At 43.9% G+C, this 62446-nt stretch overlaps 2 protein-coding genes across 3 annotated transcripts; both read left to right on the top strand.

The window, feature by feature from the left end:
* The first annotated feature begins 26043 nt into the window (after positions 1–26043).
* LOC146756506 (kinesin-like protein KIF20B) lies at positions 26044–48069 on the top strand. Its single transcript, XM_085524543.1, has 11 exons — positions 26044–26161; positions 26857–27123; positions 27334–27428; positions 38553–38835; positions 39463–39729; positions 39779–39789; positions 41469–41736; positions 42230–42291; positions 43816–44011; positions 46257–47457; positions 47898–48069. The coding sequence occupies exons 1-11, from the start codon at positions 26044–26046 to the stop codon at positions 48067–48069; spliced, it is 2940 nt and encodes a 979-aa protein (XP_085380669.1).
* A 700-nt stretch (positions 48070–48769) lies between these two features.
* Positions 48770–55143, top strand: LOC146756505 (kinesin-like protein KIF20B). Of its 2 annotated transcripts, XM_085524433.1 has the most exons (7): positions 48770–48888; positions 49281–49442; positions 51192–51311; positions 52256–52336; positions 53065–53191; positions 53729–53871; positions 54884–55143. In XM_085524433.1, the coding sequence occupies exons 1-7, from the start codon at positions 48808–48810 to the stop codon at positions 54962–54964; spliced, it is 795 nt and encodes a 264-aa protein (XP_085380559.1). In that variant the 5' UTR covers positions 48770–48807; the 3' UTR covers positions 54965–55143. The 2 variants fall into 2 exon arrangements, with proteins under 2 accessions (XP_085380559.1, XP_085380560.1); XM_085524434.1 differs by lacking the exons at positions 48770–48888; positions 49281–49442 and adding an exon at positions 50337–50557.
* The last annotated feature ends 7303 nt before the right edge of the window (positions 55144–62446 follow it).

Here is a 62446-nt window from a genome sequence, read left to right as displayed (position 1 = left end):
CATTTCAAGCAACGTTTAGATCACAGCCATGTAAAATAAAAACAAATTCAGTGCAGAAATAGTAAGCCTGTACCTTAATACCCATGAGATTATCCATTTTTTACTGCATTCTGACTAAGTTCTAAAACTTGCTCATCCCAGTTCACTTCAACAAGTTCCACCAGTTCAAGCAATGCAGTTCTGAGATCCTGTGTATGTCAGTCAGATAGAATTGAACAGTGCAGAAATAATCTCTGACAGCTTTAAGAGCTCCGTTCTGCTTACAAACTCTCAGTCCAAAACTATTCACAGTTTTAAGGAAATGAACACCTGAAGCAGTTGGATCATCTGCCATTTGCCGCATTCTGCTTCTTGGCATCATGATTAGCACAAAGGGTTTTCTTCTGTCCTGCAGAGATGGACAAAGTCCTGCTTACAAATGGACCAAGTTTCAGTGTACAGCAGAGTTTGTACCAGACTAAAAAGCCACGTCATTCAATTCATGTGCTCAGGTTGTTACGCACTCCGAAAGGAAACAGAACTAACTGTTGAATTCTGAAGGCAATCTGTGGGGTCCTATATTACCTCCTGATTCTGGAAGAGGAAATTCTAATAGCAAATGCAGAACTTTGATCTTTGTAGACATGAGAAGAGCTGGCATTTAGGAACATTCATTTCAGGGAAATCAAATGATGTGTCTATATTTTTACTACAGATAGTATAGGGAGCAGCCAGTTGAAGAACCAGATACAAAAAATCCAGACCATTGGCAAGAAAATACTTCTCCTTAAATTCTGTATGCTATCATGGTACAGAATTAGGCTACAGCGCCACATAGGCCAACCAAGTGTAGAACCAAATCCACAAAATACTGGTAGACAAAGCAGCAAAAACAGGGACAATATTCAGCAGACAGGCCTTTCTACCCACAGCTCAGCATGTTCTGCCATCCGAAAAGCAAGGCCTCTTGTCAAGCTCAGCTATTTCCCTTCTCAGTGTATTCTAGCACCACTGATACCCACTGGTATCCTCCTGTAGAGTGCCATCATATTGTCATCATCCAAAGGGAAAACCCACACAGCAGAGCATACAGCAGTACACCCATGCTCCAAATGTCCGCCTGAAAAACAAAAAGACAAGCTTACAAACCTGAAGCACCTCAAATGGCTTCCTGACAGACTGTGCTGTCTGCCCTTGCCAAAGCCCACATATAGCCCATGAAAAGCTGGCTCTTTCCCTCAGGAAAAAAAGCCTTATCGTCCCAGAGAAAGCATATAACCCTCATTCAATTGCCCTTCCACTCAGCTTAGAGCACTACTAAAACCAGCATCTTCACCTTAGCTGCAGTTCCTTTTACAAGGATTTCACTGCAAAAATGAAATCAAAGCCGTCACAAGGGATTTAGCACAGTTACGTGTTACTGGCTACGAGAGCTGTCAGCACAGTCACCTGTCTGGCTTTGCTGCTGTTCTATTTATGTATAGGCACAACAAGGTTCAGACACCTCACGGTGTAATTCTCACTTTGACTGTAAAGAAAAAGGAGGCTTGAAAAGCAGTGTGTGGAAAACAAAGAAACAAGAATTAGAACAACAGTGGGGCCATGGCACTTGTAGGAATTGCTCCGCCTTTAACAGCGATTCAAGAAGGATGAGGGCATCCCAAACCAGACCAGTTTGGACAGATTAACAACTGCAAGTAGTGGGTTCCAAAATTCCAGACATGAAATCAAAGCTGGAAAAACTCTTCACATTTTCATCTCTCAATTTTTTGTACATTATAAATCATAATGCCAACTAGTCTTCACATACAACTTGGAAGCTAAAGACAAGTCTGACAAAACAGACTGCACAGAAATGATGGATAATTAACAGAGCAAATTGCTCTTTCAAACACTTAGTAATAGAAAGAGATCTCTGAAGTTGCTGTTCTGTAGAGCACCAAAGCAGTCGCTTGAGGCAGTTCAGGATTAGCCTGAGACAAACCAGCCAGCTGTGTGAACTGAGACCAATTGCACTTCTTCTATTTTACTTTCATTCTATGTGACCTCACTAAGCAAATATTGTCTAAGACCATGAGTATCACATAAATGTGCAGATCTCAAGCTGCTCACTTATCTAGTACCCTTGGCATGATGCTTTATTTTCCTCAGCTATTCATCTAGATTGTGTCTGTTGATTGTGCAACAACAGCCTGTTGGTCTCGATTACCTGTGAAAGGCTCTAAATTTGGCCAGGAAAAATCATTTGAGGATAAGTAATTATCTGGGACTCAGTAAGTCTTCCCATGCTTTCACAACAGCCGAGATACACACACACACAAACTCATGGAACCCCACTGCTTTGCACAATCCTGTGCACACTCACGTGTGTCATGCACTGATTTCCCAGCCAGTCCTCATGGGGTCTATTACTTAGGACAGGAGTGCAGGGAAGCAGCCAGAAGCTGTTTGCATTCCCTGCTGTCTGCTGGGCAGCTTTGCTGGAGATGCTTGGGTTGCTTTGTTTTTCCTTGGGAGGTGGGAAGGAGCTTTGGTTTGGAGGCACATCCCGTGCCAGAGCATCTCGATGGCACGTGTGGGGCACTGATCTGCAGCAGAGGAAGGGGAGGAGGTCCCAGCACAGCTCTGCACCATGCTCTGCCACACTGGGCAGCTTGTTCCTGGCTCAGCAGCGCCATCAGACAAGGAGCAGGGAAGGAAATCAAGGATGGGGGGTACCATCAAACGCAGTTAGTGCATGCCTGTGCAAGACAAACAGACCCAGAGCTTGCGGGTTGTTCCTGCTTTTGTAGCATTCATGTGCTGTAGCTGAGCAAAAGGTTCTGCTGCTTGAATCTTCTTCTACAAGAGCTGCCTACAGGTAAATGTCTGCAGGGATGGAGGATGTGACAGAAAGCATTTGTCTCCACGACAGCGTAGTTACACTTGGTCTAGAGAGTGTGAGAGGCAGGCAGCACTGCCTGATGTTGGTCAGGGCGAGCTCCTCCTGCCGCATCACGATGATGGCAGGGCTGGAGATGATCTGCAGGGACAGCTCACAGGTGAGAGCCAGGAATGGACACGGCAGGAGGACAGAGGTGTTAGGGAGCAGCCACGGCATCAAAGAGCATCAAAAGGCCCTGAAAAGCATCACAGAGCCACAGCCAGGAAGCTTGGGGTTTTCATGAGCAGCATTCAGGATGCTGGAGACTATTTGCTGCCATACACAACGGCAGCAGAGCTCTCGCTGCAGGCATCCCAAAGTCAGGCAAAATGGGAACACATCCAGAGCTCGGCCGCACAAACCCCACAGCCAGAGTGTTGTAAGCTGAGCTGCCTTGCAGTTTCTTGCACTCATCCCAATCTCTGCGAATGAAAACTCGGAATTCAGTCAAGGCGTTGATTGAGCACGAGCGTGCCTTTATTCAATAGGAGAAAGGAGGGGGTGTGAGGTCTGGAGGAAAGATGGGACTCATCCTCTCTTGTAATCATGAGAGCTGCTCAGAGACCGTGCTGTTGCCCGGAGCCTGGGACTCGTGTCCTGATTCTGTGCCCCCCTGCGAGATGCTCAGCTTCTCCTCGGTGATGCTGACCTGAGCCTGCATGGTGGTGCTGCTGTCGGGGCACTCGGGCTGTGCTTGGGCTGGGCTGCACTGCAGAGACATTGAGTCCAGGCTGGTGCCTGAGGTGTCTGGTGGGCTCAGGTCAGCAGCTTCAGTAGGGATGGGATGAATGAAGGCTTCAACGATGATGACCTTCTTCTCTTGATAGCTGATGTTATACGGAAGGCTTTCATCTGAACTGCAGCATTCTGTGCTTAGTAACAACTCTTCATTGATGGAAGATGCGTCATCGTAACATGCCCTGCGTCTTGGGGATATACAAGGGCTCGGGTCACCTAGGAAGGAGCAGATGTACAGCAGTTAGTGTCGAACGTTCGCAAGATGAACCGTGGAGATTCTTGACATTTGGCTATGTAGTGGTGGTGGGCAGAAGCAAATAGGCTTCTAGCAACAGTGTCACTGTCTTGAAAGTGATCCACGTGCAGGTCCAGCTCTTGTGTTGACAAGAGACTCATTTGGGAAAGACAGGGATCAACTGAAGATGTCAGGCACGGGCTTGAACGCCAGAAGGAGGTACAAGCCCACTGAAAGCATGAATTCTACCTGTGTTGCTGACAAGCAGTGTTTTGTAAGCTGGACTTGCACCCTTACCTGCCAGGACCAAGACTTCAGCTTCAGAGGGCTCCCTGGCACTGCTCTGCAGTTGGCGTTTGGCCACAGGGGATGGTTTGCCCAGGCAGAAGCAGGAACACCAACTGCCAGCTGCTGACTCTGCCCTCTTACTGGGAGAACTCATTCTGCAGAGAAAACAGAGCATGCTGTCAGACGTGGTGCAGGGTGAGGGAAGAGCTGCACCGAGCCCTGGCCAAAAGTTGCCTGTTCTGGGCACTGCCTGCTTTCTGCTGAAACACAGCTTAGAAACGCCCTCTGTTTCAAACAGCAGAGGATGCTTCCATTCCTACAGCTCAGCCCTCAAGTCCTGAAGGCTAAATACCTCTCAACGATGTCAAGCAAGGACATGGATCCGGAGAATGTCGGAGGCTCAGGCTGCTTTGCTCTCCCGGGGCTGGCCTTCACCAGGGAACAAAGGCCGTTGATGAGCTTGCCCCATTTCTTTGGCTCTGCACAACAAAACAAAGAAACCAGTTCATTTCAGGCCTGGCTCGGTTGGACGAAGCTGAGCGCAATGCATTCGACAGAGCATGTAACAACGGGAAGAACATTCCCAACAAGGACACGCAAGAATGGATTTTCCCCATCCCTGGAGGTGCCCAAGGAGATTACTGTAGTTCTCTTTCTAAGCTTGCTGAACTTGGGCATAAACAAACCCCCTGAAAGTAACGTTCTGACCCTATTTGACTAACTCGCGTTGTCAAATGTAAATTACGCACCTGGCTTTGGCAATGAATTGAGGAGGGAATCGGGAACTTTTCCGCTGATGAGTTCCATGCACTCACCAGGGAAAAGCCCAACCTGTAATTAGAACAAAAAGACAGGTGAGCATTAGCCCGAGCCCAGAGCCAAAGGGAAGGTCCACTGACAGTGACACAGGGCAACTGTTTGCATCCAGCAGCCATCCTGTGCAGGCAGAGCAGCTCCAAGCTGAGATTCCCAACTCTACTGAAGTTGTGCTCTCTAGTCAAAAACGTGTGCCTACCTCAAAGCCACGCTTGCCTCTCCACCAGGGGCTCAGCCTGTTGATATGTCCTCATATCAACAATGCTCACCAGATCTCCGACCTGCAAGAGATTGAAACATCAATCCCAGATTCAGCAAATCTGGTAGGAAAACAAAGCAGAAAGGACTGCCCTCTTCTATGCACGACAACACGGAACGCCTGGAACTGCTTACCTCCAGAGAGAGCTCGTCTGGCCCCTGGGCGACGTGGCTCTTAATAACATGGGCTGCCGCAAACGCTGGTACGTTTAAAGATGACATAGCACGCACCAGCTGCGGCTTCTGCATGTTATCAGCCTGCAAAACAGAGCACAGGCCGTGGTCAGGAGCTGAGGACAAACCAGGAGGATTTCAAGGTGAGGAGCACATCTGCAGAGAAAGCTGCAGCAAATGCGCTCCGTCCTTATCAGGAGCACTTCAGAAGGAGCTGCACGTCTCATAGCTCTGGAGCAGCACTTCTTCCCCACCCTTCACTACTCCAAGCAGCTCCAACAAACTTCTCAGAAGAAATCCAGGCCAGCACAGACCTGGCAGACCAGAACCAAGTGCAGCTTGTGTGACGGCAGTGCCCACTCCTTGCTTCCACCCTGCTCCAGCAGGTTAAGGAGTCTGAGCCTCACTGGCCTTTGACAACTCAAGACTTCCAGCACCTCATGCCAACATTTCTCACTAAGATACACCTAAGGCATTGAATTCTCTTCTCACTACCTCCTCCCAGTCCTCCCCTAGGAACAGAAACCATTTAGATTCTACAGCAAACTACAGCATCTACCCTGCAAGAGCACACTGAACCACCTGCAACAATGAAACATGGTTTTGGAGAGTGGGTCTGAAAACACACCTTTAGACAGCTGTCTCCCTGTAGCCAAAAGGAAACCAAGTAGCAAAAGTAGAGTCCAGCCTGAAACATGCCCATGCTACTAGCCCAGGTTTCTCACAGTGAATGCAGAATCCATCCTGTTCTTGAGGTAACAAATGACCAGTGGGTCTCCTCTTGCTCCACCCCTTCTCCTTCAAAGCCAGAAAAAGAAAAACAGGTAGAAGAAAACCCAGATGTACCTTTCCACACAAAGAGCAGAAAGTGGAACAGCAGTTGTCTCCTTCCTGAGACATGGTGGGGAGCATCCCAGAGGAAGCCCAAGTTCTTTGCTTCTCTCCACAGGGACTTCAAGCACTCTTGGCAAGAGCTGCTTTTGTTCTTTCTTCAATTGCTTCCATCACCAGAATCTCCTTTGGAAAAGGAACCCGAATGAAAGAATCAGCAAATGAAAAAGAATGACCAATAACCACTTTCCCAGCTTTCTCCTAACATGCAATTTAGACCCCCAATTCGGGCAAGGTCTTAAAATCAGCTGGTTACAAGAACTGTCCCAAAATATATCCAGCTTCTGTACAGCTGCCGTTATTTCTGACAGCGAGTGTAATCACAGAATCATCGAATGGCCCGGGTTGGAAGGGACCTCAAGGATCATGAAGATCAATCACCTCCCTGTCCCTGCTGGCCATCCCTTCTTCTGATGGAGCCCAGGGGACCATTTGCTCTCTGAGCTGCAAGAGCACGCTGATGGCTCACGTTCTGTTTTTCATCCACCAGGACCCCCAGGTCCTTCTCTGCAGGGCTTCTCTTAAGGACTGCTCCTCCCAGTCTGTAGAAATGCCTGGGATTCCTCCAGCCCAAGTGCAAAACCTTGCACTTTGCTGTGTTCAACCTCATTAGATTCACGTAGGCCAACCTCTCGGTTGAGCTCCCTCTGAATGGCATCCCTTCCTTCCACTGCGTCAGCCGCACCACTCAGCAAACAGCAGAGGGTGCACTCCATTGCATCATTGGTGTCTCTGATAACCATGTAAAAAAGCACTGGTCCCAAGACAGACTCATGGATGACACCACTTGTTATCGGCCTCCACCTGGACATCAAACCATGAGTCACCACCCTCTGTCCTCTACAAAACCTCTTTGTCTTCTACTCCTGCTGCAGCTGCAATGGCTGCACCAGCATGACTCACGTGTTTGACAATCCTCCAGCTCTGGCCTAGCCATGCACAGCAGCAGTCCGTCTCCCTCCCAGTTCACTCACCAGTGTGCTGCTGTGCCCCAAATTCAGTGCAGCAGCATTGAGAGCAGGCAGCACCCATCACCCTCCTCTAACTCTCTCTGCCAGCTGCGATGAGGACTGACACAGCACGCCCACCCCAGCCCAGCTTTTCTGCTGAGACACCTCCCAGCAACCACCCAGCACCAATCCCAGTTGCTGCAAGCTGTCTGAGAGCCTGCTGGAGTGCACTGACAATAACTTTGTGGGCCAAGCATTAAGCACACCAAGCAGAAGGGAAGCATTACTGGACATGGTGCACAGCAGGGGTTAAGACTGGAGGTGGTCAGGGCTGTAGTGACCATGCCCTCCTAGAGTTCCTCATCTCAAGGAATGCGGGCCTGGCAAAAAGCAAAGTCAGGACCCTGAGCTTCAGGAGAGTCAGCTGCAGGCTGTTCAAAGAATTCTTGCATGAGAGACACTGGAAAACTGTTTTTAGGGGTAAAGGAATGGAAAAGAGATGGTAACTTTCTCAGAAAACCTTTCTCAGAGCTGGAGCTCTGAGCTCCATCCCGACCACACGAAACACAGCAGAGGAGGCAGGAAAGCAGCATGGCTGAACCTGCTGGTTACAGGGAGCAACAAGAAGGAAATGGAGAAACAGCAGAAACGGAGACATGCAGCCTGGTCGCTTTGGTGGCCTTCTACAGTGGAGTGACAGCATCAGTAGGGAAAGGAAAAGCAACTGACATCACTCAGCCAGACTTTTGCAAGGCCTTCGATGTTGAGCAAGTTTCCTGTTAGAACTCAGTGTGAACAAATTTACCACTGAGCAACACCCTGAGCCCCCACTCACCTCAGCAGAGGTCAGCCTGCACCCCAGCCTTCCGCCTATTCTGCTCCATTGATGGAAGCACACCAGGCATCATTGCTACTCACCCGACCAATGATGATAGGGGCAGAAAAGAGAATTCCTCTTTACCTTTCAGATGAAAAATTGATGACTGTGTGGAATCTTCCCAGTACCGCTGCGGGGCCTTCCTTTACTTGTATCCTGCTGCTCCGTGTCACAGTGGGAGAGCTGCTCTGGCCTCTCCTCTCAGCCTGTGCCTCCTGCAGTGTGAGCAGCTTTGTGGATAGAGGAGACACCCACACAGACTTGGGCCTGGATAGAGAACTGTGCCCTACAACATAGGTACATTTACATCATGCTCTTTTCCTTGTGTGTGAGCAATCCTTGCTCTTTTCAGATGGTACTATGAGCGTGTGACACCCCAAACACATAGTTAGCATCTGTCCATATCATTAAGGCTCTCGTCAAGGCAGTTATTTCAGCCTTCTGAGGGGTAGTCCCCACGGCTGATGGTTGTGCTTCCATTCCCTGCTCAGTAGCAGTTACTGCATGTCCTGCCTTAAAGCCTCCTTGTCTCACAAAACTGCAGCTGCTGGTAAACCAGGCGTCTTCTGCATCTTCTAAGGGTTCGTCCTTCAGCTCCGACCGACTGGATGTAATGTGCAGCATCAGTTGTTTCAAAGCAGTGATGTCATCCTGGTTCTCCACCAGGGGAGTTCCGCTAAGGAAAGATACTGGGTTGGCAATAGTAGTTACAATTATTTCTATATCACCCTGCTCTACCAGGATGGCCTGGTATTTCGGGAATCTTTGGGGTGAAAGCCAATGTCCCCCTTTTGCCTCCAATACAGTAAACACTGCATGAGATATTAAAACTGGTATCCTTTGGCCCAGTGTAGATTGATGGGCTTCTTGAATATTGAGCACCAGTGCATCCTGGATATCCCTTACTCACTTCAAGCTGTTTCAAGTTTACCATCAGTCCGTAGCTGTGTATCCATGGTCGGCACCCTCCTGTCATTCCTGGCAACGTATGGAGTTCCTTGGCAGTTTGCAGCTCAGGGGTTGAGCAGATGGCTTCTTTCTTGGCAGTCCTTAAGGTTCAAAGTCCAGCTGTCATCTCCTATCCCAAATACATCACTTGCTGCTGAGTTAGTTGTGCTTTCTGTCAACCAAGAAACTCAGCAAACTCTCAGTCTATTGTACACAGTCCTTTTGTTGCTGTGGCACCCACATGCTCCAGTAAAGTTCCACCCTAGGATGGAGGATGCCAGGTCTCAGGCTCACGAGTTGACCAGTTCTCAACAATCATTCAGCTGTTCTCACAACCCTGGGTAACACTGTCCAGGTTCACTGAGTCTCTTCTCCCTCTATTAGGGAGAACAGATACACGCAAGTACTCGTATGCTATCATGAGGAATCCAGTAGGTTACATTTAATTTAGAAGCATGATGCAATCAAAAGCTCGCTTAAATAAAAGCATACCCTTTTCTTTCACTCAAAATAATAGCCCAGAAAAAAATAAAAACAAAACAAAACCCTCATCATAATTGTTAAAGAAATTATCTACTAGATCTCGATGGAGAGTGGAAACACATGCTAGTTTTAGGAACACAGCGCTTATCTCATTATCTGAATGCATCTCAAGGCATGCTCCTTGTGAAACTGTGAGAACTTCTATCATTAACAGACGTGTACCGTGCCCTGATATATGGTTAAACCGCTTGCAGTACACTGTCAGATGTACAGGCTGGCAGCTCTATGTGCTGTGACCAAATAAACCCCACACTGAAACCTTTCAGAATTTTAGGATCTACAAGTATTGCATTCATATTTAAAGTAAAAAATTCCTAAGCTACACATGTTCTAGGTTTCCATTTGTTAGATACAACATACCTTTGGAAGTAGGCGCCTGAAAGGATATGCCTTCTACTTGCTTCTCTGTCTGGCTCTTCGAAAAGAAGGCCTTTGGAGCAGGAAGTGCAAAGGGCAGCTCATTTCTTAACGCTGACTCTGCATCAACATTCTCTGTGTTTGCACGCTTCTTAGATGCCACTTTTCTTGTCACTGGAGTTGACAGTGTGAATTCCATATCACCCAGTTGAGTATCATGCCTCGAATGGTGCCAGAGACGGAACAAAAGGTTTTCTGATCACAGCCGGAGAAGTTACTGTCAAAGAAATTCTAACAGCTGAGAAGGTCAGACACAATGCTTATAAAAATATCATACATTATTTGGCTATTGAACAAAACAGTTGAAAACTCTGATTCTCTCCTAGAATAAGTTCGTTTCTTATAGACTGTCAAACGCCATTTTTTGATTTGTTCATCTCAATTCTCCATTGAGGATTAACCCTCACCAGCTTATCTAAACATAAATATGAATTATCACTTGGTTTAGTTAAAAATTTGAATAATATCACAGTGGATTTTTTTGTCCAACACAGTAAGATTGAATTTCTTTCGATACCTTTCAACCTCTGCCTACCTCCAGCCTAACTCCAGAATCTTATTAACTTTGCCTTATCTGTTCCCATTGTGTTTTAAAATCCTCACTGACTCCTTTACTTGTTCCCTTGCTTGCTGCTTCTGTGCAAACCAAACACTGGAGTTAGGGATCACGTCAAACCAACCATGGCCTACAGGTAGAAGGCAACAAAATTTATGCTTAACATACTTCTTTGCTCTATCTTTATCTTCCTTTGGTCAAGGTCCACTAGATACTTAAATATGGAGTAAGCACTAGATAAAATGAGAAGCAGATTTCTAGATTAAGAGCTGTATTTTTTCTGTAAGAAACTAGCACTACATCTTCACACACCTGCTTTGTTTTCTGAGTATTTAGATCGAGTGGAGATTCTTCAAACACTGAAGCTACATCAGAAAATTCCATGGATCCAAACGCATCTGGCACATGGCTGCAGTCTGGCACATCTTCATATGCCAGAGCCTTTTCAGACAGAAATGTTCCATCGAGATTCTTTTGCAGAATTAGAAGGAGGATTTCATCAGAAGATTTCATCACCAAAGTCTAAATAAGATTGCTTTGCAAGTTCCAAACTATGGCTAACAGCTAATGGAAGTCCACAGGCCAGCAGCACAAACTTTTATATTATGTTCTTAATATTCTAATTGTTGATATGACGTTCCTATCAAGAGCAGAAGGGAAATTACTCTTAGAGCTCAAGTCATCTTTCACAGCCTGTGTCAACAAGAGCAGCACCTCACAGCCTTTGGTTTCAAGACCCGGACCACAAGCTAGCTAATGATTTTACACAGAATTCCAGAGTTCAAGTCACTGTTTACATTAGGGCTGCAATTCTACTGAAAGCCTTCCAGTTCATCACACTTCATTATCAATGGCACCACAGATACCTCACAAAGAAGCATTATGACATCACAAAGGGGCATTATGACGTCAGAAAGGGCATTATGACATCACAAAGGGCATTATGAATCACAAAGGAGCATTATGACATCACAAAGGAGCATTATGACGTCTCAAAGAGCATTAAGACGTCACAAAGGACGTTATGACGTCACAAAGTAGCTTTATGACATCACAAAGAAGCATTATGACATCACAAAGGGGAATTATGACATCACAAAGGGTCATTATGACGTCTGAAAGGGGCATTATGACGTCACAAAGGGGTGTTATAACATCACAAAGGGGTATTGTGACATCACAAAAGAGCATTAAGACATCACAAAGGGGCATTAAGACGTCACAAAGGGCATTATGACGTCTGAAAGGGGCATTATGACGTCACAAAGGGGTGTTATAACATCACAAAGGGGTATTGTGACATCACAAAAGAGCATTAAGACATCACAAAGGGGCATTAAGACGTCACAAAGGGCATTATGACGTCCCAAAGAGGCATTATCACGTCACGAAGGGGCATTATGACATCAGAAAGGTGCATTATGATGTCACAAGGGGGTGTTATGATGTCACAAAGGGGCATTATGACGTCACAAAGGGGTGCTGGGAAAAGATCTGTGTGTGGAGATTGCTTCTACTAGAGGTAGTTCTATAAGACTGTTATATAGAGCTGTGCAGGGGCTGTAAATCTGTCTGCAGAGGGTGATGATCAGTTCCGAGTGTCTGCAGTCAATGCTCATGGACAGAGCCCATCCAACCTGGCCTTGAATGCCTGCAGGCCTTGAATGGGGCATCCACAACCTCCTTGGGCAACCTGTTCCAGTGCGTCACGACCCTCTGAGCAAAAAACATCTACCTAAGATCCAACCTATACCTCCCCAGTCTCAGTTTTAAACCATTCCCCCTTGTCCTATCATTATCCACCCTCATAAACAGCCATTCCCCCTCCTGTTTATACGCTCCCTTCAAGTACTGAAAGGCCACAATGAGGTCTCCCCACAGCCTTCCATTCTCCAGGCTAAACAAGCCCAGATCCCTCCACCTTTCCTCATAGGAGAGCTGCTCCAGCCCTCTGATCATCACAGTGGCCCTCCTCTGGACCCCCCCCAACAGCTCCACATCCTTCCCAGGCCTGGACACAGTGCTGCAAATATGGCCTCACAAGAGCTGAGCAGGAGGGGACAATCACCTCCCTCTCCTGCTGGCCACCCCTTTTTCAGTGCAGCCCAGAACACACATGGATCTATCTTTTCCATACGGATATTCCCATCTCTGTACATATATATACCACACCTACACCCCCACAATCTGCTACAACTCCATAGAATTTTCAAGGTTGGAAAAGACCTGGATGATCTTATGATCTTATGATCTCAGATCTTATGATCTGGATGATCTTATGATCATCCAGTCCAACCATCACCAATACTTCCCAGTTAAATCACATCCCTCAACACAACACCCAAACTTTTTGTGAACTTCCCAGGGTCGGTGACTCTACATGAGAGAAAAGGGCACTCAGATAAGGGATTCTGCATTTGCTATTAGCAGAGGTGGGATGAGACCGAGCACTGCCCCAGCTCCTGGGATAACGCAGAAGGGCTGAGACCTTCCAGCTGCTTCCACCCAGGGTCACACAGCAAAGCCGACCCTGCAGGAGTCTGCATCATTCTTTGCATGGCATTGCTAAGAGGAAGATCCCCCCCCTACCCTTGGCTCTACACTCCAGCTGCTGTCTGCCATCTGTAAAGCCACCACAGCTCTCCTACTGGAGTTCCCATCTGCACAGTGACAGCTTGGTTTCTTCTTACTGTCAAAGCAGCCACAGCCTCAGTGCTTCTCAAATCTCCCCTTTTCAGCTGATTTCCTCTTTCTAGTGGCTGGGCAATTCCTCCCTCTCACAGTCATCCCTCTGCCCCACTCTGTGCCCACAGACCCACAGAGGGCACACAGAGCCAGCCCTGTCCCAGCTGCTGCTGCTTCACATCTGACAGTCTCAGGAGCTGAGATCCAGGCCGAGACAGCACTGCCCAGACATGGTTTGTAGGACGTTTGTGATAGGAAATAGGGAGGTTTGTGATTAAACCTGCCCCCTAAGGAGGAAGGCAATGCTGCCTGCAGCCCCAGCAGGCATTACAAAACATCCCCATTTACAGGAGGTTTTTAAATAGCACAATTCAGGAACTACAACTGCACAAATTCCCGCATGCCCTGGAATAAGTTTGGGAATGGACAAGGTTCTACCACCTGTGCAATGCCATAGAAATAACAACCATCCACCTGTAAACCTCCATCCTCTCCCCTGCTGCACAAAGGGAAGCTCAACAGCAGTGCACAAATGTCCCAGCAATGTCTGAGCACTGCTCTGTGCATCCCAACCTGCTCATCCCATCCACTCCTGGCTGCGCAGCAGGATTGGGGTGGCACATTGCAATGGGCACAGAGGAACATGGAAGCCCCACACATGTGAGGAAGGGGCTGGCTGTGCTCCACACTCACGTTATCAGATGTGATTTACCCTTCTGTGGGGAGCCTCTGCTCTTTCCCAGCTCATCCTCTACCGTCTGGGACTCCAGGATCTCATTCAGGCTGTTGTTGGCTGCAGGGCAGCAGTACTCCTCCATATTCCTTCCCATATTGGCCCCCAACAGCCCCCAGTAGCCCCATATCACCCTAAGGCCCCCACAACCCTCTATCTCTCCATACACCACCCCTTAAAGCCCCAGACCTGCCCATATCCTCCAATAGCTCTCCACAACCCCTACACACCCTCAGAGCCCCCTAGAGTCCCTAGTCCTCCTATGGCCCACCACAGCCCCATATCCCCCCTAGAGTCCCCCTCGGCTCCCTTTACAGCCCCTGCACAGCTCTATAGAACAGTCTTACAGAACTACCTCTAGTAGAAGCAATCTCCACACAGAGATCCTTTCCCAGTGGCACTCAGCCCTTCAGTGGGGTCTAAGAGAGCTGCAGCCAGACTCAAACACAACTGCTCACACAGCTCAGCTGCCTTCACCTGTGCTCCTGACGCTGACACATTGCAGCCCCACATCCCCCTCTGCCCCCCCCACAACGGCCACTCCCGCGCACTGCGGCTCAGCCAATCGGAGCCGGCGGAGCTGCCGCTGCCCAATGGGAGGCCGGGGGAGGCCGGCGCTGGGACGGGGAGAGGAGAGAAGAGACAGAGGCAGCACTGAGGTGGGATGGGCTGATGGGGAGTGCGGGGAGGACAGGGGGGTGTGGGGCTGTGGGGGGGCAGAGGGGGATTGTCCCCTCCTGCTCAGCTCTTGTGAGGCCCCATTTGCAGCACTGTGTCCAGGCCGGGGAAGGATGTGGAGCTGTTGGGGTGGGTCCAGAGGAGGGCCACTGTGATGATCAGAGGGCTGGAGCAGCTCTCCTGTGAGGAAAGGCTGGATGTGGCTCTGGGCAGCCTGGTCTGGTGGTTGGCGACCCTGCACATCGCAGGGGGTTGGAACTGGATGATCTTTGAGATCCTTTTCAAACCAGGCCATTCTATGACTGTACATTTCCATACTGGAACAAATATAAAATGCTAACTATGTAAAACATGGAGTCAAACCTGTGTGATTTGCGAATCTGCTTTGTAGAGCCATTTGATTTCTGTGTTCTGTCCTGTGATTCGTCCCTAAGATATAGAGGAAATCAAGGGAAAGATAGGAAAAAGAGCATCCCAGCCTTCCTGCTCTTCTCTCAGTGTGGCCACGAGAGATGATGTCAACAGCTCTTTTTGTAGCAGTGATCCCAAATGTAGAAGAGACCTGTGAAGAGTCACAGGGATGTTTACTTAGCTGTCATTCCATGGTGGGCTTTTTCTGACACAGATGGAGAGAGAAACTGAACTTTCCCACGCAGGTCTCTGTTTTGCTGCAGGGTGTAGGTCTGATCTCTGAGATCCACACGCTGGGCCTTGATTGCAATAAATGAGAGCCCTTTGTTTGCTCCAGTGGAAGACTTTCCATTTCTGCAGTACCCTCTGCAGATGACACAAATGCAAATGAACCTTCTTCCCAGCAACAATTGCCTTTTTTTTTTTTTTTTTTACACTGAGTATGCATGAGGCTCTTCATCATATTCTCCTTGCTTGTCACACTTGTTGGTCCATGGAGAAAAAACAAAGCCCTAGAGTAGTGTATGCACTTTGGCATTGGAGAGCTTACTTAATTGCTTCTTCTCAAAGACCAAACTCCAGAGAGGCATGGAGACAGCTCCCAACAGAATTGAATAATGGGACTAAATTTATGGAGAAAAGAACTTCCTGCCAAGGCTTGTCAGCTAGTCTTAATTTTGCTTTTCTTCTCTCTCTTTGTCATGTTAGCATAATATTTCGTACTGGCAGGTCTGCCCCCAGAATTAACTGGCACAGGCTGCCCAGGGGTAACTATCACATGTTTATGTGTTTTGATGTTTCACAGTACGTCTTAAGTAAAAGGAACTCAGGTTTTGGTTGCCTGCAGGACAGATGTTCTTTTGGGTTCAATATGTTTGCATAGTGACTTGCAACCATGCGACTGGTGTTCAAGGACCCTCTTGGTTCCTTCAGTTCCTAGGTTCTTTCTTGCCTAGATTTGACACTTTGTTTCAACAGAAGAGCTGATATTCTCTAGTGAGGGCTATTAGTTGGGCCCAAGTGGTAACCTAAACCTGTTCCAACCTGTACATACAAACCTGCAAGATGGTCTCATTTCAGTCCCTCAGTCAATACTTTTTCTTTTCTTCCCTCAGAGCCAAAACCTGTGTTTATAAACCAGTAGCAGGTGCTGAAAGAGGTGAGTGTCAGCTGTCCAGGCTCAACGTGTACGTCAAGTGGTTCAAGGTATGGCATGTAATGGTATTTTCCTTTCTGACTTCTCTGGAAATGAATGAGAGCCTTTAATTTCACTTCCAAGGGATGCGAGTCTGAGCTTTTGCTTGATAGCTTTTGCACTGCTCTCTTTTCTTTATGCTCTTTTACTTGCTGTCACGGTTTGAACTAAAAATCCACCTGCGTCCGTGACAGGGGCCGTGGGCCCCGGAGGGGCCCTAGGCCGAAAGGAAAAAGTTAATTAGGAAAAGAAAACAGCGGCAACGATCTAAGGAGGCACACTTATTTACTAAATACTATATCGAAATACCGGATAACACCATATAATACAATATAATTGAAAATTGAAAATTGGGCTAACGAATCAAGCAAAATAGGAGAGAGAATGAGTCCCGTAACCGAGAGGCCTACTGTGAAATTTAGGCGAGACGGTGAAGGCTCCCACACACTCCCCTGAACGCCAGAACTCGAAAGACGTCAGTCTGTTCTGCGACAGAGTTAATATAGAGTCCAGGTCCCGTGACCCATTGTGTTGTTCCCTGGGAGATGTAGTCTTCTTCTGTAAGTTGCAGATTCAGTAAAATTATTCATGCTTTAAATGATGTTATGATGTGGAATACTGATAGCAAAAATTACAAAATTATTAAACCATGACATTCCACCCCTTATTCTACATCATTACGTTATGTTTATACATACATACACACTCATATGTATAATTGTGAATAATCAGCAACCTTATTTTTCTCAACAATTTATATTTATTCCATACAAATCCCTAAGTTGAGAACAAAACTCTATAACCTAACCTACTATTTATTAATTTTGAGAAAATGGCAAAACTGCCAGAAAAAGGAAAACATGTCAGCGGTAGAGGGGAAAGGCAGCGCTAGTAGGGCGTCCCCCACATCAAGGTGCACTCATCCTTTCCCAGCCACCACAGCAGATTTCCTTTTGACTTATACTTCTTTCCATGTGTGCTCTACACATGCATGGCCAGTGCAGGATATAGAGTCCAGATGGAAAACTTGCTTACAGAATGCCTAATTAAGGTATATAGAGAAAAAGTGTTTCCTTAACATTAATCCACTCTATCTTAAGTCCTATACCTAATTGAACTATTCTGTACCTAACTGAAATATTTTCTGAGACTCTACCTATATATTTACAGGAAAATCATTGGCTGCACTCCCCCAACATCAAATTCCCTTGTGGTACACATTGAACATTCCCATTTTTGTCCATCACCCACCATGTGCACCCAGGTCCCTGGGCAAAGACAGTACCCCGGAGAGGTTTGCCCTTTCCAGACGCTGGAAGGACCCAAACCGTCTTTCCCAACACGCTCTTTATGTGTACTACAGGAACCTTATCTCCCTCCACGGTACGTAGGGAGCTGGATTGGTTAGGACCATTGCGATTACTAGATCCTCGAGTGTTGACCAACCAGGTGGCTTCTGCTAAATGGTTCTCCCAATTTTTATACGTTCCGCCACCCATTGCTTTCAACATAGTTTTCAACAACCCATTGAATCGTTCAATCTTACCAGAAGCTGGTGCATGATAGGGAATATGGTAAATCCACTCAATGCCATGATTTTTGGCCCAAGTGGTTACAAGGGAATTTTTAAAATGGGTCCCATTATCTGATTCAATTCTTTCCGGAGTGCCATGCCGCCACAGGATTTGCTTTTCCAACCCTAATATGGTGCTTCGGGCGGTAGCATGGGGTACTGCGTATGTTTCAAGCCACCCAGTGGTTGCCTCCACCATGGTGAGTACATAACGCTTACCATTGCGAGATCGTGGCAAGGTGATATAATCAACCTGCCATGCCTCTCCATATTTATACTTTTGCCATCGCCCTTCCCCCCAAAAAGGTTTCATCCTCTTGGCTTGTTTAATTATGGCGCATGTTTCACAGTCATGAATAACTTGAGCAATAGCGTCCATAGTTAAGTCCACCCCTCGGTCTCTGGCCCACTTGTATGTCACATCCCTTCCTTGATGACCTGAAGTCTCGTGGGCCCACCGAGCTAGGAATAATTCACCCTTGTTCTGCCAATCCAAGTCTATTTGAGCCACCTCAATTTTGGCAGCTCGATCAACTTGATGGTTATTTTTATGTTCTTCAGTAGCCTTACTTTTAGGCACATGAGCATCTACATGGCGCACCTTTACAACAATGTTCCTTATTCGGGCAGCAATGTCTTTCCACAGTTCAGCAGCCCAAACAGGTTTACCCTTTCGTTGCCAATTATCATCTTCCCACTGTTGCAACCACCCCCATAAGGCATTTGCCACCATCCATGAATCAGTATAAAGATGAAGCATTGGCCACCTCTCCCGTTCAGCTACATCTAAAGCCAGCTGAACAGCCTTTACCTCTGCGAATTGACTTGATTCTCCTTTACCTTCAGTGGCCTCTGCAACTTGTCGTGTGGGGCTCCATACAGCAGCTTTCCATCTGCGATGCTTCCCTACAATACGACATGATCCATCTGTGAATAGGGCAAATTTCTTTTCGTTTTCTGGTAGCTTATTGTATGGTGGTGCCTCTTTAGCACGTGATACCTCTTCTGTAGGTGGTTTTTCAATTTTTTTACTCTAGGTAACCTTCCTTCTTTTTCCTCTCTCCTAACTTCCTCTGCTCCTCATACTTCTTCTGCTCCTCTATCATCTTCTTATACCCCTCTAACATCCTCTGCTCCTCCAACTTCTTCTGGTCTTCTGACTCCCCCTGCTCTCCTGAGTCCCCCTGCTCTCCTGAGTCCTGCTCTCCTAACTCCCTCCGCTCTTCTAACTCCTTCTGCATTTTCTCTAACTGAGTTGAAAATTGTTTTACTTTTCGCCCTCTTACAGGGGCAACCAACATTGTATCTGGTGCCCCTGGTAGTTGGTCAAGGTGTGGTACATACGGTTCAGACTTGGGGATGTTCCCCTTGGACTGGAGGGTGCATAGCTTGGATCGGAGGAGATCACGCTCGAACTCCAGGGTGTCGAACTCAGCCCTGAGGGCGTTGTACTTGGACTGAATTGTGTCGAACCCGGACTCGAGCGCGTCGTGTTTGAACTGGAGAGTGTTGCGCTCAGATTGGACGGCATCGTACATGGTCTGGAGGTTGTTACGATCGATCTTGATAGCATCGAACTGAACCTTGAGGTCGCTGTACATGGACCGGAGGACATCTCGCTCAGATCGGAGGGTGTTACATTCGGACTGAAGGATGTTGTGCTCAGACTGGAGGGTGTTGTAATCAGTCTGGAGGGTGTCACGCTCCGACGGGAGAATGTCGCGCTCAGACTGGGGGCAGCTATTCTCAGTCTGGAGGGCGTTGTGCTCGGACTGGAGAGTGCCGTGCTCGGACTGGAGAGCATTGTGCTCGGACCGGAGAGCGTTGTGCTTGGACCGGAGAGCGTTGTGCTCGGACTGGAGAGCGTTGTGCTCGGACTGGAGAGTGTCGTGCTTGGACCGGAGAGCGTTGTGCTTGGACCGGAGAGCGTTGTGCTCGGACTGGAGAGCGTTGTGCTCGGACTGGAGAGCGTTGTGCTCGGACTGGAGAGTGTCGTGCTTGGACCAGAGAGCGTTGTGCTCGGACTGGAGAGTGTCGTGCTCGGACCGGAGAGCGTTGTGCTCGGACTGGAGAGCATTGTGCTCGGACTGGAGAGCGTTGTGCTCGGACTGGAGAGTGTCGTGCTCGGACCGGAGAGCGTTGTGCTCGGACTGGAGGGTGCCGTGCCCGGACTGGAGAGCGTTGTGCTCGGACTGAAGAGTGTTGAGTTTGGATTGCAGGGATTCTTTCTCATACCAATATGTGTCTCGTTGATGTAGGAGGTCTTCTCTCTCAGCTCTGAGACTCTCTTTCTCATACCAGAATGAGTCTCGTTGTTGTAGGAGGTTATTTCTCTCATCAAGGAGACTCTCATTCTCAGCCCTGAGACTCCCTCTCTCAGCATCAAAAACTTCCCTCTCAGAAATGGTATTAAATAAGGCCCGATAAGCATTAGCTAGGCCCCAAGTCATTTGTGCCTCCTGAGATCTGCCTGAGCCACAACATTCCTGTCTCAAATATGCGGTCAAACTCTTGGGATTCTTTAAGTGTTCAGGAGTAAAGCTCCATGACACTAAAGATGTCTGTCTTCTAAAAGTCTCTCCAAAGTCTCTCCACACTCCCTGCCACTCAGTATTCTCTAATTCTAGGGAAGACTTCCTCCTGAGGTTATAAATCCAGATACTGAGTGAGATCACTACAATAACCAACAGTAAATTCAGGGAGATTAATAAGATTGACAGTGTGGTCCACTGGGACAACTGGTCAGTCGAAGACTGCTTAAAGGATGCAAAGAAAAAAGGAAGAGCACGCTCAAAAACCACCATTTCCGTACTATTAGTTGCATTAGTTGCATTAGTTGCTCCCTCTGGAGCTGCATGCAGATACCAAGTAAGCGTTGATAACCATGCTTTCAAATCATTATACATGTTTACAATTCCATAGGAAAAAGTGGCTAGCTTAAACATGCTCCAATATGTTTGGAGCATCACAAAAGAGGAACTAATGAAATGCAGTCCCTGGTAGAACAAACTTACTAGAGGGAACATTTTTTTTTCTTTTTTTTTTTTTCTTTTTTCTTCAATAGAGAGAAAAAAACTAAAAGAAAACAAAGCTCAGCAGTGTTTATAAAATATACCGGAGTATTGGCAGTCCGCCTGGACTTTCAAGGTCAAGCTCGCAGGCGCAGAATCGCAAACCTAAGATAGCTCCTTAACAAAGAAAAACAACTTGTAGCTCTGTTAAAAGCTAAAAGAGCAACAGAAGAAAACACGGAAAAACAGCAACTCAATTTGCCCGCATTCTCCACCAAAATCTGTCACGGTTTGAACTAAAAATCCACCTGCGTCCGTGACAGGGGCCGTGGGCCCCGGAGGGGCCCTAGGCCGAAAGGAAAAAGTTAATTAGGAAAAGAAAACAGCGGCAACGATCTAAGGAGGCACACTTATTTACTAAATACTATATCGAAATACCGGATAACACCATATAATACAATATAATTGAAAATTGAAAATTGGGCTAACGAATCAAGCAAAATAGGAGAGAGAATGAGTCCCGTAACCGAGAGGCCTACTGTGAAATTTAGGCGAGACGGTGAAGGCTCCCACACACTCCCCTGAACGCCAGAACTCGAAAGACGTCAGTCTGTTCTGCGACAGAGTTAATATAGAGTCCAGGTCCCGTGACCCATCGTGTTGTTCCCTGGGAGATGTAGTCTTCTTCTGTAAGTTGCAGATTCAGTAAAATTATTCATGCTTTAAATGATGTTATGATGTGGAATACTGATAGCAAAAATTACAAAATTATTAAACCATGACACTTGCCCAGATCAGCACTCTTTGTTATTATGTCCTGAGTTCATTTATCAAGTAGAAGTGGAAGTTTGTTTTGGGTTTCTTGTGAACTCCCGAGGTCTTGCTGCACAAAATATTGTTGGTTGGAGCACAGTCTTGAGCTTCAACTCTAACACAGAAATTCTCAGCCAGGATTTTGTAGCCTTGTTGTGAACTGGGTTTTAGGGTGAAATCTGAGTTTTCTTTGTACCTGACAGTGTGAGAATTTGCTCTGGCCCTTTGTGTACCTCCCCGGTGCTCAGCTGTTCCTTCCCTTACTTGAGGATAACGTCATTGATTCAAGGTGATGTCCAAACGGGGTTGTTAACAGTCCTCCGCAGTGCTTTAAGCTGTCATATGTCAGCCAGAATTTATGCAAGTTCTATAGCCATTCCTACATGTTGAAAACACTGCACTGTGCTTAAGCTTCAGCATATGTTCCAGTAAGCACAGTTCCATTAATTCTAGGGGAGTGGGTGAATTAAGCATAGATCTGAAGGTTCCCTTTGCTTAGTACAGAGATGGAAGGACTAATGGAGATCTGACTTGATATTTTCCTTTCTAGGATGGGAAGGAGCTCCATCAAAGTAAAAGAAGTGGGCATTACTTCCCAGGGAAATAAGAGAAGTCTTATTATTCACAAGTGAGAATATGAAAATCAGGGAACATGCACATGCCAAGCAGCTGAAGACAAGACATCAGCTACCCTAAAGGTTCATGGTATGTTTAACTGAAAGAGCAAATAAATCCTACTGTGGTATTTTGCACCACAGGAAGAAATGCTTCATGGGCAGTTTGGGCACTTCTTGGTTAGTCCTTTTGGATACCTTTCTCTTTCTTCTTTATGCTCAAGACAGATTTTCCCTCCATGTGTTGCATTGGTTAAACCCCAGTTTGTAGCTCATCAGCGGGCTCTGAAGCATCAGACTGGTTACTGAACACACGGGTCTGCTGTGCCCAGGTAGATGCCACCTTCCCGAGGGACGTCTGAAAGGATGCTTTTTTTCTGATTTCCTACTAGATGCTGTCCTCATGTGGCCACTTGAGTTCAGTGTTAGCATGAACATGAACATCTGTCCTGTCCCATGACTTTGGTGAACTCTCATTTTCTCTCTCAGTCTGCAACCAGGTTGGGTTGCTGTTTCAGTACTGGCTGTTTTATGCAGGAACTCTGCTCCTGAGGTTAATCTAAGTTGTATCCAGGCCCTTCAGAAGGAAAGGGAAATAGCAGCACAGAAATATGGTCTGATTCTGACATAAAGAAGTGCAGACCTGGAGAGTTAAAAGGGATTGTGTGATGTTCAAGGGATTTTGAAGCAAAGATGTCCCCTAAGTAAGATTTGTGGCTGACATTCCCCATACACTGTGGGCACAAAAGCTAAGGAGAGACTAGTGATGAGCATGCAGAGAAGCCAATGATTCAGACAGGTTTGTAGTGACACGACATTGTAGAGTTCTGTCTATTTCTCCTTGGCATAGTTTGGAAAATAAAGATGAGGTGATGGTGGTAACCAATATGGCTTCCTCAAATTCAAGCCATGCCTGACAAACTTGGTGGCCTTTCTTGATGGAGTAACAGCATCAGTGGATAATGGGAGAGCAACTGACATCATCTACATGGACTTGTGCGGAGCATTTGATCCTGTCCTGCATGACATCCTGGTCACCAAAGTGGAGAAAAATGATTTTGCTGGATGGACCAGTTGCAGGATAGGGAACTGTCTGGATGGTCACACTCAGAGAGCTGCAGTCAATAGCTCAGTGTCCAGGTGGAGGGTGGTGTTGGGACCAGTGTTATTTAACATTTTTGTAGGCAACATGGACAGTGGAATCAAATGAACCCTCAGCAAGTTTGCAGATGACACCAAGCTGAGCGGTGCTGTTGATGTGCTAGAGGGAAGGGATGCTACCCAGAGGGACCTGGACAGGCTGGAGAGGTGGGCCCTTGGCAGCCTCATGAACTTGAGTGTGGCCAAGTACAAGGCCCTGCACCTGGGTCAGGGCAATCCCAAGCACAGGCACAGGCTTAGAGGAGAATGATTTGAGAGAAGCCTTGACCCTGAGGAGAAGAGTTGGTCTGGAGGAGGGTGTCCCTGCCTATAGCAGGGGATTGGAACTAAATGACCTTAAAGATTCATTCCATTCTATTCTTTTTCTACCCTTAATTTTACTTAAAATGTTTCAGAATAAATGAGATTCTGGTTTCCAAGAAAACTGTTTGCAGGGAGCTCCACTGTAGCTAGTAAGTCTATCTTTTAGTTCAAGGGCAATAATGCATTGACTGTGTTGAAGAGAGAAATGACTCAGGAATGGATGATGGTTTAGAATAAAACATAATCCTACTTATTTTCTATGCATATATGTGTAAGGAAAAGATGCTGCACTCAGTTCTGGAATATCCTGACAAATATATCTCTACTGTTTCACAGCTGGAGATATCAAGATTGTTAAACCACTGGAAGATGTGGAAGTGAATGAATATGGGAGTGCATCTTTTGTCTGAGATTTCACACGATGAGGTTCAGAGCCAGTGGTACAAAGATGACAACAAGCTGAAGGCTGATGACAACATCAGAATGCAGCAAGATGGTAGGGTGTAAGAGGGGGATCTTTCTCCTGAGTGGGGGGTGGGTTGGAGATCAAGCATATAAGACATCTGAAATGAAGTGAAGAGGGTTCAGAAGGGAGTTCCCCTTTTGTTTTGGGACTGAGGTTAGGGTGGAACAAGTGACATGGTGGGATGCTTAGTGTGGGAAGTGTGATGCTATCCCACCATCCCACACTGCCGGGAGCAGGTAGGAAATGAGTGCAGTTATTTCCAACGTGGGGGTGAACAGGGCAGTCAGTTCACCTCTCCAAAGAGGTTTTGTCTGACAGTGAGTGTGATCCTTCTGTATCAGGTACTTTGAAGGTGACGACGGCCACATTTGGTCAGTCCTTGTAGAAGCCATGTTTAGATTCCACTTTGGTGGGGATGTGGACGTGGGGGAATGGGTGGTTTCATTGACATGAGAGAACAGGCAGTGATGCTGTGAAACCAGATGGATGATGCTCAGCCTGGCCATGTGCCTCAGAGCTCTTTGCTCAAGGAAGCCAAGTGAAGTTGTGGGTTTGCTCTCAAGAGCACAGTTTGGTAGGGATGAGTTGGCGGTTGGACTAGATGACCTTAGTGGTCTTTTCCAGCCTTAGTGACTCTGTGGTTCTCTGCTTCAGGAAAGAGCTACTCGCTGACTTACACACGTGTCCAAGTCAAGGATGCAGCAGAAATAAAATCGGTAGCAGAAAAGGCAGAATCTCGTGCCCATCTTAAAGTTAAATGTAATTATGCTTCTCATGACAATTTTGATTAAATTATGTTATAAACGAGCTAACATCCTTTGCTTTAATGTCAGAGAAGTTAAACATCACCAGGACCTTTCACAGAAATAAAAACTCCTATCTACCTACCTTTCTGCCCACAAAATATCCAGCTTCTCTTTTGGAATTTACTTTTGCAAAGTAAGACCGATTATTTTCTTAGGAGGTTGATTTTCTACGTTTAGACTTCAGATTTGTGTTTGAACGTTGAGGGATAAAAAACATAGCTTGACTTTTTCTTCATTTTCTCTTGCTGTTTGAAAAGAGCACAGGGTTTTTTTGTTTTTTTTTTTTAATATATACAATGTTAGGGTATACATATATGATGTTAAGTGTGATAAAGGGAGACATTTGAGTTAGCACACTACTCAAGAGTTCAGTCCCCAGCTTTGCCACTGTTACAATTATAAGGGCAAGAACTTCCTGGAAAATGAATTTCTCCTAAGTAGAGTCATTACATTTGAGCTACAGAGACCTTTACTAGGTGAAAACTTGTTGTTCAGAGCTAAGTTGCTGTATTTAACCAAAGTAATTATCAATGTCCGTGTTTCATTGAACCTCTGTTCCATTTCGTAATGCGAGGAGTTTGATATTGGGATGGGAAGGTCATGGTTTGATTTAGATGTTGGACTGGGAATCAGAAGATCTGGGCTCTTTTCAGGTTGTCAATCTTATTGTCTGACTTCTTAACAACATTCCTTTCTATTATTTTTTAATGATGTTTCAAGGCATTCTGAGCTGATAGGTGCAGTGTTCATGTGCAGTAATGCTGACATGAGTAAGTAGGGTGATAATGTAAGGGTTTTTTACATTCCTTCTAAATCTCTGCTTTCTCTTGTTCCATCCTTCATAAAGAGCAATCCATTAATCTAGTAAAGGAGCTGTGTGATGACGATGTGACTGAGCCTGAAAAAGCCAAATTTGAATGTGAGATATCCATTCCTTCTATGAAACCTCCCAAGTGGTATTCCTACATGGGGATGTCTAACAGGCTGGTAGAAACTTGATTATGCAGCAAGAAGGCACCATCCACCATCTGACCATACCAAAAACCACCACTGATATGACAAGCACCATTCAGTTCTCAATTGGCAAATCAAAATCCACAGCCAATCTGCTTGTCAGAGGTAACATATCCTGGCTTGGTTTATATCATGAAGATGAAGAATTAATTAACGTACAGTCTTCCTTCACTGGGGTCTTTGAAATATTGTGTGTGTGTCTGGAGGGTCTGCTCCATTTCCAGTTCAAAGTCGTTGGACACTAAATGAGACAGCTGCATCTCAGTAAAAGATCTGTTTGAATAGCTGTGATGTGCTTACTATTCAGATCTACAGAGCTGAGGTTTTGTCCTTGGCTATACCAAAGAAGTCAAATCAGGTGAAATTAATTGTATTTCTGAACTAGACAAGGTTAAGTTTGGTAGCACCTAAATTTGATGCAGTTTGTCATTGATTTCATCTGAAAGAAACTCGCAGGCTTTTTATCTGCTGTTGTCCCCAGCATAAGAGTCTCCATTCACATCCTAAAGTACTTGTTATATTTTCAACTCACTCTTATTTGAATAAAAGCCTCAACAATTGGGAGCAATTTAATAAGCACAGAACAAGAGCTGGACCTTGCATTTGGTAGATAATATACAGTATTACTTTATAGAAATGTAGTCAATGGCATTCCCTATAGACAATCATTTGTTTTATCTTTAGAGTGGTTCAAAGAACCATTGTGAACTTGACATTAATTGGAATGGAATACACGCAAGAGACTTTCCTCTTCTTCCAATTGTCCTCATCCTTTCTTCTCTTCCACCCCTGCTTTGCAGATTACCATATACAAATCACCAGGAAGATGGAGGACAAGACAGCTTTGGAACGTCATTCTGTCATCCTGTCCTGTGACTTCAGGCCTTCTCCAAAGGTTGTGAAATGGTTCAAGGGCCACACACTCATCAAGCCCTCTGAGAAGTACAAGATCAAGAGGGATAAGCATTCAGCAGAGCTCAAGATTCTGAAGCTGAAGCCCGATGATGCTGGTGTGTACAAGTGCAAGGCAGGAATTGCAGAGACTGAGGCCACGCTGACAGCTGAAGGTAAGAGCAGGGGGGGTGGCCTCTTCCATGTCCTATTTCACCTCAGATTTCTCTTCTTGGGGTTGATTTCTGCCGTTCTCTCCTGCTAACTTTATAAATGTATAATCTTCACTGAGAAGATTACACAAAGATCATCTAGTCCAACCATTCTAACACATCCCAGTATGATTTATAGTAACAGTGGTAACAGTTCACCTTGTTTCCCCACAGCCCGCAATGTAGAAGTAACGAAGCACCTGCAGGATGTGGAAATTGAAGAAGAGAGCTCTGCTGTCTTCTCCTGCGAGCTGTCCCATAATGTCACGGTTTGAACTAAAAATCCACCTGCGCCCGTGACAGGGGCCGTGGGCCCCGGAGGGGCCCTAGGCCGAAAGGAAAAAGTTAATTAGGAAAAGAAAACAGCGGCAACGATCTGAGGAGGCACACTTATTTACTAAATACTATATCGAAATACAGGATAACACAATATAATACAATATAATTGAAAATTGAGCTAACGAATCAAGCAAAATAGGAGAGAGAATGAGTCCCGTAACCGAGAGGCCTACTGTAAATCTAGGCGAACGGCTGAAGGCTCCCACACACTCCCCTGAACGCCAGAACTCGAAAGACGTCAGTCTGTTCTGCGACAGAGTTAATATAGAGTCCAGGTCCCGTGACCTATCGTGTTGTTCCCTGGGAGATGTAGTCTTCTTCTGTAAGTTGCAGATTCAGTAAAATTATTCATGCTTTATATGATGTTATGATGTGGAATACTGATAGCAAAACTTACAAAATTATTAAACCATGACATTCCACCCCTTATTCTACATCATTACATTATGTTTATACATACATACACACTCATATGTGTAATTGTGAATAATCAGCAACCTTATTTTCCTCAACAATTTATATTTATTCCATACAAATCCCTAAGTTGAGAACAAAACTCTATAACCTAACCTACTATTTATTAATTTTGAGAAAATGGCAAAACTGCCAGAAAAAGGAAAACACGTCAGCGGTGGAGGAGAAAGGCCGTGCTAGTAGGGCGTCCCCCACATCAAGGTGCACTCATCCTTTCCCAGCCACCACAGCAGTTTTCCCTTTGACTTATACTTCTTTCCATGTGTGCTCTACACATGCATGGCCAGTGCAGGATATAGAGTCCAGATGGAAAACTTGCTTACAGAATGCCTAATTAAGGTATATAGAGAAAAAGTGTTTCCTTAACATTAATCCACTCTATCTTAAGTCCTATACCTAATTGAACTATTCTGTACCTAATTGAAATATTTTCTGAGCCTCTACCTATATATCTACAAAAAAATCATTGGCTGCACTCCCCCAACATCAAATTCCCTTGTGGTACACATTGAACATTCCCATTTTTGTCCATCACCCACCATGTGCACCCAGGTCCCTGGGCAAAGACAGTACCCTGGAGAGGTTTGCCCTTTCCAGACGCTGGAAGGACCCAAACTGTTTTTCCCAACACACTCTTTATGTGTACTACAGGAACCTTATCTCCCTCCACGGTACGTAGGGAGCTGGATTGGTTAGGACCATTACGATTACTAGATCCTCGAGTGTTGACCAACCAGGTGGCTTCTGCTAAATGGTTCTCCCAATTTTTATACGTTCCGCCACCCATTGCTTTCAACATAGTTTTCAACAACCCATTGAATCATTCAATCTTACCAGAAGCTGGTGCATGATAGGGAATATGGTAAATCCACTCAATGCCATGATTTTTGGCCCAAGTGGTTACAAGGGAATTTTTAAAATGGGTCCCATTATCTGATTCAATTCTTTCTGGAGTGCCATGCCGCCACAGGATTTGCTTTTCCAACCCTAATATGGTGTTTCGGGCGGTAGCATGGGGTACTGCGTATGTTTCAAGCCACCCAGTGGTTGCCTCCACCATGGTGAGTACATAACGCTTACCATTGCGAGATCGTGGCAAGGTGATATAATCAACCTGCCATGCCTCTCCATATTTATACTTTTGCCATCGCCCTTCCCCCCAAAGAGGTTTCATCCTCTTGGCTTGTTTAATTATGGCGCATGTTTCACAATCATGAATAACCTGAGCAATAGCGTCCATAGTTAAGTCCACCCCTCGGTCTCTGGCCCACTTATATGTTGCATCCCTTCCTTGATGACCTGAAGTCTCATGGGCCCACCGAGCTAGGAATAATTCACCCTTGTTCTGCCAGTCCAAGTCTATTTGAGCCACCTCAATTTTGGCAGCTCGATCAACCTGATGGTTATTTTTATGTTCTTCAGTAGCCTTACTTTTAGGCATATGAGCATCTACATGGCGCACCTTTACAACAATGTTCCTTATTCGGGCAGCAATGTCTTTCCACAGTTCAGCAGCCCAAACAGGTTTACCCTTTCGTTGCCAATTATCATCCTCCCACTGTTGCAACCACCCCCATAAGGCATTTGCCACCATCCATGAATCAGTATAAAGATGAAGCATTGGCCACCTCTCCCGTTCAGCCACATCTAAAGCCAGCTGAACAGCCTTTACCTCTGCAAATTGACTTGATTCTCCTTTACCTTCAGTGGCCTCTGCAACTTGTCGTGTGGGGCTCCATACAGCAGCTTTCCATCTGCGATGCTTCCCTACAATACGACATGATCCGTCTGTGAATAGGGCAAATTTCTTTTCGTTTTCTGGTAGCTCATTGTATGGTGGTGCCTCTTTAGCACGTGATACCTCTTCTGTAGGTGGTATTTCAATTTTTTTACTCTCAGGCCAGTCCATGATCACTTCTAGAATTCCAGGACGGCTGAGTTTTCCCATTCGAGCTCGTTGAGTAATTAATGAAATCCACTTACACCAAGTGGCATCAGTAGCATGATGGGTGGAGGGAACCTGTCCTTTAAACATCCAGTTTATTACTGGCAAGCGAGGTGCTAGAAGAAGCTGAACCTCTGTCCCAACTACTTCAGAAGCAGCCCGAACCCCCTCATACACGGCTAAGATCTCCTTCTCAGTCGGAGTGTAGCGCTCCTCAGACCCTTTATATGCTCGACTCCAAAATCCTAGGGGTCGGCCTCGGGTCTCTCCTGAGGCTCTTTGCCACAAACTCCAGGTGGGACCTTTCTCTCCAGCAGCAGTGTAGAGGATGTTCTTCACATCCTGTCCCGTCCGTACTGGCCCCAAGGCCACAGCACGGGCTATTTCTTGTTTTATCTGCTCAAAAGCCTGCTGCTGCTGAGGACCCCATGAGAAATTATTCTTCTTCCGTGTTACCTGATAGAGGGGGCTCACTATGTGGCTGTAGTTAGGGACATGCATTCTCCAAAAGCCCACTACTCCCAGAAAAGATTGGGTCTCTGTTTTGTTGGTGGGCGGAGACATAGCAGTGATTTTGTCAATCACATCTGCTGGGATGTGACGACGTCCATCTTGCCATTTTATACCTAACTGGATTTCCTGGGCAGGCCCCTTCACCTTGCTGCGCTTAATGGCAAAACCAGCTTTCAAAAGAATTTGGATTATCTGTTTCCCTTTCTTGGAAACCTCTGCTGCTGTATGGCCCCACACTACAATGTCATCAATATACTGCAAGTGCTCAGGAGCATTACCCTGTTCCAAAACAGCTTGGATCAATCCATGGCAAATTGTTGGGCTGTGCTTCCACCCCTGGGGTAAACGGTTCCAGGTATACTGAATACCTCTCCAGGTAAAAGCAAACTGTGGCCTACATTTTGCAGCCAATGGGATAGAAAAGAAGGCATTAGCAATGTCAATGGTGGCATACCACCTAGCTTCTTTTGACTCCAATTCATAATGGAGTTCTAGCATGTCTGGTACAGCAGCACTTAATGGAGGTGTGACTTCATTCAGGCCACGGTAATCTACCGTCAGCCTCCATTCCCCACTGGTTTTACGCACTGGCCATATGGGGCTGTTAAAAGGCGAGTGCGTTTTGCTAATCACTCCCTGATTTTCTAATTGGCGAATTAGCTTGTGAATGGGGAGCAATGAGTCCCTATTGGTGTGGTACTGCCGTCTGTGAACCACTTTGGTGGCAATTGGTACCTCTTGGTCTTTTACCCGGAGCAACCCCACAGCAGAAGGATCATCTGACAGACCAGGTAAAGTTGACAGCTGCTTAACACCATTTGTGTTTACAGCAGCTATCCCAAAGGCCCATCGATACCCCTTGGGATCCTTGAAATATCCCATCCTAAGGTAATCGATTCCCAGTATACATGGAGCCTCTGGACCAGTCACAGTAGGGTGCCTTCGCCAGTTTTTACCAGTGAGGCTTATTTCGGCCTCCAACATAGTCAATTCTTGGGAACCCCCAGTCACTCCATGGATATATATTGGTTGTGTCCCTTGGTGACTTGAGGGCATTAGGGTGCATTGTGCACCAGTGTCCACCAAGGCTTTATATTTCTGTGGTTGAGATGTGCCAGGCCACTTAATCCACACAGTCCAGTATACTCTGTTGTCCCTTTCCCCCCCCTGGCTGGGGGCAGGGCCCCTCTATTGTTTACCTCGTTGACTTGCAGCAACTGGAACTCTCCCCTTCTTGGAAGAGTTCACCTTGGTAGTTGTTTCACCTTGTAATTCTTTCACTCGTGCCTGAAGTGCAGAAGTGGATGAATTACACCACTTCTTCATGTCCTCCCCATGACTACAGAGGAAAAGCAACAAGGCAAGACGTGTAGTCTCATTGTTGATTCGAGGTGACTTATCATCGTCATTTACTTGAATACGAGGACGTCTCTTTTTAATGGTTGAGATTTTCGATGATACAGGTCGAGAGGAACTCATGTTGTTTAGCTTCCTCAATAGGCGATTGTGGAAATCCTGGTTTCCATCATCTTGTACCACCGTGGATTCATCTACATCAGGCACATTAGCCAATTTGTCAATAATATCATTTTGTGTTCCCTCCACTTCGTTTAACCTTTCCACAATTTTGACAATGGCTGAAGTATACAGATTAACTTCTGTGGCGCTTATAAATAATTCAAGTTCCTGAAGTCTGCCAATTAGTTCATTCACAAAGGGTTTCCTGTCCCCTTTGCCATATACTAATGCAAGTGCACTGGCATGCTTTTCTGGAGCTGCTTTTGTAAAGTCACGCCACATTTGTCGTGGAACGCGGACTGCTTCGGGATCATGTAATTGGTCTGGATCGTTACGATTGAACTCGCGGCTGTATAGCATTTCCACCAGAGCATTTTCTCTCAAAAATTGGATACCTTTCTCAATATCAGTCCATTTCTGTCTCTCAGGCTCCAAGTCCCGTTTAAAGGGGAATCTATCTCTTACCGCTATCAACATCCGCTTCCAGAGGGTGTAGGACCGATTTTGGCATGTGCCAATACCTCTGTCCACACGTGGGTCCCTGGAAATGCTACCCAGTTGGCGAGCTTCACTGCCATCGAGCCACGCACTGTTGGCGCCATTGTCCCAGCAGCGAAGTAACCAAGTGACCATATTTTCTTTTGGCTGACGTGTGTAATCCTTTCTTAGATCTCGAATTTCACTCAGTTTAAAAGATCGATCAATAATGGTCGTAATACTTTGCTCACCTTTTGCTCTATCAAGAGTCCCAGGTGTTGATGGTGGCAACTGTGTTGATGAGGCTGCCCCATCTACAAGTTTGGACTTGAGAAATTCTCGTAAAGAAAAAGTAGCTTTTGGCTCCTCTTCTGACTCTGACCCTGACCCTGATGCTTGTGTTATTTCCTCCAGGTAACCCTCCTTCTTTTTCCTCTCTCCTAACTTTCTCTGCTCCTCTAACTTCTTCTGCTCCTCTATCATCTTCTGCTCCTCTATCATCTTCTGCTCCTCTATCATCTTCTTATACCCCTCTAACATCCTCTGCTCCTCCAACTTCTTCTGGTCTTCTGACTCCCCCTGCTCCCCTGAGTCTCCTGAGTCCTGCTCTCCTAACTCCCTCCGCTCTTCTAACTCCTTCTGCATTTTCTCTAACTGAGTTGAAACTTGTTTTGTCTTTCGCCCTCTTACAGGGGCAACCAACATTGTATCTGGTGTCCCAGATGGTTGGTCCAATTGGACTACCTGTGCCCCCGGTGGCTGGTCAGATTGGACTACATGTGCCCCCAATGGCTGGCCAAATTGGACTACATGTGCCCCTGGTAGTTGGTTAAATACATTCAACTCACCCTGGAGGGCACATAGCTGGTCTCGGAGAGCGTTCCGCTCAAACTGGACAGCACCAAGCTCAGTCTGAAGGCTGTTGTAGTTGGACTGGAGAGTGTTGTACCCGAACCGGAGGACGTTATGCTCGGCCTGGAGGGCAGTGTGCTCAGTCTGGAGAGTGTTGAGCTTGGTCTGGAGGGCATTGTGCTCGGTCTGAAGAGCGTTATGCTCGGACTGGAGGGCATTATGCTCGGACTGAAGAGTGTTGTGCTCGGTCCGGAGGGCATTGTGCTCAGTCTGAAGAGCGTTATGCTCGGACTGGAGGGCATTATGCACAGACTGAAGAGTGTTGTGCTCGGACTGGAGGGTGTCGCAGTTGGATTGGAAGGCATCATGCTTGGCCTGGAGGGTGCCGCACTCAGACTGGACGGCGTCATACTTGGACTGGAGAGTGTTGTGCTCGGTCTGGAGGGCATTGTGCTCGGTCCGGAGGGCATCGCGCTCAATCTGGAGAGTGTTGTACTCGGACCGGAGGGCGCTGTGCTTGGACTGGAGAGTGTCGTGCTCGGACCGGAGGGCGCTATGCTCGGACTGGAGAGTGTCGTGCTCGGACCGGAGGGCGCTGTGCTCGGACTGGAGAGTGTTGAGTTGGGATTGCAGGGAGCTTTTCTCATCCCAAAGTTTTTCTGCGTCAGCTCTAAGATTCTCTTTCTCGTACCAGATTGAGTCTCGTTGGTACAGGAGATCTTTTCTCTCAGCTTCAAAAACTTTTTCTCTCTCTACCTTCTCATCCCAAAGTTTTTCTGCGTCAGCTCTAAGACTCTCTTTCTCGTACCAGATTGAGTCTCGTTGGTACAGGAGATCTTTTCTCTCAGCTTCAAAAGCTTTTTCTCTCTCTACCTTCTCAGTCCAAAGGTTTTCTGCCTCAGCTCTATGACTCTCCTTCTCGGCCCTGAGACTCTCTCTCTCAGCTTCAAAAACTTCCCTCTCAGGAATGGTATTGACTAAGGCCCGATAAGCATTAGCTAGGCCCAAAATCATTTGTGCCTCCTGAGATCTGCCTGAGCCACAACATTCCTGCCTCAAATATGCAATCAAACTCTCAGGATTCTTCAAGTGTTCAGGAGTGAAGCTCCATAACACTGAAGATGTCTGTCCTTTGAGAATCTCTTCAAAGCCTCTCCACACTCCCTGCCACTCAGTATTCTCTGGTTCTAGGGAAGACTTTCTCCGGATGTTATAAATCCAGATACTGAGTGAGATTATTACAATAATCAACAGTAAGATCAGGGAGATTAAGAGTGTGGCCCACTGATCATTCAAAAACTGCATAAAGGATTCATAGAAAGAAAGAGGAGCACGCTTAAAAATCACCATTTCTGTATAATTAGTTGCATTAGTTGCTCCCTCTGGAGCTGTATACAGATACTAAGTGAGCATTGCTAACCATGCTTTCAATCCATTATATAATTGTATAGCTCCATAAGAAAAAGTGGCTAGCTTAAACATGACCCAATATGTTCGGAGCGTCTCAAAAAAGGAACCAATGGCACACAGTCCCTGGTAAAACAAATTTAGTAGAGAAAACATTTTTTTTTTTTATTTTTTTTTCTTCCAATAGAGAGAAAAAAAAAGTAAAATAAAACAAAGCTCAGCAGTGTTTATAAAATATACCGGAGTATTGGCAGTCCGCCTGGACTTTCAAGGTCAAGCTCGCAGGTGCAGAATCGCAAACACGAGATAGCTCCTTAACAGGGAAAAAAACTCGTAGCTCTGTTAAAAGCTAAAAGAGCAACAGAAGAAAACACAGAAAAACAGCAACTCAATTTGCCCGCATTCTCCACCAAAATCTGTCACGGTTTGAACTAAAAATCCACCTGCGCCCGTGACAGGGGCCGTGGGCCCCGGAGGGGCCCTAGGCCGAAAGGAAAAAGTTAATTAGGAAAAGAAAACAGCGGCAACGATCTGAGGAGGCACACTTATTTACTAAATACTATATCGAAATACAGGATAACACAATATAATATAATATAATTGAAAATTGAGCTAACGAATCAAGCAAAATAGGAGAGAGAATGAGTCCCGTAACCGAGAGGCCTACTGTAAATCTAGGCGAACAGCTGAAGGCTCCCACACACTCCCCTGAACGCCAGAACTCGAAAGACGTCAGTCTGTTCTGCGACAGAGTTAATATAGAGTCCAGGTCCCGTGACCTATCGTGTTGTTCCCTGGGAGATGTAGTCTTCTTCTGTAAGTTGCAGATTCAGTAAAATTATTCATGCTTTATATGATGTTATGATGTGGAATACTGATAGCAAAACTTACAAAATTATTAAACCATGACAGACGAGGACGTGGAATGGTTCCTGAATGGCAACCTCCTTTACACCAACAATTACAATGACATCAAGAACGTTGGCAATTGCTGCACACTGACAATGAAGCAGGTTAAGCCTGAGGATGCTGGCACAGTGACAGTGAAGTCAGACAAGGTGTCAGAAAGCGCACCTGAAGGTGATAGGTGGGTCTGATCACACCCCTCCTGGATGTAAGAGATGCTAAGGAGCTCCAGTTCTTTCTATTGTGCAGCAGTCCTGCTTCTAAAGCTGACCTCTCTGGTGTGACAAGTCATCAGAGGCTTTCTTCTAGTGGGAGGTTCCATTGCAGCAGATATCAAGGAAGGAGGATGGTTTTGGTGTCCTGCCAAAGCATTCCATTGCTTTTTATCATCATTTTATTTAGCACAAGGAGAGTTACAAGAGCAGTTTCTTTTACTGCTTCAGTAACATGCAGTGTCAATGCTGTTGTCTCCAAGGATTTATGACTGCAGGGAGAGATCATTCAGTGTGTGTTTTGCCTCTGGGATGACTAATGACCAGGCTGTGAGCAACCTGATCTAGCTGTGAATGTCCCTTTTTATTGCAGGGGAGCTGGGCTAGATGGCCTTTAAGGGTCTCTTCCAATCTAAGGGTACTGTGATTCTAATCTGCTCTCCCCAGCAATTAAGCTCTTTTACTCTATGCGCTCAGACTTTGAAGGATTTCCTCTTTCTCCTTTCTTTTGCATTTGGTGGAAGTTTTTTCCCCAGTATAAACATCTGATGTGTGAAATAGAAGATAGATAAAAGGAGTCAATAAAACAGGAAAATCAAAAGTGTTCAGCAGCTTATCCTCTTAATCCTGTGGCCTGCTGTATGAGCTCTGCTCCATGTGAGGGCAATGCCAGCTCTCCAGCTTTAGAAGAGCTGCATCCCAATTACTTCATATGATATCAGTCCCACCCACAATGCAGGCTGTCCCTCCTGTTCCCTGTATTCTCCTACTGATTAGTTCAGAATTCCATAAAGCGTATTCAGTCAACAGACATGAAACCGCTTTAGGTTCTATCTTGGTATCGTCAGTAGTGGTGAAGATTTATTTATCCCTCTTTAAAAATCTGAAAGCAACTGGAAATGTCTGATCTTCTGTATCATGTTGTTCTGTTTTGCCTGTTTAATTGCAGAGAAGCCTGCTGTCTTCATGAAGTCCTTGGATGATGTTTTTGGTGAGGAGAGGGGTGTGATTAAATTGGAATGCGAAGTCTCTATAAAGAGAAGGTCAAACCAGTGTGGAAAAAGGACGGTGTTCTGCTCCCTTCTGGCAACAAGTATGAGCTGGTACAGTCTGGGAAGACCCTATGTCCCCTTATCCATGACCCCGAGAAGTCAGATGCAGGTTTCTATACCTGTGATATTGGCACTGATGTTGCCAAATCAAAGGTCAGCATTCAGGGTAAGTACTGTGGAAAGTAAAGGAGTGCTGAAAGCACATTCATTGTGGTCACTATGTCTTACACCTATTCCCCCACGAGCCTTAATAGTTTCTACAATAGAAGTGTATTAGTGCAATTTAGCGCAGTGATGTCTGGAAAATTCCCATTGCTTTTGATGTAAATGTATCTCATTTTGCCATGAAAATCACCAAACACATCAAGAATGTCCTGGAAATATTTCCTTTCTAAACATCCCTAAAATGGAGAAATGGTTTGAACACCAGTAGGGGTAGGATGGTAACAAATTAGCTAATAGAAACATTTAATTTCTTGTCATAGGCAAAACCCTTTTTCTCACGCAGCATCCTAGAGTTGTCCTCTCTGTTAGGTTGTTCCCTCTGTAGCTCATTGAATCTTCATTCTGCTCCATGGGCTGAGCTGCTCTAATTGTAGTTCTTCCAGAGCAAAGACAAGAGATTCACATCTCTTTTTTTTAATAGCTTTCTGGTAATTCTGAGTGGAGAATGTCTTAGAGAATACATCAGTAAGGAATGCAGCCATGTTCTGCAAATCCTGAGTTAAAACACCAGTACTGCTACTCACATCAGTCACAAATGCCTTTTCTCCATATAAACCCCATACTAACCTATCTCTTATCTTCCAGAGCTGAATATTGGCATTACCAAACAGCTGAAAAACACTGAAATCCAGGAGGGAGAAGATTGTACTTCTGAATAAATTCTGTCCCATGAAAGCATTGATGAGTTCGTGTGGACACTGAATGGAAGCAGAGTGGAAAGTGGTGGGCGATTTAAAGCTTCTAACGTGAGTCGGAAATATACTCTCATTATCAAAAGTGTGACTCCTTCTGACGCTGGGGAAGTCGTTTTTACTGCCCGTGGTCTAACCTCCAAAGCCTCTCTGTCTGTGAAAGGTAATGAGATGGGAGAGATTCTGGGGTCTGATTCCTTCAACTGTCTTCTGATAAGATTGTCGTGAGAGCTAACTCATAATATGGTTAAAGTGAATAGCAACCTTCTACTTGAACCTCGAAGCACTGAGAATTTCTCTTAAAAATAAGTAAAAGGACAAAACATTTTACACAATGAGAACTACCCAAAGCACTGGGGTAGTGTTGGCAATGGTCATCTCACTACAGCTTGTTCCATTAACAGTAAATCAGGAATGATCTGTTGAGGGAACTGTGGGAGCAAATATCCTCTAAGCATAAGCTGAAGGGATGGCCTTCACACCATCTAGCTGTACAACAAATTCCTATCTAGAACATGTGCATCTGAGAGCATCATCCGAGGCTCCCAGTGTGATGAGTGGAGAGAAGAAAGAGGCAGTTTTCAGACATGGTTCATCATCCTCAATTGGGTAGATTTAAGAGAGAATAAATGCTGCCTGGAATTCTATTGTCTGTACTTTGCAGATTACTGCTGGCTGTAGGATGGCGTCTGTTGCAAGTGCCTCTCTAACTTATCTCCAGCATGTAGATGCATGTATTTTGAGAGAGGCATCCTACCCTAAGTGTATGTTACTCAAAAAGCAATGTTTTCTTCCAGGAAAACCTACTGAGATTTCAAAACAGCTGGAGGATAAGACAGCAGCAGCAGGGCAGGACATCAGCCTGAGCTGTGAGCTGTCAAAACCGGATTTGAACATCAGGTGGTACAAGGATGGCAAAGCAATCAGAAAAAGCCAGAAGTACGACTTGCAGCAGGAGGGAACTGGGGCCATTCTGATCATCCATGACTCTACTGCCAAGGACAGTGGGGAGTACCCCTGTGAGACAGAGGACTCCATAACAAAAGCCAGGGTCACTGTGCAAGGTGAGTTGAAAAGCACATGGGGATGGCATGTAGAGAAGTCGAGGTAAATATCTGCAGCCTGTGGGTGATGTTTTTCTCTTCTGTTTCCTTGAGCAGGATCAATTCTTAGTTTTCAGAAAATATGATGGATTAAAATCTTTTCCTTAAAATAATCTGGAAACTGAATGATTCTCCAGTGTGATGTGGATCTGGGCAGCCTGGTCTGGTGGTTGGTGACCCCTTGGAGGGGGTTTGAAACTAGATGATCTTTGAGGTCCTTTTCTACTCAGGCCACTCTATGATTCTGTGATCATTCTATGATTCTATGATCTTGGGTGTTAGTGAGCCAAGAAAAGATGGCAATCTGAATTAGTCTATATTGAATATGTGTAATCAAAACTATATGCAGTTTATCAGATGAGATCCTAACAGCGCATGTATAATGGTATTGAACTTTCCAGATATCTACTGGAATTATCAAACCTATGTAAATGGGTGGACTCTGTGGTCTTCTTAGACTCTTTGCATCTCTATGTGATATTCTGAAATGAGGGCAAAGGAGATTCAGGACACCTCTGTATGCTTGGGACTTGTTGGGGTAACAAATCCCTTTGTCCTACACCCTCATCCTTTTTTTTTTCCTTCCAGAAAAACCTAATTACTTTATCAAGGAACTTTCAGATGTGAAAACTGAAGAAAGTGGAAGTGCACTTTTTACATGTCAGAGCGAGAAAGCTGCATCCTTCGTCATATGGAGGAAAGGCATTGCTGAGCTCAGGCCTGGCAGGAAATACGAGATGGCACAGAAAGGACGAGACCTGCAGCTGTGCATAAAAAATCTGGAGAAAAGTGACAGTGACGTGTACACCTGTGACATTGGTGATGGCCAGTCCAGAGCCAAGCTGGTTGTACAAGGTATGTGTGAGAGCCATATGACTGCGCATCCTGTTTCTCCACTACCAAGACATTATCCTGGTAGAATTTGTACATTTATGGCAGGTCTTTGGGGCTGCAGCTGTCTGGCCTGAATAGCGGTTCACAAGCCATGCACAGAGCAAGCTGCACAGAAAGGCAGCTACCGACCAGAGCAGTGCCATTGAGAACTTTATGTATCATTTAAAAACCAAAAATGCTGATGTACGGTGAGGCTGGTGACCCAGAAATCAGTGTGAACTTTCTATCTCTGACCTTTCTGAGTTAAAAATAGTCCTCCAGAGTTCTAGGCAAAAATTCCCTTATGCTGCATTCTGGGTAGTTGTCACGGTTTAAACAAAAATCTACCTGTGTCCGTGACAGGGGGGCCACAGGCAAGCGAGGTGCTAGAAGGAGCTGAACCTCTGTCCCAACTACTTCAGAAGCAGCCCAAACCCCCTCGTACACGGCTAAGATCTCCTTCTCAGTTGGAGTGTAGCACTCCTCAGACCCTTTATATGCTCGACTCCAAAGTCCCGGGGGTTGGCCTTGGGTTTCTCCTAAAGCTCTTTGCCACAAACTCCAAGTGGGACCTTTCTCTCCAGCAGCAGTGTAGAGGATGTTCTTTACATCCTGTCCCGTCCGTACTGGCCCCAAGGCCACGGCACGGGCTATCTCTTGTTTTCTTTGCTCAAAAGCCTGCTGCTGCTCAGGACCCCATGAGAAATTATTCTTCTTCCGTGTTACCTGATAGAGGGGGCTCACTATGTGGCTGTAGTTTGGGACATGCATTCTCCAGAAGCCCACTACTCCCAGAAAAGATTGGGTCTCTGTCTTGTTGGTGGGAGGAGACATAGCAGTGATTTTGTCAATCACATCTGCTGGGATGTGTCGATGCCCATCTTGCCATTTTACACCTAAGAACTGGATTTCCTGGGCAGGCCCCTTCACCTTGCTGCGCTTAATGGCAAAACCAGCTTGCAAAAGAATTAGGATTATCTGTTTTCTTTTCTTGAAAATCTCTGCTGCTGTATGGCCCCACACGACAATATCATCAATATACTGCAAGTGTTCGGGAGCAGTAAAATTATTCATGCTTTATATGATGTTATGATGTGGAATACTGATAGCAAAATTACAAAATTATTAAACCATGACACCCTGGTATTTTTCTTTTTTTTTTTTCTTAAATATTTTCCTTTTTACTATTTAAATGCTATGGGCACATCTTATAGAAACACAAGGCTGTTTACAAAGAAGTGCATGCTGTGTTGCTGTATGATGAGCAAGATACATCTATTCTTCATCTAGCAGGAATAGTTGCTGAGCCTTAAGAACAGTTTCAGAAAGCTTTGGGAATTTGGGCGTTTTCCTTGTTTCTGCAACACAAAATGAAAATTTACGCTGTATACAAAGAAAAGGGGAGTCCGAACTTGTACGTTAAATTTGAAGGAGAACAATCTGGGGTAATATTTAAAAAAAAAAAAAAAAAAAAAAAAAAAAGGGAGCGTGGTCATCAAATACTATAAAATATATTAGCTGTTACTAGAATGCCACTTATCTTCCCCCCATACGAATCACTGTCATGTTGTATGTGAATTTGTGAGGTGGGTTTTGAAGCTGAAATTAAAAACTTCTTGTATGGCTGTCTTCATAGTGGCTATCCAGACTATCTGTAGAAATAACAGCTATTATGTAGTCAGCTATTCACCAGTTTTAACTGATTATAAATTACGTTTCAGGGTGGAGAACATAGCATAGTGCCTGACACCTGTGTTGATCCTGAGGGCATTCTTGATTCTGTGCATTATGATGTCATGGATATTAAAGAGCAAGCTGAGGCAGCACATAGTTCCATTGTATCCCTGGGGGACCCAAAGGAAGATATTGGCTGGTTTGAAAAGCAGCTGGAGAAAACTAACTTTGAACTGATGGAGACCAAAGAAGAGCTAACAGAGAAAAACACCAAACTACTTAAAACTGAAGAAGAGCTGATGCAGAAGAGCAAAGGTGAGTTATGCAATGTGAAAGGTAGAAGACAGAAATAGTTCATTAATCTAAAATAGAAATAACCAGTTTGAGTAGGAATTAGAGGAGATGTTCTACCTTTGGAACCATAGCCTGTAGATAAATGATAGTTTGTTCCTTGTGTATATTCAGGTTCAGCAATTCCACGGTTTTTGGTTATTTCTTTTCTTTTTTCCCCTCTCCTTTAAACTGCAACTAGCAGCTTTACGCTTTCGTAAGTATGGGGTTAAATGTCTAAATCTTGATTTTTACTTTTATATTGTAATCTCTACTCTTCTTTATGTCTTGTTGATGCAATGTTTTCATTCCAAGAAATATAGAAAACTTCTGAATCACTCCCAATAAGTGAAGACCACATGCAAATAAATTAATCTGTTCAAAAGCTACCTAAACATTAGAATATCTGGAAAAATTGATTACTTAATAAATTATCTATTGGCTACTTATGTAATACAACCTTTTCTGTGTGTTACAGACTTTGAAATGCAGATGATTAAATTAGATGAGTCTGTTGAGCAACTTAAAGAAGCAACTGAGGTAACTTTATCAAGATGTTGTGTAAAATTGTTTTAATTAATTAATTAATTAATAGCAACTTGTGGTAGCTTAAAATGCTATTCCAGTAGGCTCAATTAATAGATTTCTTACCGAGCTTAGCTTAACTGAATTTGCCTTTAATGCATTGTGTAATTCAGCTACTTAACACTACATTAGAAACTGATGACTGAATTTTTTTTTTTTTTTATTTTTTATTTCCAATCTCAATCAAGGTGCAGAAAGATGACATTATTACAGAGCTACAAGACTTAAAATCTCATTTAGAAGAAAAAGTAAAAGATTATGTGAGTTTTACACATCTCCGTATCCTTATACAAAAAAAGAAAAACACTAATTCTATGCTTGTAATCAACACATTTTTGGAAAACTGATTTTCTGTATGTAGCTGGTACTCGCTTGAAATTGTAAACAATTCAAATTTATCTGAAGGTAGTTGTTGTTAACACAAACAACAAAAATATCAGCGTGTTCCACTAACTCCTGCCTCACACTCCTACATCAGAGGAAGAGCAACAGTAAAAGTATGTTGAGTAGAGTTGGAAGTACAAGTATGAATGGTCAGGATATCTCCACGTTCTATGCAGTCCATAAAACTTTATCCTGACTAATGTACTGCGAGCTACTGAATATGTGAAGACTAGCTTGATTAAGTATGTGTGCATACCACTTCTGGTGGTTTTTGTTCATTTTTTGATGTTTGGTAGCCTGAAGTAGCTCTGAAAACATTTATAGTTAATTCTGTCACTCAGATCTCTAACCTTGTAAGCTTAGCAACTTGACCCTTCTAAATCTTTGACTGTCTGCATCACTGCAACTTAGTATTTCCATGGTATTAAAGCTGACTGTGATGAGTAGTCATGTCCTCACCTATTACTTCTTCCAAGAACAAGGCTCCAACTCTATCTGTGAGATTGTGTGGCCTGAACACTTCTGAGGCTTTTCTTTTCATAAGCTACTAAAGATGAATAATCAGTCCTTGGCAGTGCCAGCATGGCTTAACAATCGTCATCTTGTAAGTAAGGAAGCTTCACTTGTGGTCAAGGACACAATCTAAAATATGCGTGACAGAGCTGACTAAGCTTTAAGGTTGGATTATATCTGTCACGATGAACGTGATTTTAGCAGCTTAGCAGAAGTGTGATGTGATGAACTTGTATGAGAGCTGACCATTTGCTCTTTGACCATGTTTGTAATTTTGTTGACTTCTTGGAAACAGGAAATTCTTTGATAAACTGGTAAACTCTTGATTGTGTGCAAGTCTTTTACTTTGTAACCTGCTAGGCTCTTGCTTTCCCTTGTATACTCTACCGAGTATTGCACTTGTCATTATCTGAAGGTGTACTTGTTCTGTCTGCTATTGAGATTTGTAACTGATGTCTATAGAGTCACCGGGTAAATATTTTAGCTGTATGGTTTTGTGTAAATATTTGCCTACAGAAGATTACTGAGACTTAAGTGCTCCTTTTGTTAAGCTTCAATGTAACTGATCTTATATCAATACAGGAAAAGACTACCTACCATTTAACTACCATTAAAGCAGAACCGGCAGAAGAGAACACTAATAAAGGAACTGAAAGCAGCCAATTTTCAGTGCTTTCAGTTAAAGCACTGAAACAAGAGAAAACTGAGTTGGAAGTGGGAAGAAAGCACAGTACTGACGAGGATAAGCCTACTGTGGAAGAGCCACCTCCAAAGAAAGGTACAGTTTCTTCCATCGTTGAACAGGGTGTCTTCCAAAACAATAAATTGCTTCCTATTCCGGATAGGAAGCAAAAGGCTGTGAAGCACGTTACCTTATGGTATAAGGAGAAAAGCCACTGTGTTAAACTGTAAATAGAAGTAACTGTTATGTAAATATCCCTTTTTCAGAAGGTCCTATGCTGTTCATTTTTGAATGCTTAGGAATAAAAGTTTTTTGCACTATTTTTTTCCTTTTTGCTGCTTTTTCCTCATCTGTTGATGCACTTGCAGATTTCATAGTTTCATAGTTTCGTGCGGGTTGGAAGGGACCTTAGAGATCATCGAGTCCAGCCCCCGGGATTCGAGCCTCTGTGTAGCAGAGCGGCACTTCTACCACTTGCGCCACAGGGGGGATTCGAACCCAGGGCCTCCAGTGTTGCAATGCGGCATTCCTACCACTTGCGCCACCGGGGAACACATTTGTCCCTGCTGCCTTTATTTGGCATAAATATTGAATCCTAATGTGACCACTGAATGGCATCACATATAAGCATCTTACCAGAGACTGAGGGAGGGATGTGGACTCCTCCATACTCCAAATAGTAGTGGGTTTGTTCTAATCATATGACCAAAGCTCTCATTTAAAAATTAATGACAGCAATGCTCCACATAGGAATTAAAATGGGTAGCTGATAGTCACAATGTCAGCATGAAGTTTTCTGTTAAGATGTACTGAGTATTCAATCATGTTAAAATTTTCTTCTATTTGTGAGTATTAATAGCGTCCAATTTCAAAAACCGCTTAATATATATTCTTTAGCTATGTTAAATATACACAGTAGAACAATGAGCACAGGTATGTTGTGCTGGTTCTTTTGTAGAATTAGTTATATAAGTAGCACGAGCAAAAGTGTTTTAGGAGATGCTAGGTTATCTCAGCTTCAAGTTCTGGGTATTTACACCATTCTCTGAGCTTTTAGGTCTTGTTTCCTATGCTCTGTAATAATGCTTTTTCCCTACTTCCTGTGTAAGGAGCTTCTAGACTGAACATTACACATCTTCTCCCTAGTCTTATTTATCTTGCTTTAGTGCTTGCTTGTTGTTTTCAGCATAAAGTGTTTAGATTACTTATAAATCATTTTCCCCTCACTAGTGTTGCTGGGAGCAGCAGTCAAAACCAAAACCTGGTTTGGGGTGGAATACGCCACTGCTGTTTCTTCAGTATGACTTTTAAATCAGTTGAGGGCTGTATATAAAACTCCTTAGATGAGTTAAGAGGCTGTTTCCATGCAGTACATGTGAATCTGTATGTAATGCAGGCTGCACGTGGGCGCTATAAAATTCTGCATTTCTGTAGTTGTAGTAATAAAAGGACTGTACAAGAATCGCCATGGAATATATTGTTGTGGTGACACAATCCCTAGTAAGTCTTGACTTATATTTATTTTTCTAATACTTAAAGTATGCATATTATGGAATGGAAATAACTGGATTCTAAAGCAGTGATGAAATACAGCAGAAGTCGCTTTTGATAGAAAGAAAATGCTTGTGATTTTAGCTAATTGCTCACCAGTTAAAGAAAAAAACAGCCCCAAGCTATTGGAATATTTATGGAAACTTGAATCTGCAAATTTGTACAACTTTATGTGTGAACTTTATATGCAAAAGAGTAAGTGTGGACAGAAGTAGGAATCCTCATATTTTGTTTAGAGATCAACTGAATAAGAGAGGCAGATATCAACACTTAAGTGATCAATTTGTCCAGGGTTTTATCTTTCTTTTGAAAGTAAGAGGACTGTGAGTTTGAATGAAATTTCTTAGAGAACTGTTTATCTACCATTTAGATGTAGATGGAGTGATTCCTGGCTGCCTTATAGGAATTGCTGAAGCACGGAAGATAGAAAGAATATAGCTGTGAATTATCTATCTCGTTCCCATGTTTCTTAAATGTAATTAGATTTTCTACTGGTGTGGAGTGGAAGGTTTGAGTAGTGCCATGGTAAAAGTGTTCTTCCAGACTGAAAACCTTTTGCTGTTAATTCTGTATAGAAATCTGAGGCACCTGATTACGTGTTCAGAGGACTTTAATTCCTTCACTAGTATCAAATACTATGTGATGTGAGGGCATGGCTTGCATATTACAACAGTTTTTCACTTAGAAGTTGCTACTTGGTGTTGTGAACTGCTATGTAATAATGATTTTAATCAATCTGAGCTACATTCCTTTTCCCTTTTTTTTGTTTGTTTGTTTGTTTGTTTTACAGTAGTTGTAAATGAGAGAAAGAAAAAGAACACTGTAGAGCAAAAGAAAATTGAACACATGAAACAAAAGTGCTCCGCGTACCGAAAGGAAGTACTAGCACTGAGGGAAAGAACTGAAATCTTGGAACGTCATTTAACTGTGCTTGAAGAACAATGCAGAAGAGAAAAAAATAAAAAAGATTTCAGTAAGCAGGTAACAAGCCTGCGTATTGAGCTTTCTTTTTCTGAAGAAACAGCTGATGTCCTCCGTGAACAAATTCTGCAGGGTCAAGCTGACTATCGGGAAATTGCTTCTGAACTGGATGAACAGAAATCTATAAATATGACACTAGAAGACAAAAATGCCCAACTAACTAACAACATAGAAGTTGCCAAAGAATATATAATTGATAAAGTGTCACAAGTAAAAGAAATGCGGACCAAATTAGATGAATTATACAAATGTCACTTAGAGTTTCACGCCATCGGTACTGACTTTGTCAGTGTAAAGGATTCCTCAGACTCTGAAAAAGATGAGACAGGGACATCTCAAATTAGTTCTGCATGCACTCAGTCACAGACTTCTTCCATCTCAGATCTTGTGCAGGACCTCTCCTTTAACTATAGTCTTGAAAGGATTTGGGAAGTATGCAGAAATATTGTTGATGTTTCCTCACAAAAAAGTCAGCACATCAAAGCACTGCTTCAAGACAATGAAAACCTAAAGGCGGGACTGAATAATGCTGAAAATCATAATCGTCAACTTGTAATGAAGCTATGTGAGATTACAACTCAGACTAGTCAGGAAGATGATCTTGTGAATCAGTTACATGAGCAAATAGAAAAGAAAACTCAGGAGTTTGAAGAAAAGACTGCAGAAGATCAGAGAGTGATTGCACAATTTCAGGAGGAAGTTGCCAACTGTGAGGTAAAAATAAGAGAGCTTGAATATCGCCTGGAGGCTTCCAAGACAATGGAAGACAATGTGTCAAAACTCAATGAATTACTTAAAGAAAAAGAATCTATTATTGTTAATCTGGAGACAGTTACAGCAACTCTGCAGGAGAAGTCTGCAAATGCAGACAAAAATTTTGAAGAGTTAAGTAGCAATGAAGCAAATCTGATTCAAGAAGTTATGCAGCTAAAAAACAGCTTGGAGCAGATGAAACACTCTCTTCGGGAAAAGGAAAAGAGTGAAATGGAGAAAGTGCAACGTATAGAATCGTAAGTAACCACTGAGTTAACTTAGAGCCCTTTGAGAATGAACTAGAGTTAAAAATAGTTAATGGGAACATCCCTTCGACTTAATGCATCTGCATGCTTATCAATGGACAAACTACTACTTTAGGATGCTTTGGCATGCTACTTGAGTTCCAAGGGAAAACAGGAGTGTGCAAGGAAATAAAGAATAATATGGGGATTTCTGGTGGTTTTGTTGTCCATCCCTCAGAATAGCATCTGAATAATTTATTGCTTCAGCATCTGATTATGAGAAGCAAGCTGAAATTCAAAAGTAATTTTTTAAATCTTGTCACTGTTCTAGATAGATTTAAGAGTCTATTTACAAATAGAAACCAACAGGCAGGGCATGGATTAAGCTGTAATTGCTGTTTCCATGAGATGTGTAACAGTAATGTTCTTTGTGTCTTTATTTTTAACATAAGGCTAGAAAATATTCTTTCTGAGAGTTCTGCCCTTGTACTGAATTTGAAAAAAGATTTGCAGAGGAAAGAAGAAGAGTATGCAGATCTAAAAGACAAACATTCTGATGCCGAGAAACAAATTCAGCAAGTACAAAGCGAGGTTTGTAGTCAACTGAGATATTTTTTTCTGTAAGATTATGCTTGGCTTTCTGCTGTTAAAACTTCTCAAACTTTAACTATGAAGCTGGAAATTTCACACTAGTGTGGCTAGCAGCAAATCTGAGGTAAAGTTGCCATTGAAGCTCTAGAGGGGACCAGAAGTTAAAACATGGTTTCACATAGATAATGAACAGAGGAAAGTAAAGTTGGTTAGTAGTCTGGAATAAGGTTTGTGAAGAGAATAGCTAATCTGCCTCTGGAGGGGACTTGTTATTATCTCTACGTTACTGGTGACTTGCCATTGGTATCCGTGGTAACTCCAAAGCCTAAAACCTAAGTCTTGTGAAAAAATGCTGATAACTGGGAAGAAGAATGCTATTTACTTGAAGAGAAATAGACTAATTTCCAGAGGCTCTTTAATATAAGCATGTATATTTTTTTTCTTCTATTTCAGCTTCAGTGATGTTAATAGTTAAAATTTAATTATTAAACAAGTAGATATTTTAAAACCCATTTTGCAGGTACTTAGTCTGAAAGTTTATTGGGTGTGCTTGGGGTGGAAAATTGAAGCTTAAAAATGAATTCATGTCTTCCTTGGTAACCTTGCACTTGCTGTCGTTTTCCTACTCAGCACTTGTTTGTGAATTCCTCTTTATTTAACAAAGAAGTATTTGGCCAGGTTGGATTACAGAAGTCTTTTAATGAACCGTGAGCTGTGCTTACATTACAGGTGTCCACGATGCGTTCTGTGGAGGAATCCCTCAGGAACTAGATGGAAGAACTTGAAGGGATTAATAACCAGTTTAAGGATGAGCTGGATTATAAAGACTATACTATCCAACAACTTAAACGGGTATTTTACTTGCTCTTAATTTTTATTAAATGAATGATGCAGGTTTTCCAAGCAACAGGGAAAAGGTGAAAAAAAAAATTGGAGCAAAATGAAAGTGGCCAACTGAAATTAGTGGTAGACCATGAAAGATATTCAAATAATTAGTCACTACAGAGCACTGGCAGATTGCTTTAAATACAATAATCTGCATAGTAAATACATATATAATGCATGCATATAACCTGATCTTGTTGAGTGACATCACGATACGTTAATTGAAATGTCTTACCATAAACTCTTTTTATCAGCTTGAGTCCTTATTTATGCTTTATGAAAAACTTATTAATTCTAGGCTGTCTTAAAGATTCTGCTTGTTTCTACTGTGTATGCTTTTCTTTCAACATGAAATATAGGAGCTGGAGGAAAAGGACCATAATCTTCAAAAATGGCGTGAGGAGAGAGATCAGTTAGTAGAAGCTTTGGAAGAACAGCTCAAAACTTTGGCTTCTAATGTCATACAAAAAGAGACAGAAATAGCAGAACTGAGACAATCTGCCTTAAAGGATTCAAGCAAGGTCAGCTCTCCTTTCCTCCTACCTAATTAGCTACCCATAAATTCTGTAAAACTCCTGTACCTGCTCTTTGTATTCTGGGTGTGGTTCTTTTCTTGAACACTGTCATATTGACATCATGTGCAACTAACCCAAAAAAGCACCAGCTTTTATTTTTGTTCTTCAGAAACAGAATTTCTGTTAATTACTAAAATTTCAATTTTTTCAGTAGTTCAGATAAGCAGATGTCAGTTTGATGCTTATGATCCTACAATCATACTGGATATCTGTAGCTTTTTCTGATAATTCACAGCATTTCCGGATCCCAAGCTAGGCTCAATACTCAGACAGTAGTTCTGTCTCAGGTTTCTTACTTTCTTTGCTTTCTCTGAGGTAGTATCTACAATGGCATGAAAAGACAGAAGGGGACGTGGAGAGAGATTAAGGGAAGCATCAAAAAGCAGAGGGGGGATGATCTCTGGAAGTTGCATTTCTTATTTCAACATCCAGCTTTTAATCAGGATAGCCAATCTAAGCCGTAGCATAGAATTTCAGAAGCTAAACAGAAGACTAAATGAGTTGTGCTCTTTTGAGAATGTTTGGATTCACTTTCTCTGAGAAGAAAGATGTTCTCATAGCAAAACTTCCCCTACAACTGCCGACTTTTTCACAGTACCGAGGATTTGGGAACAAATAAAAGCTCGGGTTATTATATCTTAAGGGAGATGAAGGCTGAAGCACATAAGTAAAATAGAAGAATCAAAATATATTGTATTACAACTTCCCAGGCAATTCTGTGACTACTGCACTTGTAACAGTGACCGTACAAATCCGTGAAATGTTACTGTTCTTGAATACTTAAGTGTTCTAGCCTGCAATTCTAAAACTGATGCTACTAAGTAATTGCAATACTGCTTGTGTGTGTTAATTCCTTTTGCCAATCCCACAACTCAGCAGTTTTTACTGTTTATTAGGATAATGCAACTGTGATAGAAGAGTTAAGAAAAGAACTGGCTGACAAAGATGACTTTATAAAGGAATTAAAACAACGCATTAACCACAGTAGCCCTCAGTGTTTGCCAGAAATACATTTACTTGAAGAAAGACAGAGTAGAAGGAATGACTCTGTAAATGAAAAGGTATGATTATATTTATAGAAAGTCAGTACTTAACATCTTGTTAACCCCTTTTTGTTCTTCTGTTTTCCTAGGAGATACTGGAGCTGGAATCATTTTTCTTAGCATATAGTCCTTTAACTACATATTCAGTGATGAGTACTTGTTGGTTCTTTTTGTCTTCCACTCAAACATGAGCTCTCATCTTCTCAAAAATATTTTATTTACTAGAACACCATCTCTCTGTGTACATTATGGAACTTTTCCATGCAGTTTTCCATGTATTCGTATGTGGATGCTGAAGATTAGGCAGAGGTTTAGCCTTTGGTGTTCTAACATAGCAGCTGTGAGCGCGCAGAGTATGGGGGGAATGGATGACAAAACAACCAGCGTTACAGATTTTGTCCCTAAATAATGTCTCGCTTTCTCTCTTTTGGAGGCAGAATACTGCCTGAGACTGTTAGTGAGACCCAGTAGGGTGTATCTGAAGATCACACAATGAATAGATGTTACTACCTTCCCACACTTGTGCTGTGTTTCAGCTTACGTGTTCATGTGGCGTCTGAGCTTGAGGTTTTACACTGTAACTTTAGAAAACTCGAGATATTTTGGAGGTCTAATGCATAGCCTAATCTTTACTCCTTTTAAATATTTACAGCCTAGGAAACAACAAAGCAAAACTAAAACTGGAGAAAGTATTCCATTAAGAGACAAAGCTGAAGACAATTATTTGTCACGTCGATGTACTAGGAGCCTCACTTCATTAAATGAATCTGAGGTTAGTATGAAACTTCAGATCTGAAAATGTTGTGATTGTATTGCTTTTGCTAAGGAATGAGTAGGAAAAGATCTCATGTTCTCTAAACAATTCCCAAGTTTTAATTTATTTATCCCTTTCAAGGTGATCAGATCACCTGTTTTTATAGCCTTTGATAGGAATAAAAGCTGTTGAAACAATTGTGTGATGAATTTTTGTCAGGTGCTGTTGAAAACTCTCCTCATGTTAATGCTTATGAAGTGGCTCATGATTAGATAAGTTACTTGGAAAAAATCCATGGAGCCACTGAAACGGGCACAGCAAACTGAACTTATTTTCTTCCTCTGCAGGATTTCTGGATATTGTTTTGTTAGCAGATGATGTTAATCATTCCTATATAAGTTTTTAATTGCTAACTTTCATAAAATAGCAGTTACATATATTTTAAAAACAAAATATGTATTAACCAACTTAATTCTTGGAAATACAGTGGGTGGTGATACTCCATTCAGATTCTTAGCAGAGCCTGATAAAGTGGCTCTGACTACTTTTTGTCTTTCTACAATTAAAAAAAAGCATTAAAAACAAACATTAAAAAATGCTATTTCTCCCTCAGTAAAGTAGTTGAAGAATTTAATTAATGAACTGCTTTAATGAACAAAACTAATAGCCAAGCTCAGTGATAATGGTTTAAGAGAAGGGAATTTCTCTTAACTTCATTGTGTATTTTCTTTGAAACCTGTAGACATAAATCAGCTTTTTAGACATCATGAGATGTCTAATACTGATATCTTAATGTCCTGTTTTTATAATTGAATGCTTATTTATTATTTGATTTACAGTGGAATAGTTACCACTAGCAAATACTTCCCTACTATTAGCAAAAGTGTTTAAAGTGTTCACTTTTGTGACATCAGTTGTTCTTTCCAAAAGAATCATGGCTGAAACTTGTCTTATTTTCCCAGGATTTTGTGAAAAGTGAGAACACGAAAAATACAAAATCTGTCATGGCTTTTAATTCACCCTCTGCAAGTGACGAGAAAATGGTTGGTTTTTGTTCTAGTTTTGAAGCTAGCTTGGGACTTCCTGTAATTGTGTGGTCACACGAAAGAAGCAGTGTCTTATCCTTATGTGTATACCTGAATGGGAATCTTACATGCTTATGAGCTCTTCCTATTAAATTCCATAAGCTAACCAAAGGGCAAGTCAGTCTGTCCCCAGAGCGTGTCATGGCTGTACTGTGTAATGATTTGGAGGGAAGGATATTGCACACTGAATAGTTGGGAAGAGAAGCTTTAGTGTATTATCGTGTGCTTTTGTAAGTGAAGCCCTTGTATTAAACTAAGGTTCATATCATTAATATGCATGGCAGTTATTAAAAACAGATGTTCACATGTGATAGCAGTATCCTTGGCATGGTCAGAGTATGAGTAGTAGATTTTTCCCATCTGTTGTCTTCTGTTTTGTATGTTTGTTTATTTTATGTAATTAGAACAGCTTATGTAAGAAACAACTCCACAGCTTGGGAGCTACTTTTAAAGAAACTACTGCCTTATTAAGAAACTTTAAGAAACGTATGCCTTGAAATAGCTGAGATTTTGACAACTCCCTAAAGGGTATAAAATTGTCTACATTACTTGCCGTTGTGGTATCATCAGCATAATGAACAGAGGTGTCAGTAGTAAAGCTCAAAATGTCAACTTAAAATAACGTTGAACTAAAATGAAGTTTAAACAATGCTCTTGTTTCACATGTTCACATCTCTGTTGAACAGAAATCCGGAAAAGACTACTTCCTGAGAAAGCGAGTACATGCTTCAAGACTGACTAAAAAGAAGGATGAAACACTGCAAAAAGTTGGAGATTTTATTCAAAGCTCTCCTTCTATTATACACTCTAAAGGTTGGTGTAGAATAAGTTTTATTCCATGTTTTCTAGACATTGTAGAATGGCTTGTTTCTGCTGTAGGCTATTAATGTATGTGTTCTTAGACTTGTCTGCCATGTTAAGTTGTCCTTTGATTTATGAAGTAAATGCATTTATTCGTCTCTTCAGAGATTCATTATTACATTTGTGAAAACCTACAAGTATACAGAGAAAGTTGGTTCTGTCTTGTGCTTCTGTCAGCACGAAAGTTAGGCCTGTTGTTTAACTCCTGCTGAAGTTTCTGACTTCCAACGACTTCTGAGCCATGATTGTCTTTCATACTCCATTTTAATGCGTGCTTTAATCTGCCGTACCTGAACCTATAAACAGTTTCAGCTATAGAAGCAATAAAGAACCTCGATGAACAAATACAATTTCTGAGTATTTTCACTTAAATTTTACGTGTCATTTATAAACCAAGTTTGTTACGAAGCTTTTTTTGCATTCAGTGATTTAAAGACTCACAAAACCAGTAAGTTGATTGGTTTACGTATCAAAAAAAATTTCTTCTAGCCAAGAAGCTGATGTCAGCAGTAAGTTCTCCTAAATCAAATGAACCTGAAAGTCTCGAAGAAGGAGAGACCAAGCCAAAACGATCCAAAAGGAAGCTGTATTCCACTGTCGTTTCTGGCCCTCTAGATATACCTGCTTCTTCGGTAAGCGATTATACTGTAGTCTTGGCTTAAAATAAACTACTAAGGAGTCCAAACAGACTGGAGGTTTCATCTATTTGCAGGGGGAGGTTGAAAGTACTGAGGTATTTCTTTATTCTACCAAGTCATTCTTGTTGGTCTTCCTGCTGTTCTGTTTTATTTTGTCCTCAAAGATCTCTGTGTTTGGCTGGCTTACAGTTTACTAAGTAGGTGATGTAGCAATCACGGAGATGTCTTCTAATTTGGAATCATAGATAATTTCAGTGTGTTGGAGTGGGATTATTCTACTACACGCTTTTCTAGAGCACAACTTAGACAGCTTTTTAGGTATGCTTAAACTATGATCTCCTGTCTAAGCCAACTTGCAAAGGATCTGATGTGCCAGTTTCATGACTCTGTCAGCAGCTATTGTGCTAAGAACATTCTTGCTCTGTTGGAACTGCATCTTTTAATTATATTAGAGTCCTTTTTCTGTTCAGCATAGTGATCATTTGCCCATACTGTAATATCCCTCTGAATTTTTTGATGATTTGACGAATGATAGGGGCAGAAACCAAAATGTTATTTTTTTTGTTAGAGGATGAAGAAGATGAGACAATTTCTTTTCTCACTGTAGTTCTGAGAACATGGAACTGAACCGAGAACTGAAATTCTGGGCAAGTCATAGCTACAGGGATTGAGGCTAAAAATGTTTTCTGAACGCTTCATGTTTCACAAAACAAGTATTATAATACTCTTTTGAAAACAAGTATTTCAAAATGAAAGCTGCCTTCAGGCTTTCCTCAGATGTGTGTGCTTTTTTAAGATAAACAGGATTTTGTACATTCTCCATATTTGTTCGTTGTGATTAAGCTGCATTAAAATGATCTCGGTATCCCATAGTTTTCTGAATAAAATATAATAAGCAAATGCCATTCTGAAATCCACTTAGGGGAAGAAATATGTTTGCGTGGGTCAAGAAGAGCTTGTCAGTCTTGTGTGAAAAGATGAGTAACTTTTGAAATGTTTTCTTCAGGAATCTGAGGAACAAAAGAAGGAAAGTGATCATCTGATCATCAAGCGACGGCTGAGATCCAGAACAGCTAAAAAACCTTGAAGAAGCATGTTTGTTCCCCTTTCTCAGGACATACTTTTATCGTATTATTAAAACTGGTTGTTAATAAACAGTAACAGTTACTCCGTTGTGTTCTTAAATTTGTATATAGGTGTACAGTGTCTCTCTGACAGTTTCAAACTGACTCCACTGAGGCTGAAATAAATACAAGCTTTCTTAAACTGGGTTTGGATTTTATTGTGGTTAAGGGTTTATTTATTTTTGTCTTGCCTCCCCTGTATAGGAACAGTATCTCTAGGACTGATTGCTATTTACCCATTGTGCAGTAATAACTGTACTTGTTCAGGATGGCCTGGCTTGCTTTTTTCACGTGACTGGTGTACTTAGCAGAACTCTGGCAGAGAGAAGAGCATGAATACACATTAATATTTATGTATACTTAATTTTTGGGCCTTTTTAAAGAATTTTCTTTGGAGAGAAGATGGTGCCAATTCCTCAGTGTGGAAGAAAGGTGCTTTCCCTCACTTGTGCAAGTTCAGCTTTAAATTAATAAACTTAGAGAAATAAACCCAATACATTTGGGGGGAATTCTAATATCCCAAATACTGTTCTCCCCCTCAGTGAGCTTCGAACCTTTAGATGCTGTTGGATGAATTAGCTGAAAGGTTCTCAGCTGGCAGTATGTCCTTGTGTTGTCTCCAAGTCCAATAGTTCCTATAGATTCAATTGCTCAGGAGGTAAAAACATGGATGAAAGCCGACTTGGGTGAATATTTGAGAGTTTGATGGGAGTGAATTGCCTTAAAAGCAGCTGGTGATAGAACAATATACTGATTGTATTTAAAAAAACCCACAATCGTACTATTTGTTGCTGTGCCGATAAGCTTTCTCCTTGCTTGTAGGCTTGTGAGATCCAGGTTTGCAGAAAACAATCTGTGAAAAATCATGGGAATCATGTGGTTTTATGCTCAGCAATCTCATTAAAAACTTGAACTGACTTTTAGAAGCTTTTCTCCATGGTGTTATCTGGACAAATCTGCATGTGGATGTCAACATGGAGGCTTTTATTGACCTGGAGTAGAAAACAGCATTCGTACCTACCAGGTGAGATGGGCAGCTACTACACAGGTACACAGAAGAAACTGATGGAAGCATAAGTACTTGAAATCACCCTCCCTCCTATTTATTGACCTATGTACGTGAATGCCGTGCATGAATGCCTCATAGCCAGATGTCAAAATGGAACAATGCTGCCTGAAGTGGTTGGTGACAATATGGAAGACGGTTCTGATTAGCTGCAGTTTGCAAATTACTTGCAAATATTTCATATCCAGAAGACTGCAATTTATCAGCCATGCGATATTGGAGGCAAAGTCATTGCAGGGGATGGGAGTGATCTACTTGTTCCAGAAGCTGTTAACAGAGCTCTCGTTGCTACTGGGTACATCATGATATACACTTAATTACACTACTTTTCAAATGGTATTTTTATTATGAGAACAGCCTCATTGCTGCCTGCTGCTGCATGGGAAAAGTAGTTGCACACTTGGTATAATTATATGTGGTTCTCTGCTGCAAAACTGACCTTTTACAAAATGTCACATGTGGTGTTTGGTGAGTCTCAGGCTTGCCTAATTTCTGTGCATTTTCGTAAGGCACAGCAAGTGCAGAAAACAGGTTGCTTTGTTTAGGGAAAAGAAAAACCAACCACAAATGTTTAGCTGACTTGCGGAATCAAACTCTATAATCCAGAGATGGGTTGTAAAGCAGGTATGTTTATTCCAGCGTTGCGCAGCGCCGGGTGCAAGGGGGATAGCTCCTCCAAACCTGCACACCGACTTGTAAAGCCATGATACAGAAAGCAGGCAGAAGAAACATCCTTCAAATCCAGAAGGTAAACTCCACCTATTCATTTATTAACTGGGTTAATAAAGTGCATGGATTTGCCACCACTGAGTGTATGCATTCAACAATTCTATTACTTGCCTTCAAGTGTTGTACCAAACTACAGCACTTGCTATCAAAAATTTTTGCAAAATTGGAGTCCAAACTCCAGAAAGTCTTCTATCCTTCTACAGTTATGTATCCTTATAGGGTACCACTTTACCCTGACTGGGCAATCTCTTGCTTTTAACTTCTATTCAGGGCTTCATGTTTGGCCCTGATGCCCACACCCCTAAGTGCATCATGTTTGATATTGCTGTGACTCCTGGGGTACAACATTGTTTTTCCCCATTTGTGCTAATGTCAGACTTACAGTTTTTAAACAGTCAATATTGTTGGACCCTTAGCTCCAGCTTTATTAAATTCCTTGCCAGAGCAACCTGGCAGGTACAAGAATTTCTGTATTCCTACTTAGTTTATATTTAATTAATCCAAAAAAAACATAAACCTTTTCCTGTTGGGCAGTAGCTTCTATTACTGTTACAAAACCATCTATGAGTAGTAAGAAGCACCCATATCCACCAGAAAATAAATCTCTTTATCCTGCTTCCCTAGATGCAATTTCCCGTTGCAGTTTGCACACTGCTTTCCTTTCAGTGGGGCGGAGCCCTCCCTGGGCACTTCAAGCCCCCACTCCCCCCACCTCTCCCTGAGGGGATCTCTGGGTCCTACGGCCCTATTCTGGCACCACAACAGTAACAGCTGTTATTATCACTAATTCCCTTACTATCTGTTTGTCAATCAGTTTTGTTTTGTTTTCATATCGTTCACCTCTTTTCAGTCCTGACATCCCTGTTATACCTTGCCAGTCCTTACTCCTCCAGCCTGTGTCTGTCCCAAACTTTCTCACTTTCCAAACTCTCATCATTACAAAAACTACTAACATCCTATTTCAGTTTCACCTCCTTCTCTCCAGGTGTCCAGTGCTAACACTGGGATTTCAGGTTTCCTACATCTCTGCACATGAAGGCTATTCTCACTTCCATTGCCCCCTCCTCCCCACCTCCCCCCTTTGCTGCTTACAGCAACAGTCACCGTACCCGGCTCTCTCTCACTCCAAGAGTTCTTGCAAGGGGGGGGGAAACAATACAGGGGGTTGCTCTCATACCAGCACACATAAACTTACTTTCTCTTTAACTCTTTTTCCTTTGTACACGATTTCACTATTTGTACCTTCAGTTACACTTTGACACACCCTCAATTATACTTCTGTATACCAATAGCAATTACACTTTCTTATACCATCAAAGCAGTTTGTCCCATTCCCTTCAAAACCCACGTATCAAACAGTACAATTTTTCAGTTTCCACAAACTAAAATTCCACAATCTTCCACAAACTAAACAATTACCCTTCAGGTATTGAAAGGCTGCAATGAGGTCACCCCGCAACCTTCTCTTCTCCAGGCTGAACAAACCCAACTCCCTCAGCCTGTCCTCATAGGGGAGGTGCTCCAGCCCCCTGATCATCTTCGTAGCCCTCCTCTGGACCCTTTCCAAAATCTCCAGGTCTTTCTTGTACTGAGGGCTCCACACCTGGACACGGTACAACAGATGGGGCCTCACAAGAGCAGAGTAGAGAGGGACAATCACCTCCCTATCCCTGCTGACCACCCCTCTCCTGATGGAGCCCAGGATCCCATTTGCTTTCCGGGCTGCCAGAGCGCACTGCTGGCTCATGTTGAGTTTCTCATCTATCAGGACCCCTAGGTCTTTCTCTGCCGAGCTGCTCTCAAGGACCACTCCTCCCAGCCTGTACAGGTGCCTGGGGTTCTTCTGGCCCAAGTGCAAAACCTTGCACTTTGCCGTGTTGAACCTCATTAGGTTCACCCGAGCCCAACTTTCCAGCCTTTCAAGGTCCCTCTGAATGGCATCTGTTCCCTCCACCGTATCGACTGCACCACTCAGCTTGGTGTCATCAGCAAACTTGCTGAGGGTGCACTCCATTCCCTCATCTATGTCATTAATAAAGATGTTAAAGAGCACCGGTCCCAAGACAGACCCTTGGGGGACACCGCTCGTTACCGGCCTCTACCTGGACATAGAACCATTGATCACCACCCTCTGTCTGCGGCCTTTCAAGCAATTGCTTATCCATCTAGTTGTCCACCCATCAAATCCACTTCCCTCCAATTTGGAGATGAGGATGTTATGGGGGACCATGTCAAAGGCCTTGCTCAGGTCCAGGTAAATGACATCGGTCGCCTTCCCTTCATCCACCAACGCCGTCACTCCATCATAGAAGGCCACAAGATTAGTTAAGCATGACCTTCCCCTGGTGAAGCCATGCTGGCTGTCTCGGATCACATGCTCGTTCTTTATGTGATCGAGCATGTTGTCCAGGAGGATCTGTTCCATCATCTTCCCAGGCACAGAGGTGAGACTCACCGGCCTGTAGTTACCCGGGTTGTCCCTGCTCCCCTTCTTGTAAATGGGAGTGACGTGACCCTTCCTCCAATCATCCGGGACCTCACCTGACAGCCATGACTTCTCAAATATGATGGAGAGCAGCTCAGCAACCACCTCAGCCAGCTCCTTCAGGACCCTGGGATGCATGCCATCTGGCCCCATAGACTTGTACTCATTCAGTCTAAGGAGGCACTCTCGGACTTGCTCTACCCTTACAGTGGGGAGGGATTTACCTCCTTGGTCCCCACATAGAGGTATGGGGGTGCAAGACTTAGGGACGTGAAAAAGACTAGAATCCTGGCCACTAGTGAAGACCGAGGTGAAGAACTCATTCAGCACCTCAGCTTTCTCTTCATCTGTTGAAGCCATTTCTCCTTTTAAATTTACCAAAGTAGGTACGCCCATTTTGGCCTGTCTCTTCTGGCCAATGTACCTGTAGAAGGTTTTCTTATTGTTTTTCACGTCCCTCGCCAAGTTCAGTTCTGCCTGCGCCTTGGCTTCCCTGATCCCACGTCTGCAAGTCCGGACAGCAACCCTGTATTCTTCCCAGGTGACACAGCCTTGTTTCCAGAGCTTGTACACCCCTTTCTTCACCCTCAGTTCTCTTAGCAGGTCCTTGCTGAGCCATGCCGGTTTTCTACCTCTCCTGCCCACTTTCTTAATCAGGGGAATGGAGACCTCTTGTGCTGCCAGGAGGGCATCCTTGAAGAGCAGCCAGCTCTCCTCAACGTCCTTGTCTTTGAGGGCAGCATGCCAGGGGATCTTGGCCAGCATTCCATTGGGTAGCTTGAAGTCTGCTCTTCTAAAGTTCAGCATCCTGGTCCTGCTCTTTGCCAGGCCCACATCGCTTGAGATCACAAACTCAACCAGGGCATGATCGCTGGAGCCCAGGCATCCTCCAACCTTGACACCTTTGATGATCTCCTCAGCGTTGGTGAGCAGCTGGTCCAGCAACGCTTGACCTCTGGTCGGTCTGTCCAATACCTGAACCAGAAAGTTACCATCAATGGATTCCAAGAGCCTTCTGGAGCTCTTGCAGCTCGCCGTGTGGTTTTCCTAACAGATGTCCGGATGGTTGAAGTCCCCCACCAGGACAAGAGCCTGTGAGCCAGACGCCTCACGCATCTGGAGCAAGAAAGCCTCATCAGCAGCCTCCCCTTGATCAGGTGGCCTGTAGTATACCCCTAATACCAGCTGACCTTTATTAGTCCCATCTCTAATCCTAACCCACAGGCTCTCAACCTGTTCTTGACTGTTTCTCATGGGGAGCTCCTCACAGTTTATCCAATCTCTGACATAAAGAGCAACTCCCCCACCCTTCCTACCTCGCCTATCTCTCCTAAAGAGCCTATAGCCATCGATGGTAGTATCCCAATTGTGGGAGTCATCCCACCATGTTTCTGTGATAGCAACAATGTCATAATCTTCAGAGTGCATCAGTTTCCAGTTCCTCCTGCTTGTTACTCAGGCTCCGTGCATTAGTATAAAGGCACTTCAGCTGGGCTGTCCGTCTCACCACCTTCATAAGCGATCCAGGATCTGCTAGAACAGCGGCATCCCCAGCATCCCCCTGCCCTACTCCCTCCTTTTGCACTCTGCAATCATTGCCCACGGAGTTTGGTACAATCCCTTGAATGCACCGTTCAACCCCTGTAGCCCTTATTTTGCCCCCTTCCCCCTTCGTTCCTAGTTTAAAGACCTATCAATGAGTCCCGCTAATTCTTCAGCTAATACCCTCTTACCCCTCAGGGACAGGCTGCTTGCATCAGCAGCCATCATTCCAGGTGCAGTGTAGATTGCCCCATGGTCAAAATAGCCGAAATTCTTGTGTCTGCACCAGCTCTTAAGCCATCTGTTTAAGAGATGGGTTTTTTGGATCCTCCCTGTACCTTTTCCTGACACCACGGGCATAGAAGAAAAGATCACCTGCACCCCAGCTCCTTCAAGTATTCGCCCCATTCCCTTGAAGTCTTTCTTGATGGACCTCAGGCTTTCCTTGCCAACTTCCTCACTGCCAGCCTGAATTATTAAAAGTAGGTAGTAGTCTGAAGGATGAATAAACCTAGAAATTTTCTTTGAAATGTCCCTGACCCGTGCCCCAGGAAGGTAGCACACTTCTCTGTGGGTAGGGTCAGGCTGGCATATAGGGCCTTTTGTTCCTTGCAGAAGGGAGTCACCTACAACAATCACCCTTCTGTCCTTACGTGTAGAAGCAGTCTTGAGGCTTCGGGGTGACCGCTTCACCTGAGGCAACCTCATGGGTGCACCTGTTTCCACACTCTCACTAGTCCCCCCCTCAAGTTCCAGGGCCTCAAACCGGTTTCGCTGAGGCACCTGGGGAGCCGGGGATGGTCGTGATGGAGGATGCCCCTTCCGTCGAGCAGGTACCCGTTTCCACTCCTCCTCCCTTCTCAAATTACTGCTGGGGAGAAGAGAGGACAGGGGGCAGGCTGCAGTGTTGCCAGCTGGCTGGTTCCCCTTTACCACCTGTTTGTGAGGTGGCAGGGGCTGACATGCTCCATTAGGAGCCTCGACTGTGTGCTGAGAACTTGAGGCTGAGAGGGACTGACACCACCAGTCAATCTCCCTCTCACACTCTTTTATAGTCCTCAGCCTCTCCACTTCCTCCTTCAGGTCAACTACGAGGCTGAGCAAGTAGTTCACCTGGTCGCAGTGAACACAATCACTGCCTCCCTCACCCAGCACTGCAAGGGCCAGGCTCTGGCACTCAGTACAGCCAGAGACCTGCACACCAGCATCTTGGGTTGGGGGCTCAGTCTGAGTTTCCTCAGACATTTTGGCAGCAGCCTTCCTATAAGGCACGTGCAGGACGTCAGTCTGGGTCTCTGCAGTATTCTTGGTTGCTGCCTCCCATTTCTGTGAGATCGGGACCCTTGTCTTGGCCTCCTCAGTATTTCTGGCAGCAGCCTTTCGCCGGGGAGCACCCATGTCGGAGCAGAACTACAGGCCTGTCAGCTGAACCTGGTACCGGGGAAAGTTATGGAACATATCATCTTGGGTGAGATCATACAGCTTCTGTGTGGCATCTAGAGGATCAAGCAAAGCAAGCATGGGTTTGAGAAAGGCATGTTGTGCTTGACCAACCTCATTTCCTTCTATGACTGGATGACCAGACTGGTCCATGAGGGAAAGGCTGTTGATGAAGTCTACCTA

This window comes from Coturnix japonica, chromosome 27, assembly GCF_054131305.1.
Source record: "Coturnix japonica strain WE chromosome 27, WE-NBRP24, whole genome shotgun sequence".
Taxonomy (NCBI): domain Eukaryota; kingdom Metazoa; phylum Chordata; class Aves; order Galliformes; family Phasianidae; genus Coturnix; species Coturnix japonica.
The sequence above is the reverse complement of the archived record's forward strand: the minus strand, read 5'-3'. Positions and strand labels throughout refer to the sequence as shown.

Excerpts from the sequence above, each read along its gene's own strand:
- LOC146756506 (XM_085524543.1), top strand. The coding sequence starts at position 26,044 with ATGCAGCAAGAAGGCACCATCCACCATCTGACCATACCAAAAACCACC. Across the intron at positions 41,737-42,229 it reads GCTGATGCAGAAGAGCAAAG|ACTTTGAAATGCAGATGATT; the intron begins GTGAGTTATGCA and ends TGTGTGTTACAG. Across the intron at positions 47,458-47,897 it reads AAAGTGCAACGTATAGAATC|GCTAGAAAATATTCTTTCTG; the intron begins GTAAGTAACCAC and ends TTTTAACATAAG.
- LOC146756505 (XM_085524433.1), top strand. The coding sequence starts at position 48,808 with ATGGAAGAACTTGAAGGGATTAATAACCAGTTTAAGGATGAGCTGGAT. Across the intron at positions 51,312-52,255 it reads CTTCATTAAATGAATCTGAG|GATTTTGTGAAAAGTGAGAA; the intron begins GTTAGTATGAAA and ends TTATTTTCCCAG. Across the intron at positions 53,872-54,883 it reads TAGATATACCTGCTTCTTCG|GAATCTGAGGAACAAAAGAA; the intron begins GTAAGCGATTAT and ends TGTTTTCTTCAG.